General features: G+C 46.1%; 5 protein-coding genes and 1 pseudogene across 9 annotated transcripts in view; 3 read left to right on the top strand and 3 right to left on the bottom strand.

The window, feature by feature from the left end:
- Window positions 1-16,091: 16,091 nt before the first annotated feature.
- Window positions 16,092-26,907, bottom strand: AARSD1 (alanyl-tRNA synthetase domain containing 1). 3 transcript variants are annotated; one of them, XM_025987118.2, is made up of 12 exons: window positions 26,499-26,907; window positions 26,240-26,371; window positions 23,946-24,105; window positions 22,703-22,760; window positions 22,125-22,281; window positions 21,909-22,025; window positions 21,559-21,689; window positions 21,178-21,244; window positions 20,898-20,989; window positions 20,183-20,237; window positions 19,079-19,173; window positions 16,092-17,329 (listed from the first exon to the last, which is right to left on the bottom strand). In XM_025987118.2, the coding sequence occupies exons 1-12, from the start codon at window positions 26,535-26,537 to the stop codon at window positions 17,194-17,196; spliced, it is 1,239 nt and encodes a 412-aa protein (XP_025842903.1). In that variant the 5' UTR covers window positions 26,538-26,907; the 3' UTR covers window positions 16,092-17,193. The 3 variants fall into 3 exon arrangements, with proteins under 3 accessions (XP_025842903.1, XP_072603297.1, XP_072603296.1); XM_072747195.1 differs by lacking the exon at window positions 16,092-17,329 and adding an exon at window positions 18,455-18,811 and having other exon boundaries at window positions 26,499-26,731; XM_072747196.1 differs by lacking the exon at window positions 19,079-19,173 and having other exon boundaries at window positions 17,004-17,329; window positions 26,499-26,731.
- Window positions 26,908-29,884: 2,977 nt separating this feature from the next.
- LOC112910812 (pyridoxal phosphate homeostasis protein pseudogene) lies at window positions 29,885-30,871 on the bottom strand (annotated as a pseudogene).
- A 1,236-nt stretch (window positions 30,872-32,107) lies between these two features.
- Window positions 32,108-37,335, bottom strand: PTGES3L (prostaglandin E synthase 3 like). 3 transcript variants are annotated; one of them, XM_025987122.2, is made up of 7 exons: window positions 36,981-37,335; window positions 36,489-36,624; window positions 36,315-36,381; window positions 36,112-36,210; window positions 34,303-34,392; window positions 33,242-33,295; window positions 32,108-32,738 (listed from the first exon to the last, which is right to left on the bottom strand). In XM_025987122.2, exons 2-7 carry the CDS (start codon window positions 36,554-36,556, stop codon window positions 32,703-32,705), a joined length of 414 nt encoding a protein of 137 aa, XP_025842907.1. In that variant the 5' UTR covers window positions 36,557-36,624; window positions 36,981-37,335; the 3' UTR covers window positions 32,108-32,702. The 3 variants fall into 3 exon arrangements, with proteins under 3 accessions (XP_025842907.1, XP_025842906.1, XP_025842905.1); XM_025987121.2 differs by having other exon boundaries at window positions 36,489-36,602; window positions 36,981-37,119; XM_025987120.2 differs by having other exon boundaries at window positions 36,489-36,649; window positions 36,981-37,118.
- Window positions 37,336-37,513: 178 nt separating this feature from the next.
- Window positions 37,514-46,979, top strand: RUNDC1 (RUN domain containing 1). The gene is made up of 5 exons (XM_025987117.2): window positions 37,514-38,011; window positions 41,642-41,800; window positions 43,011-43,209; window positions 44,196-44,315; window positions 44,708-46,979. The coding sequence occupies exons 1-5, from the start codon at window positions 37,514-37,516 to the stop codon at window positions 45,571-45,573; spliced, it is 1,842 nt and encodes a 613-aa protein (XP_025842902.2). The 3' UTR covers window positions 45,574-46,979.
- Window positions 46,980-50,790: 3,811 nt separating this feature from the next.
- RPL27 (ribosomal protein L27) lies at window positions 50,791-54,294 on the top strand. The gene is made up of 5 exons (XM_025987123.2): window positions 50,791-50,914; window positions 51,154-51,236; window positions 52,346-52,515; window positions 53,983-54,093; window positions 54,202-54,294. Exons 2-5 carry the CDS (start codon window positions 51,156-51,158, stop codon window positions 54,248-54,250), a joined length of 411 nt encoding a protein of 136 aa, XP_025842908.2. The 5' UTR covers window positions 50,791-50,914; window positions 51,154-51,155; the 3' UTR covers window positions 54,251-54,294.
- Window positions 54,295-56,839: 2,545 nt separating this feature from the next.
- Window positions 56,840-68,716, top strand: part of IFI35 (interferon induced protein 35) — an 11,987-nt gene continuing 110 nt past the window's right edge. Inside the window, exons 1-7 of the mRNA XM_025987008.2 lie at window positions 56,840-57,090; window positions 66,991-67,089; window positions 67,446-67,593; window positions 67,670-67,776; window positions 67,872-68,061; window positions 68,158-68,264; window positions 68,479-68,716. The exon at window positions 68,479-68,716 is cut by the window's right edge and continues 110 nt beyond it. Of these exons, the coding sequence (XP_025842793.2) occupies window positions 57,073-57,090; window positions 66,991-67,089; window positions 67,446-67,593; window positions 67,670-67,776; window positions 67,872-68,061; window positions 68,158-68,264; window positions 68,479-68,670 (861 nt within the window). The 5' untranslated portion in view covers window positions 56,840-57,072 and the 3' untranslated portion in view covers window positions 68,671-68,716. The remainder of the gene's footprint in view (window positions 57,091-66,990; window positions 67,090-67,445; window positions 67,594-67,669; window positions 67,777-67,871; window positions 68,062-68,157; window positions 68,265-68,478) is intronic.

The following is a 68,716-nucleotide window of genomic DNA, read 5'->3' as shown; positions in this document are numbered from 1 at the left end:
AAGCAGGCTCCATGCAGGGAGCCCGACGCAGGACTGGATCCGGGGTCTCCAGGATCACACCCCAGGCTGCAGGCGGCACTAAACCGCTGGCGCCACCAGGGCTGCCCGGGTATGGGCATTCTATGGGAAGGTGATAAAAATGTTCTAAAATTAATGTTAGCGGGGCACCTGGATGGCTCAGTCAGTTAAGCACCTGACTCAAGTCATGACTCAAGTCATGATCTCACAGTCATGAGATTAAATCCCAAATTTGGCTCTGGGCTGGGTGTGGATCCTGCTGAGGATTCTCTCTCTCTCTCTCTCTCTCTCTCTCTTTCTCTCTCTCTCTCTCAAATAATAAGTCAGGGATCCCTGGGTGGCGCAGCAGTTTAGCGCCTGCCTTTGGCCCAGGGGGCGATCCTGGAGACCCGGGATGGAGTCCCACGTCGGGCTCCCGGTGCATGGAGCCTGCTTCTCCCTCTGCCTGTGTCTCTGCCTCTCTCTCTCTCTCTGTGACTATCATAAATAAATAAAAACTTTAAAAAATAAAATAAAATAATAAATCAATAATTTAAACAACATTTTTTAAAAAGCAAAATAAAATAAAATTGATCATAGTGGTTATTCCACTCTGTGGATATACTTAAAAAACAACAAATTCGGGACGCCTGTGGCTCAGTGGTTGAGTGTCCACCTTCAGCTCAGGGTGTGATCTTGGGATCGGGATTGAGTCCCAATTCCGGCTCCTTGCAGGGAGCCTGCTTCTCTTTCTGCCTGTGTCTCTGCCTCTCTGTGCATCTCTCATGAACAAATAAATAAAATCTTTAAAAAAAAAAAACAAATTGTACACTTCAAATAGATGAATTTTACAACATGTGAATTATATCTCTTTTTAAAAATATTCTATTTATTCATTCATTAGAGAGAGGGAGGCAGAAGAAGCAGGTTCCCTGTGGAGCAGGGAGCCCGATGTGGAGCTGGATCCCAGGACCCTGAGATCATGACCTAAGCTGAAGGCAGATGCTTAACTGACTAAGCCACCCAGGTGCCCCTAAATTATATCTCAATAAAGCTCTGTAGAGAGCAAAATGGAGTCTCTCATGCCAAGCAGGAGCCTGTGTCAAACAACACAAGCAGTTAAGGTACTGCAGCTAGGAGGTGATTAGAACGTCAGCTGACACCCCAGGACTGATGGAGAACAGAACCAGAGGAGGTCTGCAGAGACCCAAACCTGATTAAGTCCCTTTATTTTTTTTTTTTTATTTATTTATGATAGTCACACAGAGAGAGAGAGAGAGAGAGGCAGAGACACAGGCAGAGGGAGAAACAGGCTCCATGCACCAGGAGCCTGACGTGGGATTCGATCCCGGGTCTCCAGGATCGCGCCCTGGGTCAAAGGCAGGCGCCAAACCGCTGCGCCACCCAGGGATCCCGATTAAGTCCCTTTAAAAAGGGAAAGATTTGAGGAGCACCTGGGTGACTTAGTGGTTGAGACTTTGGCTCAGGTCATGATCCCAAGTCCTGGGATTGGGTCCTGCATCAGGCTCCCTGCATGGAGCCTGCTCCTCCCTCTGCCTATGTCTCTCTCTCTCTCTCTCTCTCTCTCTCTCTCTCTATGTTGCTCATTAATAAATAAATAAAATCTTTAATAAGTCAGTAAATAAATAAGTAAATAAATAGGGAAGGATTTTGGCAGCAAAAGGTCAGACTCTTCAGACCTAACCCCTTCTTAAACCACTGAAAAAAGGCAACTGCCACCCAAGGCTCTACCCGATTAATCTCAGAACAGAACTGAGATCCTTCAAGGCTTGAACAGAAGAAGCAGTAGGTGCTGAGAGCTGCCCCATACCCAACCAAGGCCTTATCTCAACTGTGCGCCCACAGACTGACTTCAAGTTTGGTTCGTTCACTTCCAGCCCCCTCCCTTATCCTGTTTGTTGTGTGGCTTGTCTTCTGTCCTGCTCCGTGTGCTGTGTAAGAAGCCAAGTTTAATTACATGGGGACTTGTCACTGAGTTTGGAATCTTGAACCTGCTGTATAATTGTGATTTCACTTTGCTTTGTGATTGAATAAAGCTGACATTGTGGAAAGACACAACTCATTTTTTTTAATCTTTTTATTTTTTAAAGATTTTTTTAACTTATTTATTCATAGAGACACACACAGAGAGAGAGAAGAGGCAGAGACACAGGCAGAGGGAGAAGCAGGCTCCACGCAGGGAGCCGGACGCGGGACTCGATCCCGGTCTCCAGGATCATACCTCCAGCTGCAGGCAGAGCTAAACCACTGCACCACCAGGGCCGCCCTTTAAAAAAAAAAAAAAAAAATTTATTTATTTTTTTATTCATGATAAACACACACAAAGAGAGAGAGAGAGAGAGAGAGAGGCAGAGACACAGGCAGAGGGAGAAGCAGGCTCCATGCAGGGAGACCAATGCGGGACTTGATCCCAGGACTCCAGGATCGCGCCCCGGGCCAAAGGCAGGCGCCGAACCGCTGAGCCACCCAGGGATCCCCACAACTTGTGTTTGAGCCTTCATAGCGTGCTTGGGACAAGCTCTGACCGAAAAAAATTATTTATGTGACCTCCAGAAGCTGGCTTAATCTGGGCGTTGCCCCCTCACCTCCCTCCATGCTCCACAGCCTAGCTCCTGCAGATGTCTGGGCACCCTGGCCTCCTCTGGGCTTTTGCTTAGACCTCTCCTGGGCAGCCCTGGTGGCTCAGCGGTTTACTGCCACCTTCAGCCTGGGGTGTGATCCTGGAGACCCTGGATCGAGTCCCACTTCAGGCTCCCTGCATGGAGCTTGCTTCTCCCTCTGCCTGTGTCTCTGCCTCTCTCTCCCTCTGTCTCTCATGAATAAATGAATAAAATTTAAAAAAAAAAAAAAAAAAAAAAAAACCTCTTCTGAGAACTCTGTGTCCACTTCACATAGTAAATCCCTCTATGGTCCAAATCACTTTCTCAAGGAAACCTCCCTGCCCACCTACCACCCCCCCAGCCCAGGTCAAGAGCCCTTGCTGGGCCCACTGAGCAGCTCCCCTTTACCCAGCTCTCCAGCACATCACTTTGTGATTATCTGAGCCATGTCTGTCTTCCCCAATAGACCCTAAAGCCCCAGGAAGGCAGCACCACGCCTGCCTTGATCACCGTTGTGTGTGAGCTCAGGGTCTTAGACAGGAGGCCTCAGTGAGTCTTTGTTGAATAATAATGGAAAATATACAGCTATTTGCTGAAGAACTGGAAAACCAGCTAACAAATTATAGATGTGAGTCGCTTAGAGCCCCACAAATGACTCAATAAAAAGCCATTCTTAGACACTCCCAACTCAAAATTAGAAAGAGGTAGAAAACCCAAAGGATAAGGCAAGCTTATGCAGAATAGAAACACTGGCCTCTTCCCAGAAGAAGTTGACTCCCCAGTAGGCGAGGAACCAACTCTCTCAGCCACCCATTCTAGGAAGTCATGACTAAGGCTTGGTGCTGTTTTGCAAGATAGAGACTGATCCTCCAAGGTCCTAGGGTAAGAGAGATAGTGTTAACGGAATCTTGCCTCAACCCTATGGGCTTTCAACATAGGTTGTTTGCTTTCAGCCAGTGGTCACAGACCTACTGGTCTCATTGCCTCAGCCTTGGGACACTGCAGTTCTCTGTCACCTTGAAGATACTTTGGACAAATGCAGGGAAGACACACACAAAATACCACAGTGACAACAGAACATGTTATTATCATACAAGTAAGTATTAATACCATGATGTCAAGCTTCATCTGTGCCATCGTTAAATACGCTTTTACCTTCCTGCATCCCCTTTCCAGGGTTGTTTGACACTGTCCTAGGTTCAGAGCAATTTTTTTATTCCTATATCTTTGTAGGGTTACACCGATCTTCAGAACCAAGAGGAAAAATAGCAATGTCTCTGAGAAGCCAAGTTTCGGTTCCTGCATTGTAAACTACCTGATGCTGGACCAGAGAATGGACCTGGTCACTCTTTCCAACCTGAGCTTCTATTTTCTGTTTAAACCTGACTAGAGGAGCCCCTGAGTGGTTGAGCAGTTGAGCATCTGCCTTTGGCTCAGGCTGTGATCCCACGGGGCCTCGGGATCAAGTCCCGCATCAGGTTCCCCTCAGGGAGCCTGCTTCTCTCTCTGCCTGTGTTTCTGCCTCTCTCTGTGTCTCTCATGAATAAATAAATAAAATCTCAAAAAAATATATGACTAGATACATCAATAAGATCTTAAAAACCTATCCCTCGGAAGTTGGTGTCTCTCACTAAAATAGTGCTTTCTTCTAATCTTGAGTGCTTCCACAAATCCCACCGTCTCATCATTCGAATATGCAGTATCGACCAGGTCTGTTACAATGATTAAAAATAGAGCTTATCAGGGCAGCCTGGTGGCTCAGTGGTTTAGCACCACCTTCAGCCCAGGGCCTGATCCTGGGGACCCGGGATCGAGTCCCACATCAGGCTCCCTGCATGGAGCCTGCTTCTCCCTCTGCCTGTGTGTCTCTGCCTCTCTCTGTGTGTCTCTTTCTCTCTCTGCCTCTCATGAATAAATAAATAAAATCCTTAAAAAAAAATAGACTTTGTCATATCTCATTATGATGAACAGTGAGCTCCAGAAGCTACATCATCTCTCTGTAGAATATTTGGGTAATTCTAGGGCACCTGGCTGGCTCAGTCAGTGGAGCATGGGACTCTTTTTTTTTTTTTTTTTTTATAATTCACATGTGAATTATATCTTTTTTAAAATATTCTATTTATTCATTCATTAGAGAGAGGGAGGCAGAAGAAGCAGGTTCCCTGTGGAGCAGGGAGCCCGATGTGGAGCTGGATCCCAGGACCCTGAGATCATGACCTAAGCTGAAGGCAGATGCTTAACTGACTAAGCCACCCAGGCGCCCCTAAATTATATCTCAATAAAGCTCTGTAGAGAGCAAAATGGAGTCTCTCATACCAAGCAGGAGCCTGTGTCAAACAACACAAGCAGTTAAGGTACTGCAGCTAGGAGGTGATTAGAACGTCAGCTGACACCCCAGGACTGATGGAGAACAGAACCAGAGGAGGTCTGCAGAGACCCAAACCTGATTAAGTCCCTTTAAAAAAAAAAAAAAAAAAAAAAGTCCCTTTAAAAAGGGAAAGATTTGAGGAGCACCTGGGTGACTTAGTGGTTGAGACTTTGGCTCAGGTCATGATCCCAAGTCCTGGGATTGGGTCCTGCATCAGGCTCCCTGCATGGAGCCTGCTCCTCCCTCTGCCTATGTCTCTCTCTCTCTCTATGTCGCTCATTAATAAATAAATAAAATCTTTAATAAGTCAGTAAATAAATAAGGATTTTGGCAGCAAAAGGTCAGACTCTTCAGACCTAACCCCTTCTTAAACCACTGAAAAAACTGCTGACCCATCCAGGCTGCCCACAATCAGTCTTTCTGTTCTTGTATAATTTCTACCTTTTTCTAAAACTATTCATATCACAATAATTACTTGTATTACCCTTTCATATTTGCACAGTAAAAAGCATAAACCTACTTATATATTATTTTTTTTATTTAAAGATTTTATTTATTTGAGAGAGAGTGAGAGAGCACAAAGCACAAGCAGGGGAAATGGCAGAGGGAGAAACAGACTCCCACTGAGCAGGGAACCAAACACGGGGCTCAATCCCAGGACCCCAGGATCATGACCTGAGCCAAAGGCAAACATTTAAACAATTGAACCACCCAGGCACCCCGAAACCTACTTATTTTTTTTATTTGTATTTATTGACCATCTTTTATTGACTAAAATCAACATATCTTGAGGGGGCACCCGGGTGGCTCAGTATGTTAAGCATCTGCCTTTCCCTTAGGTAGTGATCTCCAGGTCATGGCATGGAGCCCCAAGTCTGGCTCCCCACTCAGTGGGGAATCTGCTTCTCTTCTCCCTCTGCCCCTCCCACTGCTGTGGATACTCTCTCTCTCTCAAATAAATAAATAAGATCTTTTTAAAAATTAACATATATTTTCATAAATCATATATATTACCTTTTTTGTTTTGAGGTCTTTCACACACTTAAGTTATTTTAGTTCATCATAATTACTTTTCTCTTTCTAACATCAAAATTGTTGCAGTTTGGTCAGTGACTTCCTTAAGCTTCCACCACTACTGTCTGAAACCCTTGTTTTCTAGGCCGCTTCTAAAGTTGCCCTGCTCCAGGATGGAGAATCATTCTCCGATAAGTCTCAGTTCCTTTTAGTGAGAGCCAGAGGTTAGCACAAGCGCTGCTGTGGCTGGGCTACAGTCAGGATTCGAACAGAAGAACACATTTTTGTTAAGAGTCATGAGTTCACAGGGATGTTTCCAATCAAATTTACTTTTTTTTCCAATATAAAATCTTTTAGCTTACCTTCTTTACAATACTTCTGCTTCTGGTTTTTTATTCCTTCAACAATAATGCCATCACATCTCCTTCTGTTTTGTATTCCTCCTACACCTTGCCAGCCACCATCATGCCATCCCTTTGTTGACAATGATGTCTGTTGGGAGGACCCACCTGTCCTCTCTCCATAAACAGCAGGAAACACAAACCCCCAACACACACATACACACACACACACACACACACACACACAACACACACATGGACCAGAGCCAGCATCCTTATGCACACTGCTCCCAAAGGCCTTCTGACAGCCAGACATCCTTTAAGACAATGACTCCTTCTGGAGTGAAATCATAACTGAGGGAGTTTCAGGGAACATTCGGTTTTTGTTGTTACTGTTTTGCTAAATTGTCATTTGGGAAGCTGACATTTATTCTTGCAGTCTATTTTAATTTAATTTTTTAAAACTATAGTTCTTGCTTTTTCTGATTTGAAAAGCTTCACACACAAAAAAAAAAAAAAAAAAAGAAAAGCTTCACACAAAGGAATGATAAAGAAGATACTTTCCTTTCAGAAGTGCTGGAAACCACTGAAAAGCATAAAGATGAAAATGAAAATCACTCCAGTCTCATCACCCAGAAATAACCCCTGCTAACATTCTGAAATAAGACATGTTGACTGTAACAGAAAGGAACCAACATGAACCTGAAAGAGCTGCTCAGCCTTAGGCAAATATTTCATCTGAGATTTCTTAGAGTTTCTCCAAAAGGTTAAAAAAAATGTGAGAAATAATAAGAGCCAGATGGGCCACTATGATTTTTTAATCCCCAGCCTTAAGAGTTCTAATGAAAACCCATCAGTGATGTATAATCCTGATTTAAAACTATGTATTTGGGGGCGCCTGGTTGGCTCATTCAGTGAAGCATGAAACTCTTGATCTCTGGGTGGTGAGTCCAAGGCCCACATAAGATGTAAAGATTACTTAAAAATAAAATCTTTTTTAAAAAGTATGTATTGGGCAGCCCGGGTGGATCAGCGGTTTAGCGCCGCCTTCAGCCCAGGGCCTGATCCTGGAGACCCGGGATCAAGTGCCACATCAGGCTCCTGCTTCTCCCTCTGCCTGTGTCTCCGCCTCTCTCTCTTTCTCTCTCTGTGTCTCTCATGAATAAATAAAATCTTAAAAATATATATATTATGTATTCTTTTTAAAAGATTTATTTATTTATCCAGAGGGAGAAAGAGAGGCAGAGACATAGGCAGAGGGAGAAGCAGGCTCCATGCAGGGAGCCCCACGCGGGACTCGATCCCAGGTCTCCAGGATCAAGCCCTGAGCCAAAGGCAGCACTAAACCACTGTGCCACCAGGGCTGCCCTATAATATGTATTTATGAGAAAACATAATCTTTACAATCAAAATGGCAGGATAAAAACTGTGGATTCTGAGGTTCTCAGGCCTTCCCTACTTTTTTTTTGTTTGTTTACTATACTTTGGGGTTTTATTAATGTAAATGATTCCAGGACCCAGGATCACACCCTGAACCGAAGACAGACGCTCAACTGCTGAGCCACCCAGGCATCCCATTAACACATGTTACTTAACAAGAAACAGTTGTTTCCAGGTAAACTTAGCTAACTGTCCCATAAAAATCAGAAAACCTGGGATACCTGGGTGGCTCAGCAGTCGAGCGTCTGCCCTCAGGTCAGATCATGATCCCAGGGTGCTGGGATCGAGTTCCACAGCAGACTCCCCACAGGGAGCCTGCTTCTTCCTCTGCCTGTGTCTCTGCCTCTCTCTGTGTATATCTCATAAATAAATAAATAAAATCTTTGTTAAAATATTTATTTTTATTTAGAGTGGGGGAAGGGCCAGAGGGAGAGAAACCCAAGCAGACTCAGCACAGAGCTGATCCTGGGGCTCGAGGCCAGGACCGGGAGATCATGACCTGAATCCAAATCAATAGCTGAAGCCTTAACCAACTGAACCACCCAGGAGCCCGCATGACCACCCTATTTAAAATGCTTATTTGGGATGCCTGGGTGGCTCAGCAGTTAAGCATCTGCCTTCTGCCCAGGGTGTGATGCTGGAGACCTGGGATCAAGTCCTGAATCGGGCTCCCTGGATGGAGCCTGCTTCTCCCTCTGCCTGTGTCTTTGCCCCTCTCTCTCTCTGTGTCTCTAATAAATAAATAAAATCTTTAAGAAAAAAAAATGCTTACTACCCTTCTTACTACCTTCCTCTCCCCTGCCACCCTATGTCCCCAATCTCTCTCTTTCCTTATACCTTTTCTTTTGCTTTCGCGTTTTGATCAGATTCATGGTTTGCTATGTGTCTGCATCACTGAAATATAAGCTCTACTAGGGCAGGAATTGTCCTATAACTGATATATTCCAAGCACCTAGAATTGTACCTGGCACATGGCAGTCACCCGGTAAAGATTTGATGAAATCAGCCAGTGCTCATGCCATAGCAATTGGTAAATAATTTAAACATATCAGCTAAAAATACCCTATAAACACTATCCTTTAAAAAGCAACCTAAGGGACACTTGGGTGGCTCAGCCGTTGAACGCCTGCCTTTGGCCTAGGGCATGATCTTGGAGTCCTGAGATCTAGTTCTACATCGGGCTCCCTGCGGGGAGCCTGTGTCTCTGACTCCCTCTCTCTCTATCTCGAATGAACGAATGAATAAATACAATCTTTAAAAAAAATTTTTTAATCTTTTTTAAAAATTAAAAAAATAAAAAGCAGCCTAAGGATAAAAGAAACAAAGAACATTATGGGAAAAACTATTGTGGTTGGCAACCATTATAAATCCAAAATGACTGTGGTGTCTGGGTGGCCCAGTCGGACTCTTGGTCAGGACACAATCTCAGGGTCGTGAGATGGAGCCCCACCTCGGGCTCCCTATTGACCAGGAAGCTGGCTTGAGATTTTCTCTTTCTCCCTCTGCCCCTCCCTACTCTCTCTCTCATACACAAAAGAAAGAAAGAAGGAGAGAGAAAGAGAGGAGGGGGAGAGAAAGAGAAAGAAAGAAAGAAAGAAAGAAAGAAAGAAAGAAAGAAAGAAAGAAAGAAAAGATCAGTCTGAAGTGGTTATACACAGAATGAGAATACCCACCACCCGCTGCCCTGCCACCCATGCCCTGAATTACCAGACTAAAGGAGGCATGGCCTTGCTGGTATAGAAAATGCTGCTCCTTCACGTTCATTTCAGAGTTGCTTTATTTCAGATTGTGACTTTCTTGAACCTTTGGAAATTTCTAATCAGCTCTTGGATTTCCAATGCTCATTGTCTTAGGATGCAGCTCTCACTCGAAACGTCTTTACCTAAAATTCTCAGTTGCAGTTTCTTACAGGCTATGTTTTCCTCTTTATTGAATTCTTCTCTTGTTTTGCTGGGGTTTCTCCAACACGTCGTATCAAATCAAGTGTTATTTGTTCCAGAAAGGGAGCGCAGGCAGTAAGCTTGCTGAGTCCCTCAGCCCGTGTGTCTCTTTTGTGCATGTCTAGAATGTTGTCGAGTTTACATTCCAGGTAACTGCAATACCACAGAGGCCACTCTTTGCCACCACAACTTCCTTCGTGGGTTGCTCAAGCTCCTGTGATCCCCATCTCCCTCAACCTCCCAGTGGCTGTGAAACTGCACAAGAACGGTTGAAGCCAGCTTTCTGAGATAGAAGACGTTCTCTCTGCTTGCAAGAAGTAGTGACATTCAGTGTGTGTCCGTCCAGTTATATTATGAACTCATCAGCATGTCTTGCCATGAAAGCCTACTGTGAAGACTTTTATAAAAACAAATCACCCACAGGCGCGCAAAGTTGGCAAAGCACCTGACTTTGGCTCAGGTCATGATCTTGGGGTCCTGAGATTGAGCCCCATGTCAAACTTCCCACTGGGCAGGGAGTGTGCTTCTCCCTCTCCCTCTGCACTTTCCCCCACTTGTGTTCTCTCTCTCTCTCTCTCTCAAATAAATATATAAAATCTTTTTTTAAAAATCACCCTCTGATTCATCGCTGGAGAACGTCTAGATTCTTATAAAGCAAACTTGGCTAGAGCAAAGGATAAGAGAAATAGCCAGAAATGAGGACCATTGATCCTCTCCATCAACAATCAAGATGTAAAAGAGCTGGAGAAAGTCAAGCAGAGGGGGAAAAATGAGACAGAATGTCAGGGAAATGGAGAAAAATTGAGAGACAACCTGGACGTAACATTCAAGCCTCAGCTTAAAAAGTAATGAAAAAAGAAAAAAAAAGTAGCCTGTTGTCTTGTAGCTATTGATAGAATCAGTACAAAGAAATTCAGTGGGAGCCTTGGAAAACAGGAATAATGAATATCGTTTTCTGAATTAAGGTAGAATCCAGTACTACTCAAAGTCTCTGGTCTTGGTGGACTTAAATGCATAAAATATCAAGCATTTATTTAATCAGAGAAGAGTTAAAACTCTCAAAAACACAAAGGACAAATCATTTCCAGAAGGCCACACTGCATCTCTTGATTCCCTGTTTGCATTTTGGGAAACAGCAGATGACCCCACATCCCTCGGACAAGGTCTTCAGAGCAATGAGGGAACAACTTGATTGGAAGCCTTCTTTCAGACTGGCTGAACTAGCAGGGGCTCTTTTATCCATTTTTTTTTCTTCCTGGCAGAGACCTAGGCAACCACAGGCCCACAGCACCCTCTGCTGTTGAATTGCAAAGGATGGTGCCTGGCAAGACAGCTAACGGATTCCGGTCTTTGGGCAAGCAGCAAATTACAAGAGCAGAAATTTGAAATTTGAAATTAGTTTCCATGCGAAACCTCAGGATGAGTTCATCTTGTTGGGAACAGACAGCAAAGACAAAGTAAAATAAAACTGGGCAACTGAACTTTTCCAGCAAGGCAGCTTTTCAGCCTTTCCCAAACTGAGTGGAAAACCCCAATTCACCCACACCAAAGCTCCCAAACAGGGAAAAGATGCTTTTTCTAGTGTCATTTGTGAAGCACATGTAAAACTGTCTCCATAGAGATTGAACTCAGAGTAGCAGGGAGGGGGAGAGAAGTGGGCTTAGAATTAAATAGAGGAATTTAGGAACTTATCTTCTGGACCCACCCAAAGAATAAACCCCTAGGTTTTTGGTTCCAGCATTATAATGTACATGCATGTCCTAACAGAGGTAAAATTAAAGGCTACGTGGCAATGTTATAATGGAAGGTTTTCACTTCTATTTGTAGATTGCTTAATTGATCCTTTTTCCTTGCCAAAGGCACCAGACAGCCTTAAAATCCTTAAATGTTCCCATCTTAAAATCACTTATTTAGGGGCGCCTGGGTGGCTCAGCGGTTGAGCATCTGCCTTCAGCTCAGGTCGTGATCCCAGGGTCCTGGAATCAAGTCCCGCATCAGCCTTCCCACAGGGAGCCTGCTTCTCCCTCTGCCTATGTCTCTGCCTTTCTATGTCTCTCATGAATAAATAAATAAAATCTTTTTTAAAAAATCACTTATTTAACCATGAGATACTAGCTTGTAGACAAAGATATTCATCACATACATAAATTTGTGTGACCTTTTAAATCATATTAGCAGAGAGCAGCTACACAGCAGATGGTGGTTATGGCAGATGGACTGGGGAGCCAGGCTGCTAGTTCGAAAATGTGCCCTGCCATTTACCAGCTGAGTGACCTCAAGCAAGCCCCTTAACTCTTGGTGCCTCACTCTTCTCATCTATGAAATGGGGATGACAATCGGCTCTATCTCATGGAGTTGTTACGGGAATTGAGTGAGCTGACATCTGTAAAGTGCTACGAACAATGTCAGCCAGATAAGTGTTGGTTTGATGTTGCCATGAAAGCCTACTGTGAAGACTTTTATAAAAAGAGAGACCAGTTAGGCCCTCCCTGGTTTACCTGACAGGGCACCTGGGTGGCTCAGTCTGTTGGGCGTCTGCCTTTGGCTCAGGTCATGATCCCAGGGTCCTGGGATCAAGCCCCACATCAGCTCCTTGCTCAGCAGGGAGTTTGCTTCTCCCTCTCCCTCTGCCTGCTCTTCCCCCTGCTTTTGCTCTCTCTCTCTCTCTGTCAAATAAATAAATAAAATCTTTTTAAAAAGAAACAGTGCTTGACAATAATAAGTGTGTGGTGGCACAATACCTGGGATTATAACCAGCAGAGGTTTTTATCAAGCATTCCTGCCCTGTGTTCATGATGTTTTCAACTGTGATGTCTTTGTCTTTTTTTTTTTTTTTCCTTTAGGGGAGAGAGAGAGAGAAAATTCGTGCAAGAGGGGAAAAAAAAAAAAAAAAAAAAAAATAAATAATAAAAAAAATAAAAAAAAATAAAAAATAAAAATAAAAATAAAAAAAAAAGAGGGGAAAACCAGAGGGAAAGAGAATCCAGAGAGAATATTAAGCAGGCGCCATACTCAGCATGGATCTCAACATGGGGCTCGATCTTGCCACCCTGAGATCATTACCCCAGCTAAAATCAAGAGTCAGACACCTAACTGACTGAGCCACCAGGGCACCTCCTCTTTGTCACCCTCTTTCTCCTTAGGTGCAATACAAGGTTTCCCTTCTGCTAATGGCAGAAAAGTGGCCTCTTAGGGTTGGAAAAAATGGCCCAGCAGCAGTGTGAGAGGTTCATTTGGGTGAAGAGCAAAATGAGCTTCATGTCCATCTGATTTTCTTTTTTTGCCTCCTCGTAACACCCAGATAAAATGCACCCAAAATACATATGGTCATGGATGAATCCAGCAGCCCCTTTAAGAGACCCTGGTCACCATCTGGGGCAAGGGGACAATTCACAGCTTTAGAATTTCTATAAAGGGCTCAGTGAGGGCAGCCCGGGTGGCTCAGAGGTTTAGCGCCTGCCTTCAGCCCAGAGTGTGATCCTTGGGTCCTGGGATCGAGTCCCGTGTTGGGCTCCCTGCATGGAGTGTGCTTCTCCCTCTGCCTGTATCTCTGCCTCTCTCTGTGTGTCTCTCATGAAAAAATAAATAAAATCTTAAAAATAAAAATAAAAGGCTCAGTGAGGGTCATCTGGCTGGAAGGGAAACTAACAGCGTTGTCAAAACACACTGGTTTTGTTTGCCTGTTCAGCACACTGCTTTATCTGAGATGGCCTGGATGCTGGGGATGGTGAGGTGCCTACGCTCTGTCTGCACCCCTCCCCCGGTTACTGCCACGACTCCCCCCTGCTCCCCTCCAGCATTATCCTCTTTTACTTCACCCTGTTCTTTTCCTCTGTGACTTAACAGAGTGTATAATTTTACGTTTATTTGCTTGTCTCTTTCCTGTCTTTCTCCTCCGTGGCTGCACATGCCGTAAGCATGGTGACCGCAGCTGTGTTATTTCCCGGCGCGGCCTGGTCCTTACGACTGTGTCCAGCACACATTACCTTCTCACCAAGTAGCCGTGGAATAGACGGACAAATGAATTCTGTGGTGGCTTATTATATGCACAAGTCGACAACCACAAAAAACGAGTTTGATGAGATGAAAGGAAGACAATGTGGATTCCTCCCTTAGGTCTGAAAAACTTGGCTTTGAGGTTGGTGTCTGAGGACGGATGGGGTATTTCCCAGCACGCCTTGACAGCAGGGTACTTCTCCAGAGAGTTTATGAAAGGACAAAAGAGAGGGAGAGAAAGCTGTCCCCATGGGAGCCCCTTTGCTCTGGACAGAAGACCCGCTCTCCTTCCTTCAGGTTGAGAGGCTGGCCCTCTGCCGGCTGTCGTCTGCACAGAAGGTACAGACTTTTCTGGAAAAAGAGAAGGAAATTTCTCCATCACCCTTTCCCGAATAGCCTTGGTTGCCCTCCATCGAGGACACTTTAGTCACCATCTGGATCTAGTTCAGGAAAGGAATGGGAGACACAGGAGCTTTCTGCAAGAGTTTTTCACTAGGGGTATGTTGGGCCATCTGTTTTCCCAGTGAGGCCCATGAGTTTAAGTTCCTATTAAGGAGAAGACCTGGCATTCCAGCAGAGCTTGGCTGACTCCCTGGTTTCCGCTCAGGACTGGAGGACGGGGTGGGGCGACGGGACATGCATGCAGGCATATCGCCTCCCTGGATTCAGTCTGTCTCCTGCTCTCTCTCCCTCTCTCATCTGACACCTTTGTTTTCCATATTAACATCACAAAGGAGCCCCTCACCTGAGGACGAGCAGCAGCATCCACAGCATCCACGTCTCCAGCAATTCACTGGCACTTAGGTCATAAAACTTAACAAGGAAAAGGAGCCTCTTTTATTTCTATGCCATAAAAGTGGGTTACAGCAATGTTCCTGAATACGTAATCTAGTGTATGTAAAACTCTATCACATTTTGTGCAAATACCTTTTATTCTGCTTGTAATCATTTCATGTTACTCTAACAAATGATTCAACTCATTCTGCCTTGTTTTCTGTCACCAAAGACAACCAACCCTGTATTTTCCTAATGGAGTTATCCTGAAAGTTCCTTCTTTCTTAGGATGCTGTGTTCACATCCCTATTTTCAAGCCAAGAAACGGAAGTCCAGAGAGAATCTCAGCAGGGAGACCATCCTGGTTTGTGACTGTGGTTCTGGAGCACCCCTTTCATGCTTAGAGGTGTCTGACTTTGGGTAATAAATGATAAGCTTACTCTGGGCTTTGTGAGCAGAGCACACCTGAGTGATGGCAAGCAAGGGTGGTCTCTAGGCCACTGCTCTTCATACACCCTGATGAAGCAGAAACAGAGGACAAGACGAGATTATCACACACATTCACAAGAATACTATGGGTCTTTGCTCAAATGGGTCTTTGTTGAAAGGAATCCTGCCTGAGGCCTTCCGTAAACACAGAACCTTCTGTGAGGTATCATTTCCCCATCTCTCACTAATGAATCTTTTGTATTGCATGACTTTTATACTATAGTTTTATCTTAAAACATGGCACTCACTTAACTGAGAAAAGCAAGATGCAGAGGAGTATGTTGCCATCTGTTTCAAAAGAGGGAAGATTCATGCACATCTGTGAAAAATACTACTGGAGGATACATAAGAGATTGATAACAGTGGTTGTCTCTAGCCAGGGAAATTGGGTGAGTTAGGGGCATGGTTGGAGAAACACTCTAAAAATATATTCAAAAAAATTTCTTGGGGCACCAGGCTGGCTCAGTCAGTAGATGCGACTCTTGATCTCCAGGTTTTGAGTCCAAGCCCCACACTGGGTGTAGAGATTATTTAAAAATAGAATCTTTAAAAAAAAAAAAAAAAGAATCTTTTTTTTAAAAAAGTCTCTGACGACTTCCATACCCCTAGGTGGCCTACTGATGCGGTATGAATGCCTAAATTTTGCCTCCCAAATTTAGATTCCCCCATCTTTCTGCCCCACCCCCACCAGGCAGCCCAGCTCTAATCTGCCTCCTGAGGCTGAAGTCCGCAGACTGGACTCTTTTCCTGACAAAGTAGGCTGCCTTGTGACTTTTGATATCACCAGAGAGCCATCTCAGCTTCATTCTCTTTGAGAGACCAATTAGACCCTGTCATGCCCTCCTCAGGGGGTCCTGACATGAGGGAAAATGATTCCTCGCCAGGGCTGTTATCGACCCAGGGGCCCAGTGTACTTACAATTAATACTCAATTTGCAAGTAAAGAGGAACAGAACATTTAGGCAATCAAAAATTAAGTGTTCTTGGGTCATCTCAGGGAACACACAAGTGGTTCTCCTACTTAACAGTTGAATGTTAAGTACTGCCATTACTGCCACTTCACTGGTGACCAAACTGAAGGTTGAAAAAGAAAAACACTTTCCCAAGGCAAGTGACAGTACCCAGAATTTTTTTTAGCTGTATTCTTATATGGTGAAATACAACATCATGGAATAAAACAGACTATAATGAATAACTATTAAATAAATAACTATGTAACTTCCACCCAGTCCAAGAACACTGCCGGCACCCCAGAAACCACCCTCGCATCCCCATCTCGGGTCCCTTCTCCATCCTTTTCACTTCTTTCCCCCAGAGGTAAACCACACTATCCTTTAAAAATGAATCACTTCCTTTTTTTTAATTCCTAGTTTTACCACCCATGGGTGCACAATGCTGGGTCCACTCAGGTCTATGAATCTCTGATGTTCACATTCTTAATGAGGTAATGCTTCCTGTTGTGCCATCAGTTACTGAAAGATCCATTTAAATCTTCCATGGAGCATGAATTTGCCTGTTTCTTCTTTTAGCTGTCAGTTTCTGCTTTATGTATTTTGAGGCTGTTATTAGATGCATGCAAATTTAGAACTGGTCTGTCTTCCTTTCATCACTACAGGTCCCTCTTCATCTCTACCAAGGATTCTGAAAGGCTCATGGTCTGACATGAATAATGCGACACTAGCTCTCCCTGGGTTAGTCTCCCGTGGTCCCTTCCTCCATCCCTCCTCTGCCTCCGCAACAGACAGGGAGTATCCTCCTCCTTTTGCATTTGTGTGGTCTCTTGACCTATGTGCAAAGTCACCGATACTTTTTAGTTATAAAACACAGGAGGAGGAGGAAAATCAAGACAAAAAGAAAACAAAGCAATATGAATGAATTAAAGCCCTATGCAGAGCCTCCAGGCTGGCTCGCCCTTCCCTCAGGCAGTTGAATTTCCACAGGAAGAACCGTTGCAGCTGCTTTAGAGAAATTAGTACACTTTATCAACATAATGCTCCCTGGTGAGGGTGATGCCTAACAGGGGCCAGATTAGAAAGCTGTTTATTCACAAATACTCCTCGCATAAACACACCAGAGAATACTGTACAAATCAGTCATATCCGCGTGGTACCGCGACCATTTCAAGTCAAACTATTTTATTGTCCAAGAGACTCTCTCAGTGGTCCTGGGAGGCCCATTCTCAATGGCAGGAGCCCCCGGGGGGTGGCAGAGTCCTCACTCCTCAGCGCTCTGAGTGCTGATGTAGTCCTGCAGGAGTGCCTGTGCCTCTGCCCGCCCGCTCATCTTGGTGGCCTTGCCCTGGAAGCGGCCTTTCTTCCCAGCTCCTTTGCCCTCCAGGACCTCAGCCACCCTGGGGAGCAGAGAGACAGTAAGGGAGGAAGTCTTCAAGGGAAAAGCCACAGAAGAAACAAAGGCAGCCCTGAGTCTTTCCCCTAGGACTGCGGGGAGGGAAAGGAAGAGTAGATGGCTTCTAGAAACCCTTCTTAAAAATACCTGCACATGTGCACAGATACATATGTACCATGTTTATTGTAAGAGTGAGTAACTGGGGGAATAAAAAATGAACTAGTATTTGTTGTTCCAGGTATTAAAAAAAAGAGAGAGAGAGAGAGAGAGAGTGAATAATTGGGACACAATAGAAATGTCTAGAGGGCACCTGGGTGGCTCAGGGGTTGAGCGTCTGCCTTTGGCTCAGGGCATGATCCTGGAGTCCTGGGATCAAGTCCTACATCAGGCTCTCTGCATTGAGCCTGCTTCTCCTCCCTCTTCCTATGTCTCTGCCTCTCTCTGTATCTCTCATGAATAAATAAAACTTAAAAAAGAAAAAAAAAGAAATGTCTAGAAACAGGGGCCTAGATAAATCATGGTCACCTCCAGGCAACAGGGCAAGTGCCCACTAGAGGTAAGGGGCTACAGACACAAACGCCCATGAGGAGCAGCAGTGAAGCAAGCTGGGGGTGAGAAGGGGGGACTGAGGCAGAGGGACAAGCCTATCCTGTCTGAAGAAGGCAGTCACCACCCATTTCCTTGCAGCTACTGCCATGTGGGAATGCAGGCCTAGTCTTGCCAGAGTGTACCTTCTTTTCCTTTCTTGAGAAAAGCTAGAACTCTTTATTACTTTTATGTACAAATCCAATTTTAAAATGTAACATAATTTTGAAGATTTAAAATAGTACACAGGCCAAACCAGTCTACAGGCCACACCTGGTTGCCTGTCAGAGAATTGTGCTTTAAATTCTTATGTTTTCCTGGGGCACCTGGATGGGTTAAGTCAGGTTAAGTGTCTGTCTGTCTTCAGCTCAGGTCATGATCCCAGGGTCTTGGGATGGAGCCCTTAATTGGGCTCCCTGCCTGGTGGGGAGTAATCTTCTCCCTCTGTTCCTTCCCCCAACCATGTTCTCCTTCTTTCTCAAATAAGATAAATAAAACCTATATATAAATAAATTACTTAAATTAAATTAAATAAATAACTAAATTTGTTCATTCGTTTGTTCATTCATTCTTTCTTATGTTTTCTTTTCAACACATATTCATCAGAGCCAGCTGGGACTCTGAAAACTCTAAACATCAAAAAGAACATAGGGCACTACACCTCCGTATTTAATTTAAAGAAAATATCAACAATAATATGAGGATAAAGAAATGCAACAAAGTTCTAATTTTTCCGTAACAACTACCTCAATGCCTATTTTTACTTAGTCTCAAAATCCTAATTTTCTTCTCTAAAAAAGTTGGTCTGTGTCTCAGCCTTGCTGGTGCCCTAAGCACCTGCTTCATCCTCCTCACGATAATCCAGCACCTGAATTCATGTATCATTTACACACTTCAACTCCTAAAAGAAAAACAGAAAGCACAGGAGATTTGGAGCGAGAAAGACCTGGGTTTGAGTCTCAGTTCTGCCACTGTTCTTGTGAGATCTCGGGCACATGAGATGCTGTCCCTTATGTGCAAAATCAGAAACGATGGCAGTGATATATCCTGCTCAGCCCACCTCACATGCCTGTGATGTGAATCAGAATGAGAGCGCAGATGTGGTGGCCCTTTTCCTCGGTCAAGGACTATATTCGCAGGTTAGTGCGGGCAGTCCACAGAAGATTACCTGGGGCCCAGGGTCTCCACGGCCTCAGCTGGCCCTGCCAGTAGGAAGAGCCCAGCACCTTTCTCATCGCCCACAGTTAAGAACAGGAGAGTCTCCTAGGAAGTAAGATAAGGAGATAAGCCCTGATACTTAAGAAAGTGGGGTCAAACCCCCTAAACCCCGCCCTCTCCTCAGTCTCAAGTTCAGGTTTTTTGCTACTAAACCATGTGTGATGTTCCTGATAAGTGATAATGCAGCCCCTATACTCTAGCCTACCAGGACCAAGATACTTTTCAAGAATGACTATGGGAACTTATATTAAACATCAAGAAGCAGGCAGAAGGCTGCTATGGCCAGGTGCTAAAGCCTTTTGTGATCTGACTCCCACCAACTTTGCAACCTAGCCACTGCCTTCCCCCACGCACCCTGCGCCTGCCACTAGCTAAAGCTCCGTTTCCCTCTGCCTGGAGACCTCTGCTGCCTTGTCTGTCTGATGACCACTAAGCAGTCCTCCAGGCCCCCTGTCCTGAGGCCTCCCCACTCTTTCAGGTGACGTTCCTCCACCCGCAGCACTGACCACCCTCTATTAGAAATGTTGACAAACACGTTTGCCTCCAGACTTGAGTGAGCTCTTTGAAAATCAGTATACTCTACCCGGAATTATGAAGAGAGACATACATACTGTTTGGCCTGGATCAGGGACCCTAAAAGGTGTTTTTTGGAGTAAATGCAAAAGAGAGACCTGGAAATCACGAAGTTGCAGACTGTCAGGATAGGCAGAGGCACTTGAAGCCAGAAGCAAAGGAAAATGGAAGCGACAGCCTTCAAATGGCCTACACATCACTTGTAAAACCAGGCTTTCAGCACACATAAATCTGCGTGGCTTGGAGGAGTTCCAGCTCTGATATGAGGAGCTCAGAAGCTAGTAAATGTTCTAGCCAGAAAGGTCAATATCATAGATCTAAGTCAGCACCTAAAACAGTGCTTGGCTCACAGCTACTGCTAAAAAAACAGTACTGAATTTCAATTCCCTGCTCTTCATGTATTCATGTGTATTCAGCTGAGCTAATGTCCCTCACTTAGATTTCTACTCAAGGTGGACGGACAATCTCATGCTCCTCTTACCTCTGACCCGATCTCATTGGCGATGATATTCATGAACTCAGAATCACCCTCCTTCCTACAACAAAGGACACAGACGTGAGATCCAGCTCAAAGTGGGACTGGGAAACCACTCCTCCTCCTAAGGTCAGCCTTGCTGCTGTCTGTGCAAAGTCCCAGACTCCCCAAGCCAAGACAGACAGTGCTGGCCAAGAGCCAGCAACATGTCCTCCTCAGCAGTTTATTATTTTTTTTAAAGATTTTTATTTATTTATTCATAGAGACACAGAGAGAGAGAGAGAGAGGCAGAGACACAGGCAGAGGGAGAAGCAGGCTCCACGCAGGGAGCCTGATGTGGGTCTCGATCCCGGGCCTCCAGGATCACACCCCAGGCTGCAGGTGGCGATAAACCACTGCGCCACAGGGGCTGCCCTCTCCTCAGCAGTTTAAAGCATGCTTTGCATCTGGGTGTGCCTCTCCTAAACAAGATCAGCCAGGTAAGAAGAGATCTGGTACATGGTGAAGGAGGTAAGGAAAGGTGGATGATGAAAGTTATAGTTCACAGCATTGCCGTGAAAATGCTCTGATCAAACCCAGGAAATCTGGAATCTGAAGGTAACACATCTCCTGGGGTCTGCTCGGCCTTGGGAAATCAGCGAGCAACCCGTCTCCTACTATGCACCGCACACAGTGGAGAGGCTGAACCCCAAACCCAACACTCCCACACCCTGTCTCTCACCTATGTAACGTGACCACACCTCCCCAGTCCGGGCTGTTCCGAAGGCTGTGGGCAACGTGCACGGCCAGGTCTCTGAGTAGATTCAGGTTGTTCTGAAACGGACGCCATAGCTCAGAATATCGAAGGACTAACAGGAGAGTTCACCATCTTCCCACCACTTGGCCCTCCCATCACTTCCCGCCCTGATGAACAACACAGCTGGTTGGGCAAAGGGGTTGGGTCTGGGGAGCCTATTCTAGGCAGAGCTCATGCCCTCTCCATTCTCTGTGGAATAAATCACCTTCTGCAAGAGCTTGGTAGAGTTCTGTAGCTTCTTCACTGCTTCTACGTGATCCTCCACTCCACATCTGCAAGAGAAAGGTGTGTGGTCACCTGCCCAGCTTCCCAAACTGCTTTTGGTGTGGGCGTCAATCCATAATGCCTTTCTTGATAGTTTATCTCCCTCCAGATGAGGACCTGGGCACATTCCAAAAGGACTGAGGAAGAGGATACAAAAGAATAAACCACTTTGTGTGGGTCTGACTACCTCTCCAAAGCGCTTTACCATTTATGATTGTATCTTACCCCGCCGGGCTAAGAGATTACTGTCTCTCCTCCAGGTAGGGAAGCTGAGCTTGGGGTGTCCAGGATCTAAGACAAGGGAGAGCAGCAGGGGGCATACTTAAGTAGTGCAGTGAGTGCTTTTTCAGTTCCATGGCTTCTCTCCATCCACTTCAGCACCCGGTTCCCAGCCAGAAATGCCAGGTTGGTTTTGTTCTTTTTCCCCTTTTCAATGCCCAGAATTTTAATAACCTATATGAGACAAGGGGGCATATGCATGAACCTCAGTGAGTGCTAGGCCTGAGGGCAGGCAATCCCTAGACCTGCCCCTCCCCCCAAGCTCGGAAACAATAAAGGAGCGACTTCACCTAGGCTGCCTCCATTGTCCCCTTCGATCACTCCCAGGTCTTGGTGATCCCCACTTCCCTAGTATCCTCTCTCCCAAACACTCAGGAGCCCTTCTTAACATACCTGAAGGTCACTGAGATTGCTCACATGGGTCCCACAGCACATGTTGGCATCAACATTCTCAATGGTAACAACTCGAATGGGCCCCGCATGATCATCTGGCAAACCTCGGCCCCTCACCTGGAACACGGTGGAGGGAGAAGGGCTGGCTGTCTGAATTCTGATGAGGGGCTCACAGAGGGCCATTCTATAGAAGCCACCAGACTGTCTCTCCCTCACCTGCGCCACCTCAGGGTCATCCAGGCTCAGCTCCCGCACGTTCACAGGCAGCCGGTCCCTGATTTTTTCATTGACGCTCTGCTCAATGGCGGCCACCTGCTCTATGGTCACAGAGGGGCTGTCCAATTCAATTACACTCCTGAGTCGCCCTAACTCCCTGCCGGAAGAAGTAGAGTAGTCACAAGATGCTGATGATAACAACAACAACATAAGAAGGCTTACAGACATTTGTATAAATTAACCTTATTTAATGCTCACAGGAATCCTGTAAGGTAAAGACTGTCATTTTTTTTTCATGAGTGAGGGGCAGGAAGGAATGTGAGCAAGATCATGTAGCCAGAATTCACCCCCTGGGTCTCTAGGCTCCCAACTCCATGTTCTTTGCTTCTCCCATTCTCATGTTTCCCCTGAGACACACCCCATCCTAAGGTCACCCACCCCATCCTAAGGGGAACAGAACACAGCAGAGTTTGAACACTACCCTTTCTTTTCTCCTCCTACTCCCTGACCCATTACTGGGAAAGGAGCTGGTAGTTGGGAACCTGTGACCTACGATTAGTCTTAAGCCCCCTGCTCACCATGATGTAGTCTTCAACCCAAACAGATGGTCCGCAACTGCTGTGATGAGATGCTGCCCTGAGCAGAGACAGCAAGAGACAGGGAAGAGTGAGCGGTACAGCCAGCCTCATATTCCCACAATATCATCATAGACATTCTTCCCATTGAAGACCTGCTGGGGAAATGGCTAGTAACTCTTGACAGATATCTTATTGAAAATCCTCATCTGGGGCACCTGGATGGCTCAGTCAGTTAAGCATCTGACCCTTGATTTCCACTCAGGTCATGATCTTTGGATCATGGGATTGAGCCCCATAGCCAGCTCTGCTGTACATGGAATCTGCTTAAGATTCTCTCTCTGAAAAAAAAAAAAAAAAAAAGATTCTCTCTCTGCCCCCCTGCCCCTTCCCTTCTCGCACACTCATGCACTTTCTCTTGCCCTCTATATAAACAAACAAACAAACAAACAAATAAATAAATAAATAAAATCCTCATGAGACCTCTACGAAAAGCTTTATGATGCCATTTCACAAATGACCTATCTCAGTGGTCTGGGGTAAAGACAATGAGAGCTGGGGCCAGGATGATCGTACTGACAGTAGAAGGAAGTAGAAGTGGAGAGGTATTTTTAGAAGATAAGTTGACAGGACTTCGTGACTGGCTATCCTGAAAGAGGTGTCTGTCCTGACTTTCAGGATTTGAGTAACCAGGTAGATGCTAATTGAAGATCAGGTCTGGAGGAGCCTTTTTTAAAAAGTCCATTTTGGACATACTGAATTTAAGAAGCCCAGGAGATATCCAGATAAAAATAACAAGTGGGGGGCACCTGGGTGGCTCAGTCAGTTGAATGTCTGCCTTTGACTCAGGTCATGATCCTGGAGTCCTGGGATTGAGTCCCACATCAGGCTTCCTGCTCAGCAGAGAGTCTGTTTCTCCCTCTGCCCCTCAACCTGCTGGTGCTATCTCTCTCTTTCTCTCAAATTAAAAAAAAAAAAAAATTATTAAAAAAAAAAGATAACAAGTGGGAAGTTGGTAATACTCAAATCCAGCAGTTATTCTAATACTCGTGTTCACATTGTTTTTACACCATTTATACCATTTATATACCATTTATCATATTGAATTGAATTGGAGCTGATTCTGAATGTTGGTCCTTTCCAAAAGTTTTAACTCCTAAAGAACCCAAACCACATCTCAATCGCCATGGTACCCACATGTGCAGCAACTGCCTCTCCCTCAGGTCCCCCAGGCCACCTTGCCTACCTGAATGCTGCTGCATATGGTCAAACCGCCGCTCCCAGTCCACCTGGACCTGGACTTCGGTACCAGGGGTCAGGGGTGTCTGTGTGAAATGATCAGCCTGGGCCCCTCGGCGGGTTACTCGCAGCACAGAGATGCCATTGATTGTACCATGGTCATCAGGCTGGGGAAAGAATTAAAGCTAATCAGTGGCGGGAGGCAAAACTCATCTTAACTCCTAGATACAAAGACCCTCTAGGGAAACTGAGAAACACACCAGTAATTTAAGATTCCCTAAGGGAAAAGAGGCAATGGCAAGTGAGGTGGTCTACTCTGTTCTGTGAGAGACTGTTCTCACTCTGAACACCCATATATATAGTTCCTCAGAAAAAATAACAGAATTGAGACAAAGTTATAACTACAACAACGAAGATTTTAGTAAAACCCAAAAAACCTTGTCATTCTCACTGCCTTAATTTAGATTCTTATCTTTCAATAGTTTTTTAAATGTTTTGAATTTTCCTCTGCTCCATCCTCCGCACTCCTACTAGAATTAGATTAAAAAAGATTCACTCATTTTAGGGATGCCTAGGTGGCTCAGTCGGTGGAGCATGTGACTCTTGATCTCAGGGTCTTGAATTCAAGCCCCACATGGGGTGTAGAGATTACTTAAAAAAAAAAAAAAAAAAAAAACACTTGTTCATTTAAAAAAATACCTAGTGCCAACTGCTTACAAGACACTGCAAACAAGTAAACTAAGCAAACAAGACAAGGTCCCTCAAGGAACTTAAAAGAGTCTGGAAAAGAATACAGACACACACAAGTCATTGCAATAGGATCTGCAACATGCCACAATGTAAAAAAGTATAGTGCTCTAGAGGAGCTCTGAGGAAAGAAACCTAATAGTCTCAGGGAATCAGGGAAGACTTCCTGAAGGCCAGAGGCCTTCAGCAGAAAATGATGATGATGTGGATATGAAATAGAAACTTCCTCACTATCAAGTTTACTAAACATGTTCTCTTGTGTCGCTTCTTTGCCTAAGTACACTCCATGGCTCACTATAGCTTCTTTTTTTTTTTTTCTTTTTTGAGAGAAAGAGAGCAAGCACAAGCAGAAGGGACAGACGGAAACAGAATCTCAAGCAGAGGGACGCCTGGGTGGTTCCAGTGGTTTAGCACCTGCCTTCGGCCCAGGGCGTGAACCTGGAGTCCCCGGATCGAGTCCCACATTGGGCTCTCTGCATGGAGCTTGCTCCTCCCTCTGCCTGTGTCTCTGCCTCTGTGTGTGTGTGTGTCTCTCTCATGAATAAATAAATGAAATCTTTAAAAAAAAAAAAAAAGAATCTCAAGCAGACTCTGCACTGAGTGTGGAGCCCAACACAGGGCTAATCCCACAACCCCGAGATCATGACCTGAGCCAAAACCAAGAGTCCAACATTTAACTGACTGAGCCACCCAGGCGCCCCTCACCACAACTTCTTGAATGAAGTCCACAAAGCTTAAAACATCCTCCAAGTCTCTGTGAACGGGCTCCAACTTACCTTTCCAAGGTCATCTCCAGCCTGCCATTAACACACACCATAGGCTCCAACTACAGTGGACCATTTGAAGTTAACTAAACTTGTCAGATCCTTCAGGCTTCCCTGCCTTGTGCTATTATCGCTGCTGGAAAAGCTTCTCCAGTAATGCCCACCTTTCTGCTTTTGTTACCCTCCTTTCTCGTGTGCACAATGGACTTTGTTCCTATCCAATCCCGGCATAAATAACTCTGTCTTCTGCTGTGCTTCTTCAGGGGAACCTTTTCCAGTCCCTGGCAAATACCCTAAACTAATTTCTAATCCCTTTGCACTTGCTATTCTCAATGTCTAGAATACTTTCCCCTTCCCTACCAGCACCATTAAATAATCGCAATGGCTTACCCTTTAAATTCGCCAGGTCTCTACGGAAATAACCTGCCCCCTACCTAGGAGAACATCCCATCAACTGTCTCTCCCTCAAACTTTAATTTTCTTTACAGCACTCATTGTACCGGGCATTCTATTTTATCTATTCACCATTTTGTCTGTCTTCCCCGATAAGTATTCTACGTAGGGACAGAGGCTGCCTTGTTCACTCCTTATCCTGAGCCCCTAGAATAAGTACCCAACGTATGTTATGGCACGATAAACATCTCTTGGGTGAACAAATGACCTGGCTTGAACTAACTTTCACCTGCATTCATCACGGCTGGGGCGGAGGAGCAGGAGGGCATTTCCCACCTGAGCAGAAAGGAATAAGGGGCTTCCTGGGAGAGGATCGGGTGAGGCGAGGGCCTGGTACCTGTCCCCCGCCCTCGGGGAAAAGCAGCGTGTCTTCCAGCACCACTTGGAAGCCACTCAGCACTTCCTTCTTGCCGTTGCTTCCTTCGGTCTGCAACTCCGCGGGACGGCAGGAGACCACTGTGGTGGTGAACTGCAGGGAGGAACGAAGATTAAGTCCGACCCCAAACCTAAGGCCACCGGGACTGACTCTCTCGGCACCTCCTCCCCGCGGCGCCCTCCGCCCGCCAGCCGCAGGTCCCCCGCCCAGCCCGCCGCACCTCGCGGGCGTAGCTGTCTCGCTGACACCGGAACGCCATCGCCGCTGTTTCCCGGGACGCCGGGACCCGCGCACGCCGGAACGCCCGCGGGCCGACGGAGAGCCGCAGGGGACAATCTTCACTGCGCGCGGGTCTCCGCGCAGAAGCACGAGGGCAAAGGATGGGGTGTGGCTTGGACAAACTTACTGCAAACGCGATTTGAGATTTGCGATCCTACGGACGTTCCCGGGTGCCTAGCAACCGAAGAGTTTGGAAAGGACCGGAAAACAAAAAATAAAACTGCTAGCGGCCTGAACTTGTCAAGGCAGTCAATTTAGCCCCGCACAATCTCAGCTGGGGAGAGGGGAGGACGGTACTGATTTGGATACAAGGCAGCGCTGGCCAGTGGAAATTAGTGCAAACCCCGTATGCTAGTACTGTGTTGAAATCAACAGATCCAGAATATTATGTCATTGTGGGATACCAAGTGTAAAAATAAGAGATTTTTTTCGGCACAAAATTTTCGAAAGCTGATGCGTATTTTGCACTTATAGCACATCTCAGCTTGCACTAGCCACATCTCAGTACTCAATCACATGCACTCAATAATCATAGGTGATTAGTGCTACTTAAATGGACAGTATAGATAAGAAACGCTAACAAAGTTACAAACTGCAATCAGTACCTTAAAACGTTAAACGGATTAGATGTTAAAATTAACTTTCTGCTCTCTTAAATCAGCTAATAATAAAGCTTGAAGACTCCAGGTGCTTCAAAATTCAGGATTTTTCAGATTTTAGGCAGTAATGCAGAGCATACCCCGTGTGTTATATAACACAATCCATTTGGAACTCTGGAGCAACATCATGTCATCAAACACATCATTTATGCTGAGAAATAAATGCACTACGTGGAATAAACATACTATAAGTAGCTCCACATCATTTTAAGTAAGGTTTTGCTGCCAAATGAGTTTTGCTGTCAGTTTTTTAAAGTGGGTTTTCAGGACTTTTTGGTTTTCAGAACTGTGGGTAAGAGGGACATATGCTATAAAAGTTCAAGTCCCAACTCTGCCACTTATTGTGACCTGTTCAATCACCTATGAAGAAAATACCTGATTATAAGATTAATATGAGGTTCAATTTTTTTTTCTTAATTTTATTTATTTATTCATGAAAGACACAAAGAAAGAGACACAGGCAGTGGGAGAAGCAGACTCCCTGCAGGGAGCCTGAGGTGGGACTCAATCCCAGGACCCCTGGATCACGCTCTGAGCCAAGGCCAATGCTCAACCACTGAGCCACCCAGGCGTCCCAAAATTCAAAAAATTTTAATGAGATAACTAGAAAGATTTCATAAATTGTCAAGCACAATACGAATACAGCTTTGTATTCTCCAATTTTGTTTAAAGTTTAAGAACTAATGTTAACAGCAAAATGGGCAAAAGATATGGACAGAGCACCTTAAAAGAAATATCAGTCACTGATAAAAAATAAACAATGAACAATCATAGTTAAAAGTAAATTAAATCAGGTGCAATTTGTTATCCTCACAAATGTCTACTAAGTTTTGGAGAATGGAGCACTCTGTTGGTGGCGGCAGGAAGCTGTCCAATTTCATCTAAGAGCAACTTGGCAACAGCTATCAAAATGTTTAAATGTATCTACTCTTTGACTTGGCAATTCCACTTCTAGAAACCTACCCTACAGGTATTTTTGCCAAATATGTAACCATATTTAAATATTCATTGCAGCACTGTTTGAAAATAGAAAAAAAAAAAAAAGGAAAAATCACCACCAACAATCTAAATGTCCCTCAATAAGGAATCAGTTAAATTATGGAAAATAGGGACGCCTGGGTGGCTCAGCAGTTGAGCACCTGCCTTTGGCTCAGGGTGTGATCCTGGAGTCCGGGATTGAGTCCCGCATCAGGCTCCCTGAGTGGAGCCTGCTTCTCCCTCTGCCTGTGTCTCTGCCTCTCTCTCTCTGTGCATCTTTCATGAATAAATAAAACCTTTAAAAAAAAAACCAAAATATATTAAGTAAAAAAAAGCAGGGCTCAAAATGTACATAGTATGATTCCAATTGTGTACACACACTGCATTTGCTTATGTTTATTAAATTTTAATATATACTATATATAAGTAATATACAAAACTATATGTTTGTATATGTATTGTATATTGCTTTACTTTTTTTTACAAAAAAAATCTTTTAATTGCTTTGTAATTGGCATAATTGGCACAGATGGTACAACTCATTTTTTTAAAGATTTTATTTATTTATTCATGACAGACACAGAGAGAGGCAGAGACACAGCAGAGGGGAGAAGCAGACTCCTTGCAGGGAAACTGATGCGGGACTTGATCCCGGACTCCAGGATCACACCCTGAGCTGAAGACAGATGCTCAACCGCTGAGCCACCCAGTTGTCCCTAGATGGTACAATTCAAAGGCACATTTTTATTTAATACACTTTGAAACATCATGTTATAATTCTGATTGAAACAGTAATCATAATGGTTTTAAGTTTTACAAAATTACATTCAGCAGCACCTGGTTCTGAAAGTTGTTTCATGAAATTAAAGACTGGGGCTTGAATAAAGAAAAACATCTAGAACATAAGGCAGAGTAAAGTCATCTACTATGAATATCTGAGGATTGTGCTTTCTGGTTTTTGAAGATCTTGCTATTTATTAACAATCAAGAAGTTACAAAATTCTGGCTTATCAATGTAGCAGGGGAAGGGAGGCTATATAGATGTGCCTGGAAAATGTTTGGTGGGGATGGGAACCTCAAAGCCAGATCTCATTGAAACTGCGAAACTGAACTGGCCTTGAAGGAATTTCTGGGGAGCTATGAGATTCATTGGTCTTTGGTAAGAAATCACCATTAAAAGGATTATGGTAGAGAAGAAATCATAGCATTGAATTCTCATCACAGGAGAGCTCAAGGGAGAAAAGCTCAGAGCTTTCACTTTGGTGATTATAGGCATCAGTGGCCACATTTTAACCTGGGGAAGGCATTCATGGGGTGGTTGGTGTTCCTGGGCATGATTCAAAACTAAATTCAGGAACACCTGGGTGGCTCAGTGGTTAAGCGTCTGCCTTTGGCTCAGGTCATGATCCTGGAGTCCCGGGATCAAGTCCCACATCGGACTCCCTGCATAGAGCCTGCTTCTCCCTCTGCCTATGTCTCTGGCCTCTCTCTCTCTCATGTCTCTCATGAATAAATAAACAAAATCTTAAAAAAAAAAAAAACACTAAACTTAATTCCTGGCTACTGATTTGATATCTGTTCTGTGGGAATGTCTGGATTTCTGAAATCCAATCCAAAGCCACTACCTGAAGTGAGCTTCTTATGTCAGATCCTAAGTACAGATGGTTTCTATCAACACATATAGGCATTGGCGTACTCTCTCCAGGTCACAAGAAGCATGGTTGTGCTGTAACACAGGGGATATCAAAATGGAGTGTGTGGTTAGTCTTCCTGGACAGGCCCACCGGCCGTGAGCCACTGCTGGTTCCCTACTGAGCAGATGAAGCAGATCCTGCTTCAATTGCATGTTGGAAGTCCATGGACATGCCCATACTTAGCTCTACCTGCTTAATAGGGTTCAGCTTTTTACACAGCTCCTCTTGGAGAGATAGTAACACCTGGAAGTCTGCATTTGGTCCTTGACTGAGACCATATCCAAAGCTTCGTATGGTCATCAGCTCCACGAATTCTAAGCTGAGACACTTGGCATTCATGTGTTCCACTATAGCTACTGTCTCTGAAGGTAGAAGGCCACATTTACTCTGCTCTCCACTGGTGTTAACGTGGACCATAACCGTTAACTTTTCAGGAGAACCGTTTTTCTACCACTAGCTTTTCACATTGTCTGCCAACTTCACAGAATCCAGTGTTTTCAGCATGAAGAGATTGGGAACAGCCATCAATTTGTTGACATTTTGTTTCTGTAGGTGACCAATGAATGAAGTGTGATTTGATCTCAGGACACAACAGAATTTAAGGATTTGATGTTTTTTTGTTTTGTTTTGTTTTTTTAGCAGTTCTTGAATATAGTTCTCCCCTGGCCATGACTGGAGGCCTCAATCACCATGCCTGCAGATTTAGTTTTGCTGACTGCTACTGGCCAGGGTTGGATGGCTGAGAGATCCCACAGCAGCTGTACCACCACCTACTGCACCTGCTCTTTCACTGCACCCAGTGCGAACCCAACTCCCAGCTCTGCTGACATGCTGCCAGCTCTCCATATCCCCTGGGACCAACCCTGAGCCATTTTTTTTCAAGATTTTATTTATTTATTTAAGAGAGAGAAAGAGAGGGATCCCTGGGTGGCGCAGCAGTTTAGCGTCTGCTTTTGGCCCGGGGCGCAATCCTGGAGACCCGGGATCGAATCCCACATCGGGTTCCCGGTGCATGGAGCCTGCTTCTCCCTCTGCCTATGTCTCTGCCTCTCTCTCTCTCTCTCTCTCTCTCTGTGTGACTATCATAAATAAATAAAAATTAAAAAAAAAAAAGAGAGAGAGAGAGAGAAAGAGAGAGCATGAGCGGGAAGGAGGGAGGGGCAGAGGGAAAGGAAAAGCAGACTCCCTGCTGAGCAGGGAGCCTGATGTGGGACTCAGTCTCAGGACCCTGGGATCATGACCTGAGCCGAAGGCAGACACCTAATGGACTGAGCCACCCAGGCACCCCTGCTTTACATATTAGATAACTATATAATACAATATAATTATATAAGGTATAGGTATTAATGGAATTTATGTGTAGAGTGTATATACATAGAAATTTATCAGAGAAACTGTTAACAGTGGTTACCTCTATTGAGGGAATATACATTCTACTTTAAATTTTATACCCTTCGGAGCACCTGGGTGTCTCAATCAGTTGGCCTTCCACCTGGGTCATTATCTTGCAGTCCTGGGACCCAGCCCCACATTGGGCTCCCTGCTCAGCAGGAAGTCTGCTTCTCCCTCTCCCTCTGCCCCTCCACCCCCAATTCATATGCACATGCTCTCTCTCTCTCTCTCTCTCTCTCTCTCAAATAAATAAAATCTTCCCAAAAAACTTTAATAAATTCTATACTCTTCTATACTATTTTGTTAAACTATGTCTCTATATTACCATTATAACCTTTAAAGTTCAATTATTTAAACAAACCTCAGTATTTTACCATGAATTCAAGGGCAAAGTCTGGGTATGGCATTTTGTTTAAGGCACTCAAAAAATGTTTATGGATGAATGGGGTAGCTAACAAATAGAAGAGTAAACAGACGAAGGCATTATTAACTAATATAACAATTAGCTTTGAACATATAAAGAAATTTCTGAAGAATGTAGAAAACTGAGGTGCGTTTCTGGCTAGTTCTAGGGATGGCAGTACATACACAGTTCTAGGGGTGGCAATATAGCAAAAGGCTGATTATGGTCTGAGAAACAGGAGTACTGATATGAATATGGAGAAATCCCCCAGCTTGTTACAAGCCTGCTTCCAACATCTTTCTGCTTCCAATCTCAACAATGAGGACAGGACCTGTGACACCCACCCCTCCCTTGAGAGGAACAATAGAGGTAGAAAAGGTTTGCCTTCAAGTAGAAGAAGTGCAAGAAGGAAATAAGACAGAAAACAGTTCTTACAGATTTATTATAATCTACCTGCTGCTTCTTTGGCTTTTGCTCTACCACGTACACACTCATGCTCAAATACTCAAGAGAGCCCTGATGAGTGGCCTAAACACAAGGATTACAGCCAACTGGGAGAAAGGAAGGAGCCCCAACAGTCTATTCCTCTCCTATCCTGCCATCTGATGCATCTCGGCACCTTCTTCTTCAGGTGCCTAGGAAGAAGAAATAAAATATGAAGAGGATCCTTAAAAAGAGCTTCAGAAAAGGGACACCTGGTAGGCTTAGTGGGTTAAGCAATTGACTCTTGATCATGATCTCAGCAGGGTCCTGAGACCGAGCCCATGTCAGACTTCACGCTCAGCAGGGAGCCTGCTTTAGGATTCTCTTTTCCTCTTCCTCTGCTCCTCCCCCTGCTCACATGTATGTGTACACACACTCTCTCTCTCAAATAAATTTTTAAAAAAAGAAAGAGCTTCTAGGAAAGTTCAGAGATCCCAGATCCCCACAGCTGAAGAGCTGGCAAAGACCCTGGCCCTAGCTTTTTGGAGCTACTGGATGATGCCCCAGCTTCTTCCCCAGCTCTGCTGTCACAGAAGTTAATTACTTGTTGCGTCAGCGCTGTCAGAATCATCCTAGGGAAAAGAAAAAAATGACAATAGCACCTGTAGAATCTACAAACAGTAAACATTTGTGTTCACAAACTCTTCTCACTCCTTCCTGCTCTTCAAGTTTTCTTGTGATTTTCCAAATCACACAACTTCCTGGTAGGCTAATACGGAAGGATTTATACTTTGGAAAATAAAATCAACTCCTGGTGCTCAATAAACAATCCTGTGTTGAGCATCATTTGGTTTCAGAATTTCAGTTCATGCTGCTGTTCATTACAGCTGTAAAGACAGTCAACAGGGCCAGGTCAGCTCCAAGATAGAAAAGGAGAGGGGAAATGGAGGGAGGAGGGTCTTGCTGGGGTTTTCTACAGCCTGCAGAAGAACATTTGGCTTCCTATGTCAAATTCAAATTTGACATGCACTGAGAAGTACTACTGTGTGCTAGGGACCACAGTAAGAGCTTTCTAGTCTCTTATTTTTTTAGGGCTTAAAGGAAACTGAAGGGCTGAAGGGCAGACTTTACTTACATCCAGGTCATCCATGCCAGGGGGAGGTCTCTTGGTGCTAACCTTCTTCAAAAGCTAGTGGAAAGATAAAAGTAATTACAAGAGAGAAGAGCCAGGGGAGAGCAACCTTTATATTGATGGACCACAGGAGAATGGTCCCAGCCCAATAATTGCCCTATCTTTACAGCCCCTCACACATCACTGGAACGAATTGGAGAAAATAAATTGATCCCCTTTTCATTTATTTTTACTTTTATTTTTATTTCTTTTAAGATTTTATTAAGTAACACCTGACATGGGGCTCGAACTAAGTCTTTTTTTTTTTTATAAGTTTGTTTTTTTTAATTTATTTATTCAGAGAGAGAGAGAGACTGAGAAGCAGAGACACAGGCAGAGAAATGGGCTCCATGCAGGGAGCCCGACATGGGACTCGATCCTGGGTCTCCAGGATCAGACCCCAGGCTGCCTGCAGTGCTAAACCGCTGCACCACCAGGGGTGCTCTCGAACTAACAGTCTTGAGATCAAGAGTCCCATGCTCTACCAACAGAACCAGACAGGTGCCCCAATCGCCTTTTTAAAAGGAAATTGACACACAACGGAGCATCCTTCCTTACTAATCCAGGTTAGGGTCTGTTGGTGTTTTTGCAACTTGAATAATTAGTAGCTAAAATTCTAAAACCAAATAATGTATGGTAGGGTGCAACTTAACGGGATCTAGTAATTTGTTTTATGATGTGAATTTTTATAATGCTTCATTTGAGCTTCGGTGAACTTGTGTGGCTCAGGAAAAACATACACACACATAGAAAACAGAAGAAAGAACAAGAATTACAGAAGAGTTGGGAAAGGTTTTGCCAAACTTTCTCAGAATTCTGTTAACTTAGTGAGTAAAGGCATGTATATGGTTTCACTAGTGTTCATTTCTCTTGTCCCACTAAATAAACGTTGCACAAAACATGTAAAGAATATGAGCACCAATGAGGGGTGCTCATATATGTCTGTCTAGCCCTGATGACAGTCCTCCAGAGAAATGTGTGGAGGGAGACACAACAATGGGCAGGAGGGCAGAAAATGGTGTTACCTCTGCGTAATGTTCCACCTGAGCCAGCTCCACTTCTTCATCCCCTTCCCAGTCCCTCCAGTTATCAAAGTCCACAGATAACCACACCGGCTGCAAGAGGAAATCGCAGAGCATTACAGGGCAGGAAGCACAGAAGTGCCCAGAAGAGCATGGCCATGTGCGCAGAGGCATGCTTGGGGGAAAAGAAGGTCAGTGAGAGCACAGTCTTTCCAACAGCACCTCTTTGACTAATTCCTCTCCAGGCTGTTATTATCACCCTCCACAAAGATTTGCCAGGAACCTACTAAGTGCCAAGCACAATGCCAAGCATCATAGGGTCTAGAAAAGCATAGAAATTTGGCCCTCCAGAAGCCAACCAACTAGAAATAATACACCTAGAAAGACGTCATAAAGCATCATGGGAGTCAACCAAGCAAGATAGACAAGCTGCATTCCCTGGAGTCGAGAGAAAACCCTTGGAGGCCCATGTACCAAGTTCCCACACTTAAGGAAAGAAGTCAGTCACTCATTTATTTAACAGCCATTTATGGAACATATCCTATGGGCCAGACTCTGAGCTTGGCATTGGAATTACTAAAATGTTTGATATATAGTCCCAGCCATCATGAAGCAAGTAGGGAAGGGAAAACTAAATAAATCATTATAATACAATGTGGAAAGTGTGGTAATGGCTTACACAGGGGATACTATGGAAATCCAGAAGGGGGCTATAGGAACCTATGCTTCTTAGAGTAGCAGAGATTTCACGGATGAGCAAGGGTTAGGTGGGCACTGGTAGTGATGATGGAGGCTTTCCAGGAAGAAGGCCCAGCTTGAGCAAAGGTAAATTAGTGAGAAATAGACTGGTGTGTGCCAAAGAGCTGCAGGCCATTTGCTGTGGCTGGAATGTGAAGTTTAAGGCAGAGAGACTAATGGGATATAATGTTACAGAAGGAACGAATAGCCAGGTCATGAGCTTTTATGTCATGCTATGGTGCTTGGATTCACTTCCAAAGGGCAGAAAGTGACAAACTCAAATGCCTGAAAGAGTTAGGGAACTAATGAAAGGGATTAAAGTGTGGTGTGCACACAGCTCTATCTAAAGCTCCAGCTCAAGGCATTTGGGAATTTATTTATTTTCTTTTTTTTTTTTTTTTTTAATTTATTTTTTAATTTTTTTTTTTATTTATTTTCTTAATAAATAATTGAAACTATTTATCGAGTCCTACATCAGGCTCCCCACAGGAAGCCTGCTTCTCCCTCTGCCTATGTCTCTGCCTCTCTCTGTGTGTCTCTCATGAATAAACAAATAAAATCTTTAAGAATATATTTTATTTATCAATTTGAGAGACAGAGAGAGATATCAAGAGAGAATACAAGAGGGGGACGAGAGGGAGAAGCAGGCTCCCTGCACAGGGTTCCATCCAAGGACCCTGGGATCATGACTTGAGCCAAAGGAAGATGCTTAAGCAACTGAGCTACCCAGGCACCCCCCAATTTTCAACTTTTAGCCAGGAAGAAGCCACTGGAGGGTCTTAGATGGAAGAGTAACAGGATCAGATGTGTGTTTTAGATAGACCATGCTGGGAGCATTGCAAAGGATGCACTGAGGGTAGGGCTACAAATATGCAATAAACCTCATCCAGTGATGGATAAGGCCTGAAGTAGGAAAAGATGAAATAATAGATTCAAGAATATTTAGTAAGTCAAATAGGACTTTGTGAATGATTGAACGTTGGTGGGAAAGGAGCCAAGGGTGATTCCCAGACCTATGTCTCCAGGTGTATAGGTAACACAGGAGAAAGAGTAGGTCATTCCCCAAACACCTACCTTGATATCTTCTTTGGTGAGTCGGGGCCAGGCCACCTTCTCCTTCCATTTCCTCACAAAGCAAGTAATGGAGCGACCAGAGCGCTTATCCTGGGAGTCCTGCCAGAGAGAGAGCCTCATTCTTAGGATGTGAGGTTTAGAATGAATCTCCAATTTTCCAGGCAGCCTTTTATTCAGACCTTGATGTCACACCCCACAGTTACCTTGGAGTTCACCTTGGCATAGAATTCAATCTCGTTGTACAACTCCACTCCATCGGCATTCTTGCAGCTGAGGAGACAATGGAGCTGAGGCGATCAATGCAGGAGGCTGAGCGTAGGGGAATCAGAAGGGAAAGGCTCCTGGAAACCAGGAGCTCCAGAGAGGTGGGCCATTACCTGAACACAATACGGTGGTCTTCAATGAGCACATGGACGTCGGTGCTGTCCTCAACACAAAACTCCATGAACACATACTTGGGCCGGTCGTACCACAGCGTCCGAGCATGCTGCCTGCAGAGGAGTTGCGGTGGGGCTTCATAGGGGTGGGAGAGGGGAGACTGAGGGCATTTGGGAAAGGTGGAAGGAGGGGAAAATTTAGGGACGTTTTATGGTAACGGGCCCTGTCAAAGTGGAGGTAAATAAGACAGAAGGGGGTGAAAGGTGAGTGATGGGAGTGGGGGTGAGGTGGGGGTGTGAGGCTGGGAAGAATAGAGTGTCAGAGTTGAGAGGCGGGGAGTTATGGAGAACATTCAGGTCACACTTTCCTCTCCACCCCAAAGTTAGAGAGACCTGGAATCTGGAGTTTCCATGGGACCTCACAGGACCCAAAGCGCCCAGAAAATGTGGGACAAGCAATATCCAAGGAACAGGGCAACCGGAAACACTCACCTTGCCATGGCGGCTCCCGCTACCCGGTGGCATTTGGAGTCCTGAGGCAGGGACTGCTATCTTTAGATCCTGGGGACGCCCCCAGCAGCTGCCTCTCCTTATATGGTGGGGAAGGCTTTAGAAGAAGGGGGAACGTGGCCCTTCAGCCAAGGGATCTGCACTCCGGAGAAACAGAGGAAGAGCATAATCCCGGCAGCCCTTCATATCTCAGGGTGTCCAGAAACGTACAGATTAGGAACAGACGCCCCACCCGCGGGGAGCCAGGACAAGGGCCACACTAGATGCACACTGAAGGTCTTGTCCCGGCTTCATTCATCCGTTTCTCCAACGCTTAGTGCATCCAGTGTCTGATTCACAATAGGCGCTCAATAAAAAATTATTGGCCCGATTTCATCTGGGAAGGCCCGCCTCTGGTGACCGCGAACCATTTGACGTGTAGCTCCGCCCACCCGCCCCTTCGGGTTTCCCGGACAGCGCGCCGTTGCCATGGCAGCGAGGGGGCGCGGCTGACGTGCGGCGGCGTTTCCGGGAAGATGGCGGCTGTCGAAGCGTCTGCAGAGCCGGTAAAGGTGGTGGCAGCCGTCGGTCCAGAGGCGAAGGACGAGGACGAAGAGGAAGAGGAGTCGCTGCCACCGTGCGAGGCAGTGCGCTGGGCCCCGGTGGGGGCAGTGGCGGAGGCCGGGCCTGGGACGGCCGCGTTCTCGGAAGAGGCGGCGGCCGAGGAGCCCGGCGCGGCCCCTGGCTCCCCTCCGGACTCGCCCGGCCGCACACTGCGGCGGCTGCGGGCAGAGCGGCGGCGTCTGGACTCGGCGCTGCTCGCGCTGTCCTCGCACTTCGCGCAAGTGCAGTTCCGCCTGCGCCAGGTGGTGCGCGGGGCGCCCGCGGAGCAGCAGCGCCTCCTGCGCGAGCTCGAGGACTTCGCGTTCCGCGGCTGCCCGCACGTCCTGGGTTACGGGGGGCCTGAGGACCCCGCCAGCGACGATGGCGATGGGCTGCCAGGGGACCGGCCACGATTGCGGAGCGAGAACCAGGTACCAGCCGGGGCCGGGCCCCGAGGGACGTGGGAATAGGGGGTTAGGTGGGTGGCAGTGCTGAGGGGGCGGAGGTAGAAGTGGCGTTTAGCCGGCCGGTCTCGGTGAGGACTACGCGCGTCCCAGACGTGGTGGTGAGACAGGTGTGCGAGGCTTGCTGCAGGGAAGGCGGACAGGCCTGGGAACCTGATGCTGAGGGGTGTCCACCTAAGGTGTGGAAAGACATACAAGTCTGGTGACGTGCGGGACGGAAGAGTGGTGAGCAGAGTGTTCAGAGGGCAACAGCAACCAACCGAAGCAGTGCTGCTCCCGCTCACCATGCCATTGCTTCATAATGTACCTATGGCCTGAGCACATTTGCCGATAGAGTACCCCGACCTGAGGTTGAGAACATTGGCTGATGAAGGGCAAGTGAACTGGAATCCATGGAAATTTAGATGCCTGTTCCTGTTTCCTGGGAATCGGGAAAATGTCTTTAGTATTTGGACTTTTGTGTGGATGGGAGCTTCCGTGAACAGCAGGATCACTTAGTAATTAAAAGAAACACGACTCCTGATTATATGCATTTCCTCACGCTGGTATTTTAAACCCCCTTGCCCATCCTGCCTAATAACTAGGTAATTATAAATGAAGCCCCGTTGCTAACTGTGACAAGATCCTCCACTGAGTAATGAGAGTCAGTATGCCATGCCAAGGGAATATTTCCTTACACTCTTTGAATCTCTGGAAGTGCACAGTCGCAGATAGCTTGTTGGAGGTGTTGAAGAGACTTGTTGTCTTCTCCATCTTTTCATTCGTCAAGTTACAACCCAATTGTTCCTTTCTTCCCAATGAAATTTTAATCAAGAAGACTTATCAGTAGCAGATATTGGCTTATTTTAATCTGAAATGTTTCCAGTGCAGTCTTGTGTTTACTGTTCCACCCTTCTCTCCACATGCCCACAGCTCCTTACACAAGGAGCAGCCACCTTAAATTGCCAGACTCTTAAGGAATAGAAAGCATAGAAAGAATTCCTGTGGCCAGAGTCCTCCTCTTCAGGAGTGAGGAACATCAAAGTTTCTGTGTGAATGTGGTGCTCTTTGGTTATTCATTTTCACTTTTGGAAACAGGACAACTTAAAAAAAAAAAGAAAAGAAAAGAAAGAAAGAGAGAGAGAAAGAAAGAGAGAGAGAGAGAGAAAGAAGAAAGAAAGAAAGAAAGAAAGAAAGAAAGAAAGAAAGAAAGAAAGAGAGAAAGAGAAAGGAAAGAAAGAAGAAAGTGATAGAGATGCCTGGGTGGCTCAGTGGTTGAGATCTGCCTTTGGCCCAGGGCGTGATCCTGGAATCCAGGATCCAGTCCCACATCAGGCTCCCCGCAGGGAGCCTGCTTTTCCCTCTGCCTGTGTGTCTACCTTTCTCTGTGTCTCTCATGAATAAATAAATAAAATCTTAAAAAAAAAAAGTGATAGCACCACTTTGGTACTACCTGATCAGGTGTCAACAGATGCACACAAAATTACATAAAATACTTAAGTGGGGGCAGCCCAGGTAGCTCAGAGGTTTAACGCTGCCTTCAGCCCAGGGCATGATCCTGGAGACCGGGAATCGAGTCGCACGTCGGGCTCCCTGCATGGAGCCTGGTTCTCCCTCTGCCTGTGTCTCTGCCTCTCTCTCTCTGTGTGTGTCTCTCATGAATAAATAAATAAAATCTTAAAAAAAAAATACTTAAGTGGGGGGACATGTTTGAGCCAAATGCTTTTACTTCTTATTAGTCCTAGTTTTTTTTAAAAGCAGTATTTATCTCACTGCATACTGGCCATGATTTCCATTATTCATTGCCTGGAACCGGAGCTCATTGTCTCCTGTTACCCTCATTTACCCCCATTCCAGTAAATAGCACACTGTAACCTCCATGGCAAATGACAGTTTGGCAGACATACTCGTGAAAACAGAATCGGAATTCATACCCTGTTTTTTTTTTTTTTTCTTCTTCTTCTTCTTTCTTGGCTTCCACAAAGTTGGGATACAATGAAAACAAAAACAGATTTTCCCTGTTCTTTCTCCTTGATCTGGCTAGACCATGTCATCCAGTCAGAACTCATTATTTGGAATGTGTTGTTCTGTGCTTGTTTTAGTTCAGTAGCATGTAGCAAATGTGTATTGAGAGCTTACCCTGTGCCAGACATGGTGCTAGGCATTGGGGGTGCAAAGTCAAGGCCTTTGCTCTAAAGGAATTCATAGTCTGGGGGACAGAATCCTCAACAAAGAATTACAAAGCGACTTGAGTAGGATGCCTGGATGGCTCAGGGGTAGAGCGTCTGCCTTTGGCTCAGGGCGTGATCCTGTGGATCCTGGGATCGAGTCCCACATTGGGCTCCCCAGAGGGAGCCTGCTTCTCCCTCTCCCTCTGCCTGTATCTCTGCGCCCCCCTTCTCTGTGTCTCTCATGAATAAATAAATAAAACCTTAAAAAAAAAAAAACAAAACGAGGAGCTAGAGAAGAAGTGTGAACAGAACACATAGCGAGAAGTGGTCAGCCTTGCCTAGGGAGATCTAGGAAACCTGAAGGATAGCTAGGCCCTCCCATGGTAGGGGGGAGGAATAGGATTCTAAGAAACCATGACACTCAGGCATATCCTGAGGAAGTACCCTGAGAAAAGGCTTGCTTTCATATTGAATAAAGCTAAAGTAGGAAGATTGTTTTTTTAAAAATAGTTTGAACAAAAAAAGTAAATATGTTCTTTTGCATTTGTTCTCTCATCTTCTGGAGGGCTTGGTAAGTACCATTTGAAGGTTAAATTTAATATCTTATAGACTGCTGGTTTAAAATGCAACCTTACACCCGCACGTGACTTGCTAGTTTTGCTTTGTTTTGTTTTTGATGCCCAAAGTTAAGGAAGAACTAGTATTTGAGAATGTACTAGCAAGATTACCACCCTGAAGGGTTTTTAATCATTTAAATGCAGGAACTACCCAGCAGCCAACAGTGGAGAAAGGACTCACTGGTAGGGAAACTTACCAGACCTTTTCTTTTTTTTCTTTTATTTTTTTAACATGGTTACCTTCCCACTCCTATTCCTTGGCTTTGGGATTTTGTTTTTTTTTTTCACTGCTCCAGGCACCTGCTTTAATTCTTTTGATTTTACAGAAGTCTATAACACATTGGAGGGGTTTTGAACCTTAAGAAAACCGGTTATGAGTTATAAATCCTTTCTCTACACCCTTATCTCTAGATTCTCTTGCAAATTTTGGCTGCAGAAAGTATTCAGGAGTTGATCTGTGGTAATTGGCTGTGGAGGATGGCATGTTTAGTTCCTGGGAGGCTGTCTTGGCTAAGATAAGTTGTCTTAATCCTAACTAGACCTTTTGGGCAGGGGGGTAGAAAAGCTGTCTTAACAAAAGGCTTCATTATATTCATACTCTACTTCCCATGAAGGACAAGTATCTTCTTAAAGAAAACTTATTTAGTAAGTTGCCTTGGATGAAATCTTTATTCTCATTTTGAATCTATCTTATGAGTACTGTATGTCATTGGGATTATTTGGAAACATTATATGTTTCACTAGTCATTATTATAAGATTGAGAGGATTCTTAATGTGCCCTGGTTTTTCCTTTTCCTATGAAATAGACCTAAGTATTTTCTTGTTTTAGAGTGAGCAGGAAAAACGAGAACGTCTGGAAACCCAGAGGGAAAAGCAGAAGGAACTTATACTACAGCTCAAAACCCAGCTAGATGACCTGGAAACGTTTGCTTATCAAGAGGGCAACTATGACTCCCTGCCACAGTCCGTGGTCTTGGAAAGACAGCGGGTGAGCAGACACTACAGGCGCCCCCCACCACTAACCTAAAGTTATGTTGTCCTTTCTGGCATTCACAGGACGTTCTTTTTTAGCTTGTTCACCCTTGGCCTTAATGAGAATCCCTTTGCTGGCGCAAATCAAAGAGAAGTGGGACACGTCTTGATTCACACATGGAAACACAAGTTCCAAAGCCTTATAATATGATAATTGAGCTCTTTCTTTTGGGTGGTTATTAGTAAGAATAGTAATATATAATAATGACAATAGTAATTTTTCATTTGATTGTTAAAACAGTTCCACTTGGGCACATCCTACAATGTAAATTAGCTTTTTTTCCCCACCACTAGTTGATAACTATTCCAGGAATCCAGACTGTCTTTAATGCCATATTTATTTAAGCAACACCTGGGTAGACAGGTAAGTCTGCTGGCAGAGTACAGCTTCAGTCTCCCCTACAAACATGTTTGTCTCACTGTGATGTGGCTGTTTCTCTGGCTGAGCTGGAGTTAAATTATCTGGATTTCAAACTGTTCCAATACTGTCACCGGGATATTTTGGCTATAAGACACTTTGATGTTTAGCAGAGATTTTTATTTGGTTGCGTAGAGTAGGGCAGGAAGGGTGGAGGAGGACTAGAAATGAAAGGAAATCAGTATTCATTCTCTTGGAGGCCCTGGGAGAAGCTTTGAGCCTTTTTGGATCATCAGCCACTTTGGTTTATTCACATTGTTGTTCTCCTGAAAGTGGCCTGGCCTGGTAGAAAATTTGCAGTGAGAGGAGCCATTTCTTCTGAGAGGAACCAAGGGTCCTTGTTACTATAGGAGAAGTAGTCTGTGCTCTCACCTTGATCAGCAGTTACATCATTTCCTCACACATTTAGGAGTTCTATCTTTGATTTCCATTTAAAGGTAGGGAGCATTTTTCTCTTGCAAATATTCTCCTTCTTCCTAACCGTCTCCCTGAAAATTCCAATGAGGGGGATCCCTGGGTGGCTCAGTGGTTTAGCGCCTGCCTCTGGCCCAGGGCATGATCCTGGAGTCCCCGGATCCAGTCCCACGTCGGGCTCCCTGCATGGAGCCTGCTTCTCCCTCTGCCTGTGTCTCTGCCTCTCTCGCTCTCTGTGTCTCTCATGAATAAATAAATAAATAAAATCTTTTAAAAAAAAAAGTGAAAATTCCAATGGGAATTTCCAAATGCTCATTACTTGTTGTCTTGATAGGTAATCATAGATGAATTAATAAAGAAATTGGACATGAATTTGAATGAAGACATCAGTTCATTGTCAACTGAGGAGCTCCGGCAGCGTGTGGATGCAGCTGTGGCTCAGATTGTCAACCCAGCCCGAGTGAAAGAACAATTGGTTGAGCAGTTGAAAACTCAGATCCGAGACCTCGAAATGTTCATCAACTTCATCCAAGGTCAGAGGAGGGGATGGGAAGAGAAGGTGGACAGATGCCCTAATAATTATATGTAATCCAAGTACTGATACCTAAAGGTGCCAGTTCTTGATGGACTACATAGGAGGTTTGATCACTCAGTAAAGGAGGCAGCATGGTAGAATGGAAAGAAAAGAGATTTTTATTTTATTTTTTTTAAGATTTTATTTTGGGGACATCTGGGTGTCTCAGTTGGTTACATATCTGCCTTCAGCTCAGGTCATGTTCCTAAGACCCTGGGATCAAGTCCCACATCAGGCTCCCTGCTCAGGTGGGAGCCGCCTTCTCCCTCTCCTCTTCCTCCCTTCTCATGCTGCGCGCGCGCACACACACACACATACACACACGCACGCTCTCTCTCTCTCTCTCTCTCTCTCTCTCAAAAATAAATAGGGCAGCCCGCGTGGCTCAGTGGTTTAGCACCGCCTTCAGCCCAGGGCATGATCCTGGAGTCCCGGAATCGAGTCCCATGTCGGGCTCCCTGCATGGAACCTGCTTCTCCCTCTGCCTGTGTCTCTGTGCCTCTCTCTCTCTCTCTCTCTCTGTCTCATAAATAAATAAAAATAAAATCTTAAAAAAAAAATGAAAATAAATAAATAAAATATTTTATAAATAAATAAAGATTTTACTTTTAAGTAATCTCTACACCCAGCATGGGGCTTGAACTCATAATTCCAAGATCAAGAGTTACATTCTCTTCCAACTGAGCCAGCCAGGCACCCCAAGAACCAAATAGTTTAAATCCCAGCTCTGCCACTTCCTGGCCTCGGGTCCTTGAGTAGATTCCTAACTTCTTTAACCCCACTGTCCTCACCCATGAAAGGATGATTCATGCTTCCATCATTCAGCAAATATTTATTGAGTTAGTAAATGTTCCATACAAATAAGATGATATTTATAAAAGTCTTATCATGTGGTAGGCACTAGGAAATACTCTTTTTCCTGTTCTTTGTAACTTCTGATTGCAGATGAAGTGGGAAGCCCGTTGCAGGCCGACAGTGCACACTGTGAGTGCAAGGCCAGTGGGAAGACAGGAAGTGGCTCCACCAGAACTGGCAGCAGCAGACTGCCTCCAGGAAACAGTAAAAGTAAGTACAGCTTCTAGAATAGGGGAATCTAGAGAGAGAAGCACTAGGTTAGTGGTTGCCTTGGGCTTAAGGGGTTGGAGAGAGTGGGAATGGGAAATGGTAGCAGTACAGGGTTTCTTTTGGGGATGGTGGGTACACAACTCTCAAGTCTACTAAAAGTCACTGATTTATATACTTTAATGGGTTAATTGTATGGTATGTGATTTAGATCTCAATAGAGCTATTATTAAAACAGTTAAGTCCAGTAACATCCTAGGTGGCGTGGCTCTTGGCTTCATGTGGGACCCATACTGTGGCTCAGAAGCAAGACTAGAACTCAGCTCATAACTTGTTGAATGTACCTCTGTGCACATTATGGCCCCAACTAATGAGTCATTGCATTTTCTAAACAGCAAAGGCAGAAGACGTGAAGAAGGTTCAGGAGACAGGGCTGCAACTCATGCGGCGTGCTCTGGCAGTGCTCCAGATCTTTGCTGTTAGCCAGTTTGGTTGCGCCACGGGCCAGATCCCACAAACCCTGTGGCAGAGGGGCCAGGCTGACAGGGACTACTCCCCCTTACTGAAGAGGCTGGAGATATCAGTAGACAGAGTGAAGCAGCTAGCCTTGAGGCACCAGCCGCACGACCATGTAATCACCTCTGCCAACCTCCAGGACCTCTCTCTGGGAGGCAAGGATGAGCTGACCATGGCTGTGCGGAAGGAGCTGACAGTGGCTGTAAGGGACCTGCTGGCCCATGGGCTCTACGCCTCCTCACCAGGGATGAGCCTTGTCATGGCCCCCATTGCTTGTCTGCTGCCAGCCTTCTCCTCGGCCCCCGAGGCCATGCACCCATGGGAGCTCTTTGTAAAGTACTACCATGCTAAGAATGGCCGAGCTTATGTGGAATCCCCAGCCCGGAAGTTGTCCCAGTCATTTGCCCTGCCAGTTATGGGAGGCACCGTTGTGACCCCCAAGCAGAGCCTACTGACAGCCATCCATGTGGTGCTAACAGAGCACGACCCTTTTAAACGCAGTGCAGACTCAGAGTTGAAGGCCTTGGTGTGCATGGCACTGAATGAGCAGCGTCTTGTGTCCTGGGTGAACCTAATCTGCAAGTCAGGATCACTCATCGAGCCCCACTACCAGCCCTGGAGCTACATGGCGCACACAGGCTTCGAGAGCGCCCTCAACCTGCTCAGTCGCCTCAGTAGCCTCAAGTTCAGCCTCCCTGTGGATCTGGCTGTGCGCCAGCTCAAGAACATCAAAGATGCCTTTTGATGAGACTATCCTGGCCCTACACCAGCACCTTCCTCAGTAGAATAGGGGTAGATGGTTAGTCTTCTAGGATAGGAACAAAGAGTAGGATTAAAGGGTTAAAGACAATTTCCCTAGCCAAATGACTACAAAGTTTGTTTTCCCCATCAACTGAGCATCTCAGAGATGCTGGAGACCCTCTTGTTCAAAGGTTCTGCCCTGGTGTATAACACATGGGCACATATATTTGAACTTAGGTAAAATAAATCAACTATGGCATACAGTTAATGGACCACCTTGTTGTGCCACATCTGCTTTTTACAAAACCCAGGTTTCTCTAACCATTCTCTTTATGGTGATGAGTGACAACATAAGTGAATTGTTGGTCCCAGAAGACATTCAACTCAAGGCTCCTGTCAGTCAAGCTGAGAGCCCTATTCCTTTACTTGGAGCAGGTTTGAGAGTCATAAGGCCAGAATTTAAATTCCTTTATGAATACTAATGCCCCTTTCTTCCTGACCCTGAGGTAAGGAGAGGCTGTATATGTTCCATAGTTGCCTCTAAAACTAGAAATGGGGATATCTGAGAACAGCATTTCTGAGGAAGTTTACCACAAGTTGATTTTGATGTGAGCCCTTTTTTGTGGGTAAGAACTGAAATCTGTTCCTGACAAGGTGATCCTCTTCACAGCACCGACAATGATCTTTGGGTTTAGAGCTGGTTATTGATGAGTAATGACAGCCATTATTCTGGTACCACGTCCTCTGGCATATACCCTTTCCCATGCACACTTCCCACCAAGGCGCTGACACGATCTTATTGGAAGTAAATAGGCTAGAGGTATACTCCTCAAGAGATTCCTTGCCACCCAAGTCAAGTGTGAATGGGAATACACTTTAGTGATCAGCAGCAGCTCCTCCCAGGGTTGTGATTCCACTTGGCCTGGAGGATGGATGATGGAGGAGGTCTGATCACACAGTAGGTATTACAGCGGGGGTAGGACAACAGCAGATCACTGTCAACATACAAGGGACTGAACACTTCCTTTCAAAACTGACTCTAGAGTGATCCTATTTGGTCTTCAGTATTTTAGCCTTTTTAGTTCATATTTATCAGCTTGCATATTGCTCCAGGACTGACCAAAGATGGGCAAAGTGTATCACTTTCTGGAAAACCAAATGGGATCTCAATACTACTGATTCAGCATTGTTTCATGTATTAATTGCCAGCTGCACTTTGTGTCTGCACTATTATGTAGTGCATTTTAACTTAATTTTTTTCAGCAACATGTTATTTAAGGTGTATAATTGATAATTCATTAGAATTAGTCCCTCCCGCTGTGTGAAACAGGATAAATATAAAATGTGGAAAATGATATATCTGTGGTTGCTAATAAAATCCTAGTATTTTATGTAGCTTCTCAACAAAGACTTTAGAGACTCTTGGCTTTCATTTATAAGTCTGTCTGCATTATTAGCCCATCTTATCCAGATCAATATTTCCTTGAGTGATGTCTGGCACTTGGCCTTTCTGCCTCTTTTTGGCCCTCTACCCTGGATCAGCTCAGCTTTGGTGGTGTTTTCTTTCCCCCGGACATTATCCTCCCATCTTACCCAGGCCTATGGTCTCATGCCCACAGCACATCTCCCCATACATGGCATTTTTGGAGCTTGCATTTTTACTTTTAAATATTTATTTATTAAAGAGTGAGACAGTGTGCCAGAGTGGGGTGCAAAGGGAGAGGGAAAGAGAGTCTCAAGCAGACTCCACACTGAGCACAGAGCCTGACCTGGAGCTCAATCTCAGGACCCCAAGATCATGACCCAAGCTGAAACCAAGAGTCAGACACCCAACCAACTGCACCACTCAGGCGCCCCTGGAGCTGGCAATTTTAAGTCCAGATATCATTTAGGGTGGATGATAACTGCCATAGTTCTATAGCACAGCCCTGGATCACCCCAGTAATACCTTTTTCTAATCCTCCGACTAATTTGTATCAAGGTTTTGTGCTAGCATCATGGGAAGCATTTTTAAGTTATCCTAATTTATTTTTTTAAGATTTTATTTATTCACGAGAAACAGAGGCAGAGACATAGAGGGAGAAGCAGGCTCCCTGCAGGGAGCCCAATTCAGGACTCTATCCCAGATCCCAGAATCACGACCTGAGCCAAAGGCAGACTCTCAAATGCCGAGCCACCCAGGCATCCCAAGTCATCCTAATTTAATTCTCACTACATGTAAGGGCAATATTCTTCCGATTATATAGCTGAGTAAACTGAAGTTAAACATTTTGTTCAGATTTATGTGATGGAAGAGCTGAGATTTGAATCAAGTTGCCTGAATCCAAATGCTATGGTCTCAGGTAGCCCGGGTGGTGCAGCGGTTTAGCGCCGTCTGCAGCCCAGGGCATGATCCTGGAGTCCCACGTCAGGCTCTCTGCATGGAGCCTGCTTCTCCCTCTGCCTGTGTCTCTGCCTCTCTCTCTCTCTCTCTCTCTGCATCTCTATGAATAAATATTTTTTAAAAATGCTATGGTCTCTATATTCTGTCATGCTATCATGGCATGGCCCAGGATCAGGCCCTGGGCCGAAGGCAGGCTCTAAACTGCTGAGCCACCCGGGCTGCCCCCACCAGAAATTTCTGCTGCCAAAGGACTAGGCCATAAGGAGATGGACAGACAGCCACTGCTCTACCAAGTTCTTCACATAAAGGCAGGAGCACCTGGGTGGCTCAGTCACTTAAGTGTCTGCCTTCATTTCAGGTCGTGATCTTGGGGTCCTGGAATCCAGCCCTGAGTCTGGCTCCCTGCTCAGTGGGGAATCTGCTTCTCCCTCTGCCTCTGCCCCTGCCCCCCTCCACTTGTGCTCTTGTGCTAATGGTGGATTTAAGAGTTGAGGGGGAAAAAAAAGTTGAGGGAAACTTCCCAAAATAAGTTCTACAGATCATATGGCTCCACTCCAGACTGGAGTTGTTATCTCTTCGGTTAGAAATCCATTTTTCATAAACATAGCAAGCAATTCTGACGCACACAAAAGTTGGAGGAGGAGAAGAAAAAAAACTGCGGCTGGACTGGTTGGGGGCAAGCGGAAAAGGACATAAAAGACTTAAAAGGGAGGGATCCCTGGGTGGGTGGTGCAGCAGTTTGGCGCCTGCCTTTGGCCCAGGGCGCGATCCTGGAGACCCGGGACCGAATCCCATGTCAGGCTCCCGGGCTTCTCCCTCTGCCTATGTCTCTGCCTCTCTCTCTCTCTCTCTCTCTCTGTGTGACTATCATAAATAAATAAAATAAAAAAAGACTTGCCTTTTAAGCAAGGAAAAATTCACAGGATTTAGTACTAATTTGATTTGGAGAGTGTGAGAAGAGTCCAAGGCAATTACGAGATTTCAGGATTTGGTTTCTGTTTTCCAAGAGAGATAGAGCAAAGAGGGAACAGCGTATAAGGAAGCTGGGACCAGACCATGGATGTGGAAAAGGGCAGGGTGGTGTGGTGTAGTGGGAAGAACATTGGACTGGGAATAAGAACTTGCTCTGCGTCACCATCTCTGTGACTTTGCTGCTCCAGAACTATTCTCTCAGAGGCCAGAACAGATTATCTCTGAGGTCCCTTCCAACTCTAAAATGTCATATTCCAAATTAAAAGATTTTAATTGAATATAGAAATATGAGGGACACCTGGGTGGCTCAGCAGTTGAGCGTCTGCCTTTGGCCCAGATCGTGATCCTGGGGTTCTGGGATCGAGTCCTACATCGGGCTTCCTGCAGGGAGCCTGCTTCTTCTTTTGCCTATGTCTCTGCCTCTCTCTGTCTCTCATGAATAAATAAATAAAATATTTAAATAAAAAAATATGAGTACATAGTTACTGTGATAAACCATTGGAATGGGGTTGTGAGGGCTGCAGGGAAATGTGGTCCCTGGAGAGCCTTACAATGGGAATTGATGAAACCTTATTGTTTCCAGATCTTGCCCAAGACCATCCCCTAGATCTTCAGTGTTCAGACAGGCAAAGGCTGTAAGATGGTTTTCCTTTCTCTTGAACTCAGATTTTTTTTTTTTTTTTAAATTCATGAGAGACACAGAGAGCAAGAGAGGCAGAGAGAGAAGCAGGCTCCATGCAGGGAGCCTGACGTGGGACTTGATCTTGGCACTCCAGGATCATGCCCTGGGCCGAAGGCAGGCGCTAAACCTGCTGAGCCACTCAGGGATCCCCTTCTCTTGAACTCAGAAGACAACTGAAGAACCATCTAAAAACACTCTTCCAGGGCAGCCTGGGTGGCTCAGTTTAGCACTGCCTTCCCCCCAGGGCATGATCCTGGAGACCTGGGATGGAATCCCTTGTCAGGCTCCTTGCAAGGAGCCTGCCTCTCTCTGTGTGTGTGTGTCTCTCATGAATAAATAAAGTCTTTAAAAATAATAATAAAAAATAAATAAAAACACTCTTCCAGGGATGCCTGACTGGTTCTGTCGGTAGAACAGGTGACCCTTGATCTCAAGGTCCTGAATGCAAGCCCCATCTTGGGCATGGTGCCTACTCTAAAAAAAAATGATGATAAAATCACTCTTCCAGTGAATGATGGGAAATAATTCAGTTTGAGAACCAACTAGACCTGGGTTCAAACCTAGATTTGAGTCTCATCTGTGCTACCGATTAGGATCAACCTCAGATAGGTAACTTAACCTCAATTTAAGGTTAAGGAAATTGGAATCTCAATTTCCTCATGTCTAAATGGTAGGAAAATACCCAAGATGCAGACAGGGTTGGGAGAACTAAATGGGCTGTCAACTTACCTAAGAAGCCTAGCACAGAGTAGGGGCTCAGTGATTATCACCATCGTTGTCCTTCGCCTCCCTCACTGCTTATTCCAGTCGGTAATGTCTGTGACATCACTAGACTCTATAAATATGGAGGTAAGCTCTCTTGCCTGACCTCCGTCTCTCCCTTCTTACGCCTCACAGTGCACAGTGACAGAAGTCCTAGGCTGCTGACTTTTGCAAAGCATAAAGGTCAATTGCAAACTGTGTCTCCTCCTAGCGTCCGAAAAAGGAACTACAATCAAGGGTGCCTCAGAGCAGCGGGCTCCAAAATCTGCGCGCTTTCGAGCCTTCCTTGCTCTTCCAGCCTACGCGGGAGAAAGGGACCCCTTTGTTCTTGCCCACTGCTGAAGCTACTAATAAAGTTTGATTTGAATAAATAAGCTACCGAGGCCTGCTCTCCCCGCAGGAGCTTCTTCCGCCCGCAACGGATTTCGAGAGGCGGGACAAGCTTGAGGGGCGGGACCGGACGTGAGATCCACTCTCCCCCGGGGTGAAAGGTTAGCGGAAGTGCCGTTTCTTCCTTTCTGCTGTAGGCTGGAGTGGCTGGTGTCGGTAAGTAGAGGCTTGGGCAGGGTGTTCCAATCCGCCGCCATCCGCGGCCCGGGGGTTGAGTGACGGGGCGGCACCGGGCGCTTTCCGTTGTTCGGCTTCTGGCGGCTTCGGAGCGGTCCTGTCCTGCGAGCAGGGCCGGCGGGCGGCTTGGGCCGAGACGATAGGGACGCCGTCGTAGTTTCCGGGCCTGCAGTCTCGGCTTGCGGGTTTCAGATCGGACCCTTCTCCTTCCTCTGCAGAGATGGGCAAGTTCATGAAACCCGGGAAGGTGGTGCTGGTCCTGGCCGGACGCTACTCCGGACGCAAAGCGGTCATCGTGAAGGTAGCAGCCCCCCGAGCCTCTGCTGCGCGCTTGCATTTCGTGATGGGGCTACTTAGGGGAGGGCCTGCGAGCTTGGAATCCAGGACCTAGCTTGGGGCATTAGTCCCCGAGCATTGCGGGCGGGAGAGGGCGAATGCGAGAGGACTCTTGAGAGAGGAAGGTGCAAGGTAAAAACAAAAATGAATGGAATCGGGCGCCTAACCCATAACGCGGCCTCTACCAGGGAGAGTTAAAAAATAATCGTGGCCAGCGTGTATCGAGCGCTTCCATTGTGTCTGACACCGCTTTACAGGTGTTGTCACGTTCAGTCCTGACGTAACCCGTAGGGGAGTCTACTGAGATGAAAACCATCAGGTGCGGGACGCCTGGGAGGCTCAGGGCGTGATCCTGGCTGGAGTCTCATGATCCAGTCCCACATCGGCCTCCCTGCAGGGAGCCTGCTTCCCCCCTTTGCCTGTGTCTCTGCCTCTCTCCCTCTGTGTCTCTCATAATAAATAAATAAAATAAGGTGCTGCGGCTGGGATTCTGTAAAAGGAGGAGAAATTGTTTCTAGTCAAAGCGATCACTTGGCGTATTCTGGCCTTTTGACATTGGCCTTCTGTCTACATCTTGTAGCCTCTTATGAGAGCTCCCCTAAGCCCTGGCAAGGTACACCTGCTTTGGGCTGTTGTGGGGCCACGGAGGGGGGACAGCGCACCCGTGGGTTTGCCTTCCCCCATCTCTTTGAGACTGGTTTCTGGAGTTAGGCCACCAGTTTTGGGATCCTGCTTCTCGTCCTTACTAGCAGTGCAATGGTAGGCGGAGTTAAGAGATGTAAAGTCCTAAGAACCAGTGCTCGATACAAAGCAAGCACTCCATTAATGTTAATATTTGCCCCTTTTAAATCTTTGACCTCCCAGGAGCCTTTCCAGATTCCTGTGGGAGTGAACACGACCCTCTGTTAGCACAGCACTCAGAATGCTAGAAGGTCTAGGACTAGCCTTGGGGGGGTTTTCCCATCGTGGGTCCCAGACTCTGGGAGTGGAGATGTTCCTTTCATACATGCCTCACATCTAGCACAGGGCCTAAATAGGCCCTCGGTCAATAACATTTGACTCTTGCTCCTTCAGAACATTGATGATGGCACCTCAGACCGTCCCTACAGCCATGCTCTGGTGGCCGGAATTGACCGCTATCCCCGAAAAGTGACAGCTGCCATGGGCAAGAAGAAAATCGCCAAGAGGTCAAAGATCAAGTCTTTTGTGAAAGTTTATAACTACAATCACCTCATGCCCACAAGGTGAGCATTTCGGGAATGGGAATGAAAGGGTCTTATATTGCCTCTGTCCTGCTGAATAAGGAGACAGCCTTGTAGCCATTCTAGTATGGGGAAGAGCCATCATTTTTCCTGTGTCTCTTACAAAGTGGTGGTGCTTTCCGGTGTTGCCTCTTTAATTCAACATGGAGCTGTGTTCTTCCATTTTCTGTGATGGCTTACCTGATTTGGCCAAGCAGGATTTAAAAATCTCTTCTAAGCTTGCTCCCCGTTTCCCCACCTATAAGTTCTGTTAAGTATTGGATAAGAATAATTTGATTTGTTTGCATTCAGAGTAAATACAGGCATGGGATCTGGCCTGATCTCTATCACTGTTCCACTTCTTAAGTTAGTTACTGGAGGCTTTCCAAAATGGTTGGTAAATCAAACCACCTCCCCCCCAACTCATTCCACTTGGTTGCCAAGCCCTTTAGTCCCTGGGCTTACACAGCGTTGTGCATCATACACACTATCTTGGTGCACCAGTTATGTGGAAACACAGCATTTGAGAGAGTCCTGAACAATGATTGCCAAAACCCAGCATTATGTGCCTTACAGTTTGCTGCTGGAGGCTGCATGTTTACTTTTAAGCTATCTTAATATTGTTTTTTTTGTTTGTTTGTTTGTTAACTTTTATTTATTTATGATAGTCACAGAGAGAGAGAGAGAGAGGCAGAGACATAGGCAGAGGGAGAAGCAGGCTCCATGCACTGGGAGCCCGACGTGGGATTCGATCCCGGGTCTCCAGGATCGCGCCCTGGGCCAAAGGCAGGCGCTAAACCGCTGCACCACCCAGGGATCCCACTTTTAAGCTATCTTAAAAGGTTAGAGCTGTCTCTTCAGGTGTTGGGAAACGGTGAGACCTCAGCAACTAGTCACCCAGCTTTCGCACTGTCAACAGTTAGGCTGCCCCTGCCCACACACAACTTGAACGAGGCTAAATAAAATGACTCAAGGGGTGCCTGGGTGGCTTAGTCAGGTAAGTGCCTGCCTTTAGCTCAGGTCATGATCCTGGGGTCCTGGGATCGAGCCCTGTCTCAGGCTCCCTAGTCAGTGAGGAGTCAGAAGCCTGCTTCTCCCTCTGCTGCTACTACCCCTGCTTCTGTGTGCACACATGAACTCTCGCAAATAAATAAAATGTTAAAATGCTCCAAATGGAAAGCTGGCCAACCACCATGATCATAGTGAAGGAGATTTAATAAAGTGAAAGTCCTTAGCTAGAAAAATAGTCACTATAGAAAGTTGAGAATGAAATGTGAAGTATTTTAGTGGTTTGAGTCTATGTAAAGGAGTCTTCTTAATTGGGAATTTCCAAAGAATATCCTTGGGACTTTGCGAATCACTCCTATGGAGACAGACCCTAACACCCTAATGTCTGTCCCAGGAGTCCTTGGGCTGTGTGAAGGCTCTGGCAGTTTGTGGGCTGATCTACCTCCCTACTATTGTCGCCAGGTACTCTGTGGATATCCCTTTGGACAAAACTGTCGTCAACAAGGATGTCTTCAGAGACCCTGCTCTTAAACGCAAAGCCCGACGAGAGGCCAAGGTCAAGTTTGAGGAGAGGTAAATGGATTTGAGTGGTGGATTTTGGAGTATGGGGGCCCTATTGTCCATGAAGGGAATTTGGCTTCACTGTTCTTCTCAATGGTGTCCTTTTCTTCCCCCTTCTAGGTACAAGACTGGCAAGAATAAGTGGTTCTTCCAGAAGCTGCGGTTTTAGATTTCTTTCAGTCATTAAAAATAAATTAAAAAAAAAAAAAAAAAGATCCGTGTCTGCCTGCAGCATGTGTTAGACTGATATGATGAGACATTGGGTGGTGGGTGAGAGTCCGTGGGAAAATATATAAGGCCTTTGTGAGCTTGGACTAGTTCTGTCCTGAGCCTGATAATCCTTTCATCATTTGGACACCCTTGGTTGGTAAGGTGTGAACTGTTTTCCAAAAAAGAACTACTGACATTCTCAGGTGCAGAGTTCTTTAGCATCTTTAAGCTGGCTTCAGCCTGTCACATAACCTAGAGAGAACTTGGGCCACTCTACTACTGCCTCCCCCCCCCCCCCTTCCCACACACACACACAATTGGGAATGCCCACAGGCCCTTCTCAGTGGGCCCTGCTACTTTGGATTGAGAGCCACCAATCTGAGGATCTCAAACCAACCATAGAGTGCCATAGTCCCACTTGGATTTACTAGGTCAGAATTTGTAGCAGATTATCTGCTGATAACTGGTGCTGCTCTAGATAGGGGTGGGGACTAATGAAAGCCTGATCTCCCCCTTCACCCACCCATTCCTAGTGAGATCAAGAGGTCCCCAGGGCAGCCCCTGTGGCGCAGCGGTTTGGCGCCTCCTGTGGCCCGGGGTGTGATCCTGGAGACCTGGGATCAAGTCCCACATCGGGCTCCCTGCATTGAGCCTGCTTTTCTCTCTCTCTCCTCTCTCTGAATAAATAAAATCTTAAAAAAAAACAAACAAAGGAAAAGATGTCCCCAAATGGCCTGGCTGGCAGAGATAAAAGATGTGATTCAAGGGTCTTGGCCATGGTTGGGTCACTAGTACTTAAGGATAGGTATTTGGCCCTTCTCTGGCATTTTACCTTTTACTGGATACCTATGACACTTACTGGTGAAATAGGCTCTCCACTTGAGCTGGTCACTAGATGGAAGTAGGAGTGAAACAGGTGTGTTCACCAAGCATTGCACTTGGCATGCATCCACCTGACGTGTGGGGGATGGGTTAGGTCTGTAAATTACTTGAAAAATCCTGGACTGGAGATTAGGAAACCAGTCTACAGAGTCCTATGTCCTTTCATTTGATTTCATACCCTTAAGTATGGTCCGTCTACCTTAAGTCTGTCTGGAGACACTCCTAAGTACCTTGCCTACTCAGTCACAAATGGAAGTGAATTTAAACCCTCTGAATAGGGGATCCCTGGGTGGCTCAGTGGTTTGGCGCCTGCCTTTGGCCCAGGGCAGGATCCTGGAGTCTCGGGATCGAGTCCCACGTCGGGCACCCGGTATGGAGCCTGCTTCTCCCTCCTCCTGTGTCTCTGTCTCTTTCTCTCTCTCATAAATAAATAAATCTTTTAAAAAAATAAAAATAAACCCTCTGAATAGAGGGCAGCCTTGGTGGCGCTGCAGTTTAGCGCCACTTGCAGCCCGGGGTGTGATCCTGGAGAACTGGGATCAAGTCCCACATCAGGCTTCCTGTATGGAGCCTGCTTTCCCCTCTGCCTGTGTCTCTCATGAATAAAAATTAAAAAAAAAAAAAAAAACATGATACAATGTCCTCTGTGCTGGGTTATGTTACTATTTAAAAAAATAATAATAAAAAAATAAACCCTCTGACTAGAAACAATGAGCAGCCCCAGTGGCTCAGCGGTTTAGTGCGGCCTGTAGCCCAGGGTGTGTGTGATCCTGGAGACCCAGGATTGAGTCCCACGTCAGGCTCCCTGCATGGAGCCTGCTTCTCCCTCTGCCTGTGTCTCTGCCTGTGTCTCTGCCGCTCTCTCTCTCTCTGTCACTCATGAATAAATAAATAAAATCTTAAAAAAAAAAAAAAAAGACAACGAGTTCTTTCTCTTTTTTTTTTTAATTTTTATTTATTTATGATAGTCACAGAGAGAGAGAGGCAGAGACACAGGCAGAGGGAGAAGCAGGCTCCATGCACCGGGAGCCTGATGTGGGATTCGATTCCGGGTCTCCAGGATCGCGCCCCGGGCCAAAGGCAGGCGCCAAACCGCTGCGCCACCCAGGGATCCCCAATGAGTTCTTTCTACTCTGCCTCAAGGCCCAAATTCAAATACTATTCCACCCGGGTTTGGATACATGGCTTGACTTCCCAGCAATATGACTTTGAGCAAGTTTCTACACTCCACTGCCTCAGAACTTTAGAATCTTGTCCATAAAATGGCAAAAACAGAACTGACTTTGTGGGGTTGTTTGGAAGATTGAGTTAACTCACGTGAAGCAGAACCAGTATTGGATCAGCTCTCAAACAAAATGGCTGGCTACTCGTACAGCTTTGCAAACGTGGAGAGGCCTTAGCCAGCCTGGTTACACTTCTCAATCTTTTTTTTTTTTTTTTTTTTTTTTTTACATTTCTCAATCTTAATTAGTTCTTATGCACCCGGCATCTTTCTGGGCTCCGGGAAAATAACAGTAGACAAAATTCTACCAGCGGGTTTGTACTGGGGTTAATAGGCTGGGAATGAGTGGTTGATTGGGGCCTACATCCTGTTTGCAGTTATTTGTGGGTGGCTTCCCCTCGGGCCTCCAGGGGGTGAAGTCAACTTCCAAGACCAGAAAGGCTCCTCCCAGGGGCGGGGCAGGTGGCTGGGGGCGTGTCAAACCAGCAGAAGGGATTTTGCAGAAATGAAAGTGGAAGCAAAGCCTGCAGGCAGAGCCATCAGAAGTACTTGTCAGGCCCAGCTTGGAGGGGACTAAGACACCTCAGAAGGTACAAGCAAGCGTTTCGTTACAGAGAACGCTGCCACTTTGCGCCCAGCTCTGAAGCCTCAGCCCTTGCCAACTGGACCCCAGGCCCATGTCAGTCAATGATGCGGTAAGTGAAGAGAGTGTTGGGGGGCGGTGGGAGAAGCAGAGGAGCATTCCTCTTGGCTGAGAATGTGCAGGTAGGTATCTCAGGGCCTGGTGGCCGAGTGTCTCTGCCCATCTCAGACCTGCTAGAGGTTGGGGGAGAAACACTGCTGCCATTACCTCTCCCCTAACCCATTGCCTCAGAGGCAGTTCTATAACCTGCACCTCAGGAGCTCCAGAAGTCCTCATGTGAATGTGCATTTTTTCTGAGCCAATCCACAGTTCTCTTTCGATACTCAAAGGGCTTTGTGACCCAAAAAGTTTAAGATTCATTCACACCCTGATCTCCTGAGATCTTGCCCAACAAACTTCCCTTCCTTATATTTCATCCTAGAGTTGAAATGGATAGTTCCACACCTTACAGTTCATTTCAGTTGAACCCTGGGCCCTCTTCCCGGTCACTGGAAAACGTGTTACTCCTCAAAGAGCTCACCTTCCCCCTGCGAGCTGTGGTCCTCTCTTTCCTGACCTGTGAATGCCCTGACTCCTGCTAGACTATGACTGGTCCCCTGTGTAGCCTGTTCACCTTTGATCCCTAGACATGCTAGCCCTGTGCCTGGCAGGCAGTCAGCACTCAATAAACAGCTGTGCGATGAATGAATTTCCTCCTCTCTCCAGCTTCTTCAGTCTTTCCCTGCCTGCTACTACTCCGTCTGTTATAAGTACACAGATGTCTCGCTTGGGAAATTTTCATTTGCACCCCAAGTGTAATAAGATCACAGGCTTAGAGCCCCTGGCTGGCTCAGTTGGTGGAGCCGGTGACTCCTGACCTCAGAGTTGTGAGTTCAAACCCCTCGTTGGGTATAGAGATCACTTTTTAAAAAAAGAAAAATGGGGCAGCCCGGGTGGCTCAGCGGTTTAGCGCCGCCTTCAGCCCAGGGCGTGACCCTGGGGTCCCGGGATTGAGTCCCACGTTGGGCTTCTGCACGGAGCCTGCTCCTCCCTCTGCCTGTGTCTCTGCCTCTCTCTCTCTCTCTCTCTCTCTCTCTCTCTCATGAATAAATAAATAAATAAAATCTTTAAAAATAAATAAAAAGAAAAAAGAAAAATTAGGGCATCTGGGTGGCTCAGTGGCTCAGTGGTTGAGCATCTCCCTTCGGCTCAGGTCATGATCCCAGGGTCCTAGAATCGAGTCCCACATCAGGCTCCCCACGGGAGCCTGCTTCTCCCTCTGCCTATGTCTCTGCCTCTCTCTGTATGTCTCTCATGAATAAATAAATAAAATCTTAAAAAAAAAAAATTAAAGGAGGGACACCTGGGTGGCTCAGCGGTTGAGCATCTGCCTTCAGCTCAGGGCATGATTCTGGAGACCCGGGATAGAGTCCTACATCGGGCTGTCTGCATGGAGCCTGCTTCTCCCTTGGCCTGTGTGTCTGTCTGCCTCTCTCTCTGTGTCTCTCATGAATAAATAAATAAAATCTTAAAAAAAAACTAAAGCAGGGCAGCCCCGGTGCCGCAGCGGTTTAGCGCCACCTGCAGCCCAGGGCGTGATCTGGAGACCCTGGATCGAGTCCCACGTCAGGCTCTCTGCATGGAGCCTGCTTCTCCCTCTGCCTGTGTCTCTGCCTCTCTGTCTCTCTCTGCATCTCTATGAATAAATAAATAAAATCTTAAAAAAAAAAACTAAAGCAGATAATCCATAAATTAATACACTAAAAACTTAGCACACTGCTTGGCAACTACTAAGCATACAATATGTGTTTGTTATTTATTTTTTAAGATTTTATTTATTTGAGAGAGAGCATAAGAGATAGAACATGAGTGGGTAAGAGGCAGAGGGAGAAGCAGCTCCCCACTGAGCAGAGAGCCTGTTGTGGGGCTCCATGTGGGGCTCCAGCCTGGGACTCTAGGATCATGACCTGAGCCAAAAGCAGACCCTGAACCCACTGAACCATCCAGGTGCCCCAATATGTGTTTGTTATTATTGTTATTGCCAACCTTTCAGAATCCCAGTTCCCCAAGATTATCTTGATTCACCTCCATCTTCTACCTCTGCCAAAACTACTCCCTTGAAGAGCCTTTACATATTGGAAGGTAGATTCAGGAAACTCTTATCTTTTAATCACACTAAATTTATTATTGAGAGACAACCTCTGTTTATAACATTTTGCTATTTTCCCAGTTTTTTTATGCCTTTTTTTTTTAACTTTTTTTTTTTTAAGTAATCCTTACACCCAATATGGGGCTCAAACTTATGACCCAGAGATCAAGAGTCACACTCTCTTGCAAGACTGAGCCAGCCAGTCGCCCCTTATGCATTTTTATGTGTTAATAAATATCCTTATCAAATAAAACTTTTTCCAAAACATTTTTTTAGGATCTTATTTATTTATTTGAGAGAGTGCACAAGCAGGAGGAGCTGCAGGGATAGAGAGAAGCAGACTCCCTGCCAAGCAGAGAGCCCAATGCAGGGCTTGATCCCAGTACTCTGGTGGGATCATGACCTAAGCCAAAGGCAGACGCTTAACTGACTGAGCCACCCAGGCACCCGGAAATAAAACTTTTTAAGTCAACAGAATAGGATCATACTTTCTATACAGTTTGTATATCTTGCTTTGGGGGCTAATTGTGAGCATTTTTTCATATCATTAAATGTTCTTCTATATCTTTTAATTGCTACATGATATTTATTTAGCTATTCCTCTATTGTTAATCATGTAGATTTCTATTCGTTTGTTTTGTTGTTTTGTTTTTAATGTAAGCTCTACACCCAATGTGGGGCTCGAACTCAGACCCTGAGATCAAGAGTCATATGCTCTACTGGCTAAGCCACCCAGACACCCCTCTTTTTGTCTGTTTTATTTTTTTATTTTTAAGATTTTGTTTATTTACTTATTCATGAGAGACACAGAGAGAAAGAGAGGCAGAGACACAGGCAGAGAGAGAAGCAGGCTCCATGTAGGAAGCCCGATGTGGGACTTGATCTCGGGATTCTAGGATCACACCCTGGGTCTAAAGCAGGCTCTAAGCCACTGAGCCACACAGGCGTCCGTTTTTGTCTGTTTTAAATAAAGCCACAATAATAATCTTTTGTATGTGAACTTTGTAAGGCTATTTCTTTATAAGTAGCACTGTTTTTTGTTTCTCAGTCTCGGGGTTCATTCTCATTCCTCATCTTAGTTGGCCTGTTAGCAGCATTCGGCACAGCTGCACCTCCTCCTTGAAACCCTTCTTCACACTCCTGTTCTCCCTCCAGGTTCACCTCCCCACCCCCTACGCTTCTCCCTGGCTGGTACTTCTTCTCCTGACCCTTTGTGTTAAATGCTCCAGAAATCAGCCCTTGGACCTCTCTATGTCTGTACCCCTGTCACTGTTGCTTTCATGTAGTTGTGTGACTTTTTTCATGATCTTCCTTAGTTTAGTGACTTTATCTTCCCTCCATGAATAACTCCCAAATGTATACTTCCGGCCTGGACCCCTTCCCTGAATACTGGATCCCTAGAAGAAACTGCTACCCTATGTCTCTGCTGGAATATCACATAGGCACTTTATACCTAATATGTTAAAAATAAACTCCTAATTTTCTGCCCTAAATCTTTTCCACCCACAGTCCTCCCCATCTCAGAAAATGGCTCATATTCCCTCCATTTGCTCAGGCCAAAAAGCTTAGAGTCATCTCAGACTCCTCTCTTTCTTCCACACTCTACTTCCGATCCATCAGCAACTTCAATCAATCTAGACTCCACAGCTCCTCACCACTTCCATCACTCCCACCTGGTCCAAGCCACCAACATAGCTTCCCTGGACACTGTAATGGCCTCCTTGGTGGTCTCCCTGCTTGTGTCCTTTCTCCACAGCAGTCTAGCCACACTACAGCCAAGTAATCCTGTTAAACTTTAAGCCTGTCTGCGGCTTCCCCCATCACAACATGTCACAGGCTCTACGTGGTCCAACCCCATTTCCTCTGTGACTTCATCTCTGGCCACTCTCCTCTCAGTTCCTCTGCTCCACCACCTTGGCTTCCTTGCTATTCCTCAAATATGCCTGACAAACTCCCTTCTCAGGGCCTATGTACTTGCTGTTCCTCTGCATAGAACTTCCCTGTGTACACATGGCTCCTTCCTGCATCTCCTTCATTTAAATGATCAAGTATCATCTCAGCGAGGCCTGCTCTGATCACCCCATTTAAAATGTACTCCAATGTTCTCTCTCTACCCCTGCTTTGTTTTTCTCCACAATATTACCACTAGTATACGGTAGATTTTATTTATTCTCTTTATTGTCTCATTCATCCTCTAGAACATAAACCCCACAAGGAAGTTCTGTTTTGTTCACAATTGTGTCTCCAGAGCCTAGAACAGTACCTGGCACTTGGTAGATGCTCAGTAGCTAATTCTTTTTTTTTTTTTTTAATTTTTATTTATTTATGATAGAGAGAAAGAGAGAGAGAGGGAGGGGCAGAGACACAGGCAGAGGGAGAAGCAGGCTCCATGCACTGGGAGCCCGATGTGGGATTCGATCCCGGGTCTCCAGGATCGCGCCCTGGGCCAAAGGCAGGCGCCAAACCGCTGCGCCACCCAGGGATCCCTCAGTAGCTAATTATTGAATGAGTATGAGCAAGTAGACATCTTACAGCCTCCTTTCCTTGAAGCTCTGCTTCCTCCCTCTTCCCCCTCTGTGTCTCTGACAGTCCCCAGTCCTGGCCCCAGCCCTCTTTATCTCTGACCAGCCCCCCCCTTTTTTTTCCTCTTCCATTCCTTTGTCTCCTCTGCCTCCTGACTAGGTATCCTCAAAGATTACATTTTTAAGGCTCTGTCCTTCAAACAGTTCTTCCTTCCCTTGGCTTCTTCCATCACCACATGCTGTTCCAAACCAGAGTCCTTTCTACTAAGTCCTGTCCCTGACCCCGTGTGTCTTCAACGGCTTTGGGTTTGGCTTATTTTGGCCCATTAATTAACCCTGACAGACCTCAGGTTCTCCATCTATAAAATGAGGATTAATAGGGGTGCCTAGGTGGCTCAGTCAGTTAAGCATCTGACTCTTGACTTTGGCTAAGGTCATGATCTCGGGTTGTGGGATTCAGCCCCACATTGGACTCCCTGATTAGCTCAGAGTCTGCTTGAGATTCTCTCTCTCCCTCTCCCTCTGCCCCACCTCCCTGGCTCACACATTCACTCTCTCTCTTTCTCTCTCAAATAATAACTCTTTAAAAAAAAATAATAGGGATCCCTGGGTGGCGCAGCGGTTTAGCGCCTGCCTTTGGCCCAGGGCGCAATCCTGAAGACCCGGGATCGAATCCCACGTCGGGCTCCCGGTGCATGGAGCCTGTTTCTCCCTCTGCCTATGTCTCTGCCTCTCTCTCTCTCTCTGTGTGACTATCATAATTAAATAAAAATTTAAAAAATAATAATGATAAAAGGAGGATTAATAAAATAGAAAACACTCGGGGATCCCTGGGTAGCTCAGCGGTTTAGTGCCTGCCTTGGGGCCAGGGTGTGATCCTGGAGTCCTGGGATCAAGTCCCACATCGGGCTCCCTGAATGGAGCCTGCTTCTCCCCCGCCTATGTCTCTGCCTCTCTCTCTCTGTGTCTCTCATGAATAAATACATAAAATCATAAAATAAAATAAAATAAAATAAAATAAAATAAAATAAAATAAAATAAAATAGAAAACACTCAACATAGCATGCATTATGTGTCAGGCACCTTTGTTTCCAACAAAATTATATATAGGTGGAAATTGCTGTTATGCCCATTTTACAGATGAGGAAACCAAGGCACAGAGAGCTAAATAACTTGCTCATTGTCTTGCAGTCCTAGGAGGTGCTGGATGTGAGCCCTAAAGTTTGTGCTTTTTTTTTTAAGATTTTGTTTATTTATTCATGAGAGACACAGAAAGAGAGGCAGAAACATAAGCAGAGGGAGAAGCAGGATCCCCATGGGGAGCTTGATGCAGGACTCCATCCCAGGACCCCAGAATCACAATCTGAGCCAAAGGCAGATGCTCAACCACTGAGCCACCCAGGTGCCCAAATTCGTGCTTTTAAACTGCCACCCAATACCCCTATGATGAGCATAGATAGCGTGAGATTTTTATCTTTATGGGGTAGTTAGGTTGTAAATTGGCAAGTAAGGCAGAAGCATAAAGGTAGTCAAAATTAGCCTCAAATCATTAACTCACCCCCAAAATATCCAGAATTTATAGTCTTTCAATGAGCTCTGTGTAGAATGGGTTGCAGTTTTTTTCAATGGCCCACCAGTTGCACATTGGCTTGCATTTAGGAGATCATGTTATCCTGTCATATAAATAATAGCATATGGGATCCCTGGGTGGCGCAGCGGTTTGCCGCCTGCCTTTGGCCCAGGGCGCGATCCTGGAGACCCGGGATCGAATCCCACATCAGGCTCCCGGTGCATGGAGCCTGCTTCTCCCTCTGCCTGTGTCTCTGCCTCTCTCTCTCTCTCTCTGTGACTATCATAAATAATAAAATAAAAAAAATAAAAATAAATAAATAAATAATAGCATATATAGTTGAATTCATGTAAGTGACTATGATTGGCCTGTGTTGTCTTTCAGAGGGTCCTAGAAGAGAGAAGTTTCAGTTTGGTGTTGAAGATAGGAGGCCATTTTGTGATACTTAAATTGAGTTGGCATTCAACTATGCCCCGCATCTAGCAGGCCCCCAGTAACCATCGGCTCTCTTCTTTGCCTGTTGGGTCACTGGCTGGCTGGCTTGCTTGCTTGCTTTAAGATTTTATTTATTTATTTGAGAGAGAGAGAACCAGAAAGATCACAGAGAGAGAGGGAGAAGCAGACTTGCCACTGAGGAGAGAGCCTGATACGGGGCTCGATCCCAGTATCTTGAGATCATGACCTGAGCCAAAGGCACATGCTTAACTGATCCAGGCGCCTGGGTCACTGGCTTTCTATCAAACTCTTGACACCTAGGTCTGCAACCTCGACATCATCTTTTCAGTTTGTCCCCTCTGTCTCCTTAATATACACACCCAGAGTCCTGGAGCTTTCCTCATGAAATATGCTCACCCGCACATGCCCATTCCATTGCCAGACGCCCAGCCCAGCTCCTGCCACATCCATGGGAATTAGAACCTCAGTGTCACTTCCCAGTTCCTGATGCTTGAGTTCATCCTGCCATAGCTGCCAAATTGCTCCCTTAAACACTGTGTCTACTACCTCACACACACCCAAAATCTTCACTAGTTCTATCTCCTACTGATATCAGATCTGAACTCTCCTACTTGAATGGTTCTTTGAAAAACTCTATATTTATGGGGTACTGGGGTGGCTCAATCGATTGAGCAACCAACTCTTGGTTTTGGCTCGGGTCATGATCTCAGGGTCATGAGATTGAGCCCCACGTTGGGCTCCATGCTCAGTGGGGAGTCTACGTGAGATTCTTTCCTCCCCCTCTACCCTTCCCCCCTGCTTGTGCTTTCTCTCTCAAATAAATACATAAAATATATTTTTTAAATATTTTATTTATTTGACAGAAAGCGATAGAGCATAAGCAGGCAGAGTGGCAGGCAGAGGGAGAAGCAGCAGGCTCCCCGCTGGACAGAGAGCTCCACATGGGGCTCCGTCTCAGAATCCTGGGATCATGACCTGAGCCAAAGGCAGGCACCCCTAAAATAAAATCTTTTTTAAAAATGGGAAGAGGCGGGATCCCTGGGTGGCGCAGCAGCTTAGCGCCTGCCTTTGGCTCAGGGCGCGATCCTGGAGACCCGGGATCGAATCCCACATCAGGCTCCCGGTGCATGGAGCCTGCTTCTCCCTCTGCCTGTGTCTCTGCCTCTCTCTCTCTCTGTGACTATCATAAATAAATAAAGATTAAAAAAAAAAAAAAAAAACCCTTTAAAAAAAAAAAATGGGAAGAGGCTCGGGATCCCTGGGTGGCGCAGCGGTTTAGCGCCTGCCTTTGGCCCAGGGCGCGATCCTGGAGACCTGGGATCGAATCCCACGTCGGACTCCCGGTGCATGGAGCCTGCTTCTTCCTCTGCCTATGTCTCTGCCCCTCTCTCTCTCTGTGACTATCATAAATAAATAAAAAATTTTTTGAAAAATGGGAAGAGGCAGCTCTGGTGGCTCAGCGGTTTAGCGCCACCTTCAGCCCAGGGCGTGATCCTGAAGACCCAGGATTGAGTCCCACGTTGGGCTCCCTGCATGGAGCCTGCTTCTCCCTCTGCCTGTGTCTCTGCCTCTCTCTCTCTCTGTGTGTGTCTCTCATGAATAAATAAAATCTTTAAAAAAATAAAATAAAATAAAAATGGGAAGATACGGGCAGCCCCGGTGGCTCAGTGGTTTAGCACTGCCTTCAGCCCAGGGGGCATGACCTTGGAGACCCAGGATGGAGTCCCACGTCAGGCTCCCTGCATGGAGCCTGCTTCTCCCTCTACCCGTGTCTCTGCCTCTCTCTCTCTCTCTCTCTCTCTCTCTCTTTCTCTGTGTCTCTCATGAATAAATAAATAAAGTCTTAAAAAAAAAAAAAAGGGAAGATACAGGATCCTGAAACCACATTCCCACATGAGAAAATCTTGGCTGGAGCTGAGAAGAGGATGCCACTTAGGTGGGGACATGCTCTCTCCAGTTTGAGTTCCTAGCACTCCCTGTTGTCCACACTGGCTTCCTGGACTCATTAATGTCATCTGTCCAGCCCCTAAAGGTCCCTTATTTATAGAAATATAAAGAACTGGGTGCCTTTCTCACTACTCATCAACCAGTGTTATTTGGTCAAGCCCTGGGTTCCTCTGTTTAAAATAAAGCAAACTCACACTGAACATCTCCAGTGCCCTCTGAAATATGCTCCCATCCTATCATTCATTCACCACATTCATTCATTCATTCAACACACATTCTTGAATGCCTGTTTTGTGCCAGGGACTCTGCCGAACACTGGGGACACAGAGATGGCTAGGATAGAGTCCCGCCTTCCCGAGTGAGCTCACACTTCTCTGAGCTGACCTTATTAATCAGGCCTCCCAACCACACAGTGAACTCGCCAGCTCACGTCTACTCCATCCCACAAACAAAGGTGCATTCATTCGTGTCCCTGGTGTCATTCCCTTGCCCATGTTGTCACTCTCTGTCTCTGGACTTGCTCCAAATCACACGCAGCCTGAAAGGATGCTTAGTACAGTGGAAAGACCACTAGTCAAGGGACAAGCTGGGAGATGTGGGGGATGTCGCTCCCCCACTCTGGGCTATATTTCTTCACTGGAAAGCACAGATTGGAGTCAGACTGCATAGGGCCAAACGACTTTGGGCAAGTCACTTATCCTCTCTAAGCTTTGGTTTCCTCGTCTGTAAAATAAGGCTAAGGGAATTTATCTCATAGGGTTGTTTCCAGAATTGAGCGATATAATGCATATAGAAAGCTTGAAAAAAAAAATAGAAAGCTTGGCATATGGCCTGACATACAGTAAATGCTTCATAAATGTTAGCTAATAGTATGATGTGTTGCCATTCTAAGCCTGCATCCCCTTTGGAGGCCTCCCTAGTTATGTTAAGGCCTATGGAACGGTCCCTCCTCCATACTCCTAACATGCTTCACAGTGGGTCCTGTGGGTATGGTGTCTTGGGTACTGTTTCATACAGACCTGATGGCTGGCCTCTTGTCCCCCACTACCCAGTGTCAGTGCTTGGCACCCTACAGCAGGAACTCAGTTAGTGTTTGTTAAAGGCATAGTCTTCTGTAATGAACCAACTGTGGCTGCTGCCAAGGCTCCTCCTGCACCCCCCAGACAGTGGCTGAGATGAGGCCAGGCAAGTCCTGAGGAAAGTGGGCCAGGCCCAGCCCAGGGCTGGACTCTCCTTGAGCTGAGCACCAGCTCTGCTGTGGGAAAAGGCCTTCCACTGGGCTCCTTCTCCGGGAAGGCAGGTGGACGTCTGGTCATCTCCCCCTACTAGGCCCTCTGTGCGCTTCAGGAGGAGCAGACCAGACTGAGGAGGAGGCTGCAGGAACTGCAGCAGCAGAGGAGAGAGCTCAGGGACATCCCCCCTGACCAGGTAAGCTGGGAGAGAGGGTGGCCTGGTAGAAAGAACTAGAAGTTAGTTTCTCTCCTGGCTCCGCCACTTCTTTGCCTTGTGTGACCTCCAGTGTGTTACTTGAGCTCTTGGGACATGTGTTCTCATCTGTAAAGTGGAACTACCAGACTTGCTGGTGTGAGAACAAGCTAAGATCTTGGGAGTAAAGTGCCAGTACAGGCTTGGCCTATGTTCATCCACTCATTTATCCAGCTCTTCTTTCAGTAAATGTACTTGTTCCTGGCATTGAGCACAAGGAACACTTTCCTCCTGGGGGGTGGGAGTCAGGCCTCTCCCGCCCCTGAAGGCTGCATCAGCCTCCCTGCCCTGGCCTCCAGGTCCCATTCTCAGTACCTGCAGTCCCCCTGGTGTTCCGAGGACACACTCAGCAGGGCAAAGAGGTGCCCACGTGTTTGCTTTCCAAACTGCGGATCTGCTACCCTCTGCCAGGAGGTTCTGCTCTGGTCACCTTTGATGACCCCAAGGGTGAGCTCTCATGAGAAGCCCTGGGAGGGAGGCTGGGAGGCATCCCAGCACTGACCTTGCTGCTTCCTCATGCCAGTGGCTGAGAGGGTGCTACAGCAGAAGGAACATAAAATCGACATAGACGAATGCCGGTTGCGGGTGCAAGTGGAAGCCTTGGAGCTGCCCATGGTGACCACCATCCAGGTGAGAGAACAGCAGGGTCCTGGGATGTGCAGGGAGTGCCATGGCACTTGGGCACTGGGAAGTGGGGCTGGACCTCTCCTTCATGTCTGCCCCAGGTGTCCACTCAGATAAGCAGGTGGAGCGTGCTGGTCAGTGGGTTTCCTGCAGGGCTCAGACTGAGTGAGGAGGAGCTGCTGGACAAACTGGAGATCTTCTTTGGCAAGATCAGGAATGGAGGTGGTGAGGTGGAGACCCGGGAACTACTACTGCAAGGGGCTGTTGTTCTGGGTTTCACTAAGGACACAGGTAAGGGCCCTACCCCACAAGTTTCAGGCTGATGCATTAGACTAAGGGACAGCAGAGCCCTTGATGCCAGACGTCCATCCCTCTCTCTCCCCACAGTGGCACAGCACCTGTGCCAGGTTGGCCAGTTCACAGTGCCACTGGGCAGGCAAAGCTTCCCTTTGAGAGTCTCTCCCTACTTAAGTGGGGAGATCCAGAAGGCAGAGGTAAGTGGGAAGGTAGAGAATCGGAGGCTGGGCAAAGAACCTGTCTGCCAGCCAGAAACTTGCCCAAAATGGGATCAGAGTCCCCAGATTCCACTGCCCTCCCCATTGCCAGCCTCTCCAGCCTCCTGGTCCCTCCCATACCCCCACGGGTACCGCCTGTCCCCAGTCCCTGACTCTGGAGAGCCTTTTGCCCAGCTCCTGGCTCCTTTTCCAGATCATGTTCCGGCCGGTGCCCCAATCAGTGCTAGTGCTCAACATTCCTGATGTCCTGGATGGCCCAGAGCTGCAGGACATCCTGGAGATCCACTTCCAGAAGCCCTCTCGTGGAGGTGGAGAGGTGGAGTCCCTGAGAGTTGTGCCCCCGGGACAGCGGGGCCTGGCAGTCTTTACTGCCACATCAGGCTAAGAGCCTACCCTTCTCATTGCCCCCACCCCTTGGCCAAGCCTCTTCA

Source organism: Vulpes vulpes, chromosome 2 (genome assembly GCF_048418805.1).
Source record: "Vulpes vulpes isolate BD-2025 chromosome 2, VulVul3, whole genome shotgun sequence".
NCBI classification, from domain to species: domain Eukaryota; kingdom Metazoa; phylum Chordata; class Mammalia; order Carnivora; family Canidae; genus Vulpes; species Vulpes vulpes.
Note: the sequence above shows the minus strand (reverse complement) of the source record. Positions and strands in the feature narration are given on the sequence as shown.

Coding starts and splice junctions, on each gene's coding strand:
- RPL27 (XM_025987123.2), top strand. CDS start 51,156: ATGGGCAAGTTCATGAAACCCGGGAAGGTGGTGCTGGTCCTGGCCGGA. Junction 51,237..52,345: donor GCAAAGCGGTCATCGTGAAG/GTAGCAGCCCCC, acceptor TTGCTCCTTCAG/AACATTGATGATGGCACCTC. Junction 52,516..53,982: donor AATCACCTCATGCCCACAAG/GTGAGCATTTCG, acceptor TATTGTCGCCAG/GTACTCTGTGGATATCCCTT.
- AARSD1 (XM_025987118.2), bottom strand. CDS start 26,537: ATGGCGTTCCGGTGTCAGCGAGACAGCTACGCCCGCGAG. Junction 22,761..23,945: donor CCATATGCAGCAGCATTCAG/GTAGGCAAGGTG, acceptor GTCTCTGCTCAG/GGCAGCATCTCATCACAGCA. Junction 21,690..21,908: donor GCAATCTCAGTGACCTTCAG/GTATGTTAAGAA, acceptor TGTCTCATATAG/GTTATTAAAATTCTGGGCAT.
- RUNDC1 (XM_025987117.2), top strand. CDS start 37,514: ATGGCGGCTGTCGAAGCGTCTGCAGAGCCGGTAAAGGTGGTGGCAGCC. Junction 38,012..41,641: donor GATTGCGGAGCGAGAACCAG/GTACCAGCCGGG, acceptor TTCTTGTTTTAG/AGTGAGCAGGAAAAACGAGA. Junction 44,316..44,707: donor GCCTCCAGGAAACAGTAAAA/GTAAGTACAGCT, acceptor TTTTCTAAACAG/CAAAGGCAGAAGACGTGAAG.
- PTGES3L (XM_025987120.2), bottom strand. CDS start 37,013: ATGCCACCGGGTAGCGGGAGCCGCCATGGCAAG. Junction 36,650..36,980: donor GCGGGAGCCGCCATGGCAAG/GTGAGTGTTTCC, acceptor AAATGCCCTCAG/TCTCCCCTCTCCCACCCCTA. Junction 32,739..33,241: donor CTGGCATGGATGACCTGGAT/GTAAGTAAAGTC, acceptor TCTTTTCCCTAG/GATGATTCTGACAGCGCTGA.